Source organism: Bidens hawaiensis, unplaced genomic scaffold, assembly GCF_021521415.1.
Source record: "Bidens hawaiensis isolate Kalapana, Puna unplaced genomic scaffold, B.hawaiensis_p1.1 tig00008841_1, whole genome shotgun sequence".
In the NCBI taxonomy this organism is placed as follows: Eukaryota; Viridiplantae; Streptophyta; class Magnoliopsida; order Asterales; family Asteraceae; genus Bidens; species Bidens hawaiensis.
Genome location: NW_027491637.1, coordinates 749,130 through 800,081, shown reverse-complemented (window position 1 = coordinate 800,081; position 50,952 = coordinate 749,130). Strand labels below are relative to the sequence as shown.

At 39.2% G+C, this 50,952-nt stretch overlaps 5 protein-coding genes and 1 pseudogene across 8 annotated transcripts; 2 read left to right on the top strand and 4 right to left on the bottom strand.

The window, feature by feature from the left end:
• Window positions 1–3,371: 3,371 nt before the first annotated feature.
• LOC143530110 (protein BIG GRAIN 1-like A) lies at window positions 3,372–4,296 on the bottom strand. Its single transcript, XM_077025740.1, has 2 exons — window positions 4,208–4,296; window positions 3,372–4,162 (listed from the first exon to the last, which is right to left on the bottom strand). Exons 1-2 carry the CDS (start codon window positions 4,294–4,296, stop codon window positions 3,430–3,432), a joined length of 822 nt encoding a protein of 273 aa, XP_076881855.1. The 3' UTR covers window positions 3,372–3,429.
• Window positions 4,297–5,815: 1,519 nt separating this feature from the next.
• On the bottom strand, window positions 5,816–9,951 carry LOC143530089 (uncharacterized). The gene is made up of 10 exons (XM_077025712.1): window positions 9,727–9,951; window positions 9,284–9,327; window positions 8,847–9,174; window positions 8,624–8,765; window positions 8,370–8,540; window positions 7,814–8,286; window positions 7,104–7,708; window positions 6,923–7,015; window positions 6,349–6,798; window positions 5,816–6,265 (listed from the first exon to the last, which is right to left on the bottom strand). Exons 1-10 carry the CDS (start codon window positions 9,899–9,901, stop codon window positions 5,927–5,929), a joined length of 2,820 nt encoding a protein of 939 aa, XP_076881827.1. The 5' UTR covers window positions 9,902–9,951; the 3' UTR covers window positions 5,816–5,926.
• A 10,755-nt stretch (window positions 9,952–20,706) lies between these two features.
• On the top strand, window positions 20,707–21,899 carry LOC143530072 (PHD finger protein ALFIN-LIKE 4-like). Its single transcript, XM_077025697.1, has 3 exons — window positions 20,707–21,141; window positions 21,234–21,372; window positions 21,449–21,899. The coding sequence occupies exons 1-3, from the start codon at window positions 20,840–20,842 to the stop codon at window positions 21,725–21,727; spliced, it is 720 nt and encodes a 239-aa protein (XP_076881812.1). The 5' UTR covers window positions 20,707–20,839; the 3' UTR covers window positions 21,728–21,899.
• Window positions 21,900–22,534: 635 nt separating this feature from the next.
• Window positions 22,535–25,066, bottom strand: LOC143530107 (protein phosphatase 2C 16-like). 2 transcript variants are annotated; one of them, XM_077025737.1, is made up of 5 exons: window positions 24,526–25,066; window positions 24,001–24,489; window positions 23,598–23,915; window positions 23,117–23,222; window positions 22,535–23,034 (listed from the first exon to the last, which is right to left on the bottom strand). In XM_077025737.1, exons 1-5 carry the CDS (start codon window positions 24,592–24,594, stop codon window positions 22,700–22,702), a joined length of 1,317 nt encoding a protein of 438 aa, XP_076881852.1. In that variant the 5' UTR covers window positions 24,595–25,066; the 3' UTR covers window positions 22,535–22,699. The 2 variants fall into 2 exon arrangements, with proteins under 2 accessions (XP_076881852.1, XP_076881850.1); XM_077025735.1 differs by having other exon boundaries at window positions 24,001–25,066.
• A 3,062-nt stretch (window positions 25,067–28,128) lies between these two features.
• Window positions 28,129–30,107, top strand: LOC143530106 (glycylpeptide N-tetradecanoyltransferase 1 pseudogene; annotated as a pseudogene). The gene is made up of 2 exons (XR_013134791.1): window positions 28,129–28,257; window positions 28,465–30,107. The product of XR_013134791.1 is annotated as a glycylpeptide N-tetradecanoyltransferase 1 pseudogene (transcript).
• A 460-nt stretch (window positions 30,108–30,567) lies between these two features.
• On the bottom strand, window positions 30,568–36,663 carry LOC143530104 (putative phospholipid-transporting ATPase 4). Of its 2 annotated transcripts, none has more exons than XM_077025733.1 (11): window positions 36,379–36,663; window positions 34,401–36,247; window positions 34,202–34,312; window positions 33,628–33,904; window positions 33,455–33,543; window positions 33,262–33,346; window positions 32,668–32,877; window positions 32,445–32,570; window positions 32,244–32,342; window positions 31,781–31,972; window positions 30,568–31,449 (listed from the first exon to the last, which is right to left on the bottom strand). In XM_077025733.1, exons 2-11 carry the CDS (start codon window positions 36,179–36,181, stop codon window positions 30,763–30,765), a joined length of 3,657 nt encoding a protein of 1,218 aa, XP_076881848.1. In that variant the 5' UTR covers window positions 36,182–36,247; window positions 36,379–36,663; the 3' UTR covers window positions 30,568–30,762. The 2 variants fall into 2 exon arrangements, with proteins under 2 accessions (XP_076881848.1, XP_076881849.1); XM_077025734.1 differs by having other exon boundaries at window positions 34,401–36,244; window positions 36,550–36,662.
• Window positions 36,664–50,952: the final 14,289 nt, after the last annotated feature.

Here is a 50,952-nt window from a genome sequence, read left to right as displayed (position 1 = left end):
TAAACTTTTTATTGGCCGCTTATCATTAGATGAAATTCATCAACGGGATAAAGTGGTCACTAAAAAAAGAAAAAAAAAGAAAACAGAAAGTGGGCCTTAAGCCTATATAAATAGTAACCACAAGACTTATTGTATATCTTCACCAGCCATAATGAGATTTTTAATTCACTTTTGGTGGTCATGAGTTCTTTTTGAACAACAAGGGGACGTTAGTCGGCAGGGAATGAATAATTGACTATGGCCCATATGGTTGATCATTGTTATGTGACTTCGTGTGTACTAGGGTTCAAACATTGGTTCAATGACTCGTTTTCGTGAATTGACGTGGTAACATCTTTTTTTCGTAAGGGATAATGTACTTATAGTCATTACACCGGAGGTATGTATCGACTCTAGAATGTGATGAGGGTCATACTTTTTTGGTACCCCCAAGTTATACGAGTGTCCTTACGGTGACAAATCGAACCGACTACAATTGAAAAACATTGATACCGATATTAGTATTATCCGGACAATTATTGGTATTCGCTTTAAAGGGTTTCATGCTGGGCCGTCAAGAAGGCACAAGGGCGGAAGATGGAGGTAGCATAAATGAGAATGCTACGTTGGATGTGTGGGCACACAAGGTTAGACCGAATAAGAAACATTGTGTTTCGGGAGAGATTAGGGGGAGCGAACATAGCAGACAAGATAAGAGAGTGGAGATTGAGATGATTTGGACATGTGAAGAGAAGAAAGACGACGAATCCTATTAGATCCGTAGAAAATATTACTATAGAAGGGAGGAGGGGTAGAGGACGACCTACATTGACGTGGGATGAGAGGATTAAGCATGATTTGATAAACCTAAACCTCTCCGGAGACATGGTTGAGGATATGAATTCGTGGAGAAGTAGAATTAAAGTTAAGGATTTTTAGGGAGAAAAGAATACCTTAGGGCTTCTATTTAACTTATTTTGGTCACACACCATAATAGTATATTCTTTTCATATATTATTATTACTATTATCATTGTTACTGTTAAACTTTGATTTCCTTTGTATTGCTTCATACATATGTATTTTAGAGCTGAGGGTCTCTCTGAAAGCCACATATTTACCAATTTGGATAGAGGTACGGTGTGTCTACATCCCCCCCAGACCCTACCTATAGCTTTGCTGTTAGTGGGACTTCACTGGGTATGATTGATTGATTGATATAGCTGTGTTTAATTGTTGTTCTAGACATTTTGGTAAGTTTTATTGAAATAATGTTTTTATTTTATTATAAGCTATATGAATGTCAGTACCAGCACAAAGCTAACTGATTCAAACAGGACTAAAGTGGTAATTGCACCAATATATGATTTATGGTTTTTGACTGACGTAAAACAAGTGTTGATATATCTTTTTGGCATATCATGACTTTATTTTTAGTATTTTCTCTTTCGGTTACTATAGCAAGTGACGGTATTATAACAAACTGAACCAATACTAATTAAGTTCCCACAACATTGCACTTGGGAATCCCACTAGTTACAAGTCAATTGATGATTATTTGAAACTCCCTAATTTTGTTAAACTATCATAATTTTTTTTATGTGTTGTCATTATTATAAAAAAATGCATCATAAACTTGAGCATTTTTATCTATTTAATTTGAGTATAGTATGACAAGCATTGCTACACTTTTTAAAAGAATAAACATTTTTAATAAAGTGATGTGTTGTACGTATAATATATGTGATTATGTGTATATGCGTAATTATGAAAACAAGTTGCTTAATTATCTAAATAGATGTGTAATTTCATATAAGTTGTGTAATTATATAATATTCGTGTGCAATTGTGGCGCGAGCGAATTTAACCCCTACCCATCCTGTGTAATCTCGCACTAAAACTTCTGTACACTTTGTACCATTAATAACAATATATACATATAACTTTTTTCTTAAACCAATGAGCAATGGGGTCATATTTTCTTCATAAAACCAATGGAATCAATCGTAGAAAAGATCGGTATCGTTCGAAATATTCTAATTTTTATTTTCGTTATAGTAACATGTAAAACTATGTTGTCGGTCTATACCCACAACATACCTCTACCACTTTCTGGGGGTGCCATTAGCCGCGGGGCGGGGCGGATGTGATGAAGATGAGTGATTTAAGATTCAAATTTATGTGATTGAATTCCTTTTGACAAATGACAATATGGAATAAATGTTTCCTTCCTTTTCGTGAAAAGTATTTTAAGTGAATTAGTATCATTTTATTTCTCAGTAAAACACATCAAAAATGAACTTTACATTTCTATAATTCTATTCTAACAAGTTATACAAATTACAAACCAATCACATTGAATTCGCCAAACCAAAACTCTAAAATGCCGTTCGAAAAGATACTAGCTCTAAAAGAGATAAATTGCCATTATGTGTTTCAGTAATATATAAATTTGATCAATTGATAGATGAGAGTAATAGGAAATATAAAATATGATATTTATATAGTTGTACAATAAGTAATGAAAAATTAAAATTTTATATCAAATTTAACTTAAATGTTTCCTACCAGAACTTAAACAAGAAAAGCAAAACCGGGTTATTGTTTAATTCAAAACGAGTCATCATCATATATATGTGTAGGTAAAACGCACAATCTCTCAAAAGTTGGTAAATGGACCTGGTTTTTCACTTTTCTCTCTTTTTTCATAAATACAGTATAATACTCGTTACCTTTTTTAACAACATATTATAACTTGAACACAATTATGAAAATACAACACAAAAATACACAAGTGTGATATGAAAAGAAAAAAAAAGTATAATGCAGTCTTTGAATACTATGTTGTTTAGTGTTTACCATGTGATATTTTACCATTATAGTTTACATGTGTACCATTATAACAACACGATTATATGACAAAATAACACATTTACGAATGGTAAACTGTAACGAATACACCATATATTTTGTATGTATTTTGCGTGCATAACTTGACACAAGTACCCGGCCATCACCATAGTCCATAGGCATATCAACGCACACATGACATGTTTTATTAGAAAACAAATATTTTTTTTACTAGAATGTCCCCATATAAAGAGCAATGGTTTGATGCAACAAAATTAAATCTGATACATTTTGTTTTATATATTAATTATAAAGATCTAATAATTAGTTAGCTGGCTTATCACAAGTTAACAAATGGTGTGATTCATCATGAAAAGTGATATGTATACCCCTACATATGTCCCACTTTTCTTCCTCTTCCTTCTAATCATCATTAATTTTCAAAATTCCAAATTATATTAATCCATAACTAAACTTTCAATTTGAACGGCCAAGAAAAAATAAACTCAATCTTACAAATAAACTCTTTCATGATAATATGAAGAAACAAAACCTTTCTCAAAGCTAAAGGTTTCATTTTATAACTATTTTCAACAAATTGTCACACAAGGAGACCATTAGCAATGGCTCTATTGACATCAACACTAGTTGTTTCATACAATGGTAACTCCTCCATACACCGATCCGTCCCAATGCCAAAAGAAACATGGTCCAGTTCAAACAGATCCGAGCTTGCATAGCTCGTATCATCATTATCATTATCATTATCGTCATCATTGCTAGTAACATTATCTTTAATCGAATCAAATACGTATTCAACCTTTCTCTCATAATTCTTCACTATATTCACACGCCTTTTAACCTCCTCGTTGACCAAATTCCTGTCGAGCTTCGCTACAGATGAATCAGATCCGCTAGCCGGATAAAACCTCATCGACCTTTTCACGTCGGTGTTCAACTTTCCCCTAGACGACGACGTAGTTTTGCTTAAACACGTTCGTGAAAACGAAGATGCTGATCTGGATTTCCTACTTGCATGAACTATTGCCTCATCTTGACCTCCACTGCAGGCCGAAGGAATCTTTGATTTCTTCATGCTCCTCGTACTGAAAAGCGAAAATAAAAACGTTGCTAACCGACCTCCTGGGGAAACCGGCTGTCTTCCTTTCTTGAGGTAGCTATAGATCTTCATAGCTATCGATTTCGTCTTAACAAACTTACCTTCACAATGCTGCAGATCTTCAGACTTGGCATACATATTTGTATTCGTCTCGAATGTGTTACATTCATCATCATCATCATGACTAATATTGGTACGAATAGGTCTAGGCGGCCTTGATGGAAATGGAAATCCGTATATTATTTCAGCTTTCAACTACGTTTTCTGATCATCATCTCTTTCGTCAATGGATCGAGAGATGACATCAAGCAAAGTCGATGAGAATGACGGGGTTTCTCGCCTATCCATTATGCAGCAATGAATGGATATCACATTTGCAACAAGATTCAAGTTTGATGTAGAGTAAAATAGAGGTGGTGTAATGGACACAATATGAGTGACAAGACAAGCTTTTTATGAGAAGTGGTGACGTGTTAATTAAAGTGTAGCATAAGGAGGGAACTATAACGTACAATTTGTCTCCCCTTTTATAAAAACATGGTTATTTTAATATACATATTATTTGAGACATGACATAAATTGTTGAACTGAAGGAGTTCAGATATATAAAACATGGTTATTTTAATATACAAATTATTTGAGACATGACATAAGTTGTTAAACTGAAAGAGTTCGATGTGCATTGCATAACAAACTGATTCCTAAGTATCATAACAATAATATTCGCCTTTTTGGTCGTTAGAACTTAGAATGTAAACTGTGAAGTTGTTCTCTTTTTTATAATTATTGTTCACAAAACGTGTTATTGGTAGTATCTCTCAACTACACAAAAATAATATGAAGATACACTAGTTTATTGTACATGATTCAACAACTCTCAATTTCTTACAAGAGTAAACTACGGTTTTCGTCCTTGTGGTTTGTCCAAATATACGGTTTTAGTCCAACAAATTCAAATTTGCGATTTTCGTCCATGTGGTTTCATTTCACTTGCAATTAAACCCAAATTCATTAACCCGGTTAAGTCTGGTCGTTAAATCCATCAGAGTGCCCCTCACATGAGGGGCATTTTTGTCCTTTTTTCCCCCCAAATAAAACTCAGTTGTAATTCTCAAGCCCCTTCACGTGAGGGGCTGGGGTGTGTTTTGAGGGGGAAAAAGACAAAACTACCCCTCACGTTAAGGGTACGCTGATGGGTTTAACGACCAGACTTAACGGGGTTAATGAATTCGGGTTTAATTGGTGAAATGAAACCACAAGTACGAAAATCGCAAATTTGAGACTATTAGACTAAAACCGTAGATTTGGACAAACCACATAGACAAAAAACGCAGTTTACTCTTCTTACAATTTGGCGTCTCAAATTGTTATGTTAATGCTGTTGAAATTGACATAAAACAAGAAATATTATGACCATGATTCATAAATGTAGACCAAACTTTGTGCTTTTGCTTTGAAACTAAATGTAACTACTATAAACCTAAAATAATGGTTGTACATAATAAAGGAATTACAGCCTTTTGAGGATACACAAACCAGACTAGTCAGAGTTGTAATGTTCACTTGTCTCTTTCCGTACACCTCCAAATTGTACTCTTCAAATTTACCAAACTATTATAAAATGGATTCTTTTTGTTTTAAATCTAAAAAAGTTGAAATTAAATTGATTAGATAAAGTATGTAGTAATACACATATATGAGGAACATTATAAGACTTAACTTATTTTTTGTTAATATTATTTTGGGTTAATCAATTTGTTACACTTAAACACTACAAAGACTATAGCTCTTCAGGTTATTATTAATTTGTCTTTGATTTATTGCTTTGAATAAAATGCAACAAAAATGAGCATGAATTTAAACATCTAACTTCATGAACAATAAAAATGCATTGATAGGGGAAACTTGTAAATTCAATATGAATAAAAGAAAACATAAAACTGCTTCTATAACCCCCCACCATACACGAAAACTCATATCAAAAGTTCCCCGACCAACTCATCTGATTCAACTGAGACTGCTGTTGATAGCCACCAACTTGGGCTCCCGTTGCCACTCCAACCCCAACATTCCCGCCTATGGCGGGACCCATATGATGTGCGTTTGCAAGAGCTGCAGGTTGCGGAGGGTGGTGGTACAAACCTGGAAACTGCATATGAGAAGATTGTGCTGCTGCTGCAGCAGCATTGAATGAAGCATGGCCCGCGTGTGAAGGTAGATAGGTGGCGTGAGGTGACTGGCCCGCCATGTTGTAGTATGCCGCTGATTGCATACTAGAGATGTCCCTTGGACTCATCCAATGTTCAGATGTTTCTCCCTGTGCATTGTGTAACGAGTTTATAACAGACTGAAACGGTTTATAAACTCCAAAAAATAAAACGCGTATATTTTAAAATTTACCTGAGGATTTGGAACGTAAACATTCCCATCCTTATACTTAACACGAGAGGAATCTTCTAGCCCTGATCCACTTCCCACAATTCCAGGGGTATTTAATGCATATCCGGTAGGACTTGTAAAGTTACCAAAGCCAGTAGGAGTGCCGGCCTGGACAGACTTATACTGTGGAATCGCGTACTTCAGCCCGTTGGCAGTTACATGTGCTGAGTTGGCACCAGGCATGACCAGGTAGCTACTGCCAGTAGACGGATGTGGGGAATATGTAGGGTTGTTAGAGTACCCCGGCATAACCATCGGTGGAACATACACGGGAGATATAAACTGGCGATACGGCATAAGGTTAGCGTAATGAGGAAGATGAACTTGTGGATACATTTGAGCCACTGAAGCTTGTTGTTGTACCATTGGTATTGTGGTTGCAGGGATACTGCCCGCATGAGCACTGAACCCCTGTAAACAAAACGCACCGTGCATAATATCAGTCATTTGTTTTATGTTTTCCCCTATTTTTTGCTAATAGCATGTGTTAGATTTAACTGATTTAAAAACTTAAATTGGTATATTGAGTATTGACCTCGTGAGGGATTTGTAGCACCGGACTCCTGAGTGATTCATCTGTGGCTGGTCTGAAATATGATATATCATATCCAGCCTGAGGATCATATGCCTGCTATAATATCGGACAAGACAACAAAAATCAGACTGTTTAAACAAAATAACAAATAAAATGAAGCAATAATGATTAATAAACTAACCGAACAACTTGGTACTTCCGAAAGACCTTGTTGCTGACGTGTTTCTGAAGGAGCATAAGAAGAGCTGCTGTGTCGATCCAAACCAATGTTGGTGTAATTGTCCATGTTTTGTGGACTTGAAGACTCGAGTCTATCTGTCGGTTGTGGTTCAGATTCTGTCACTGAATCGGGTGAACCTGAGCCAGAATCATGGACCCGATCATCTACAGACTCAACTTGTTTGCTTCCAGAAGGTTCATCAATAGAAGACTCTGGAGGGCTAACTGATGAACTGTCATGCAACCTTGCCAAGGGTTCAACATGTGATTGTTCAACACGTCTAGCTTCTTCAAATCCAGAACTCTGAGAAGCATCTGACTCAATTCCCAAGCTGCCAAAAGTCAACCGACAACGATCAACCTCAGAGACCCGAATGTGTGCTGCAATTATCACATTTTGATTCTCGTGAGTTTGTACTTTATTTTGCAATTGAGACGCTTCTTTAGCCAAATCCTTTGACTTTTTGGCAGGAGGTGTTGATTTTTTAGGTGTTCCGATAACCCCAACTTCAGTAACACTTGGTTTCTGACTTGACTTCGGTTTCCACTCCTTATTTGCACGAAGAACTACATTTTGAAACTGGTCAGCTCAATGCCACATCACCATAAGATACATGCATTCAGAAATAAAACATATAAACTTAGTATGATTCTGATATCATAACATCATACCTTTTTGACGAGTCACGAGTTGCTGATGCGGCCTGCTATTATGCTGATTATTAAATGACCTCCCAGAAGATACACTAGGGACTGACTCGGCCACATTGGATTGAGAACGTTGATCTTTAGTGTTTGATACAGAAGTGGAGTGTGTGGACGCCAGCTTGGCAGAATTTTCTGACCGGGCATGACGACGAACACCAACGGGCCCAATTTTACGTTTTATGGCTCCAACTTTCGCAGGTGGTCTGGATGCTAGAGATGGTATATGAACCGGGTCAGAAGAAGAAGAATAGACTCCAATTACTGAACTGTTAGGTGATGTAACCGAATCATGTGGTTTTGTTGCCACCTGTACAGGTGGAGCAACATTTGAGACCTGAGTACTCCTGCCACCCAAACTAACATCCTTTACTTGTTGAGATTTTGAACCAACTGATGGATTCACGTGCGATTTTAGTGTTTCGGAAGCCTCAGCAGAACTGTGCATGACCATGTAAATATGATATTATGAACTTTTTAAAAGGATTAAGTTAAATTATCCGAGAAAAGTATATATGATTACCTCTTCTCAGAAGTCGTTGAAGTTAGTGGCTCTTTAGTGATCAAATGTACCGAGCTTTTTGCAGGAGGCTTTATACTCCTGCCACCCAAACTAACATCCTTTACTTGTTGAGATTTTGAACCAACTGATGGATTCACGTGCGATTTTAGTGTTTCGGAAGCCTCAGCAGAACTGTGCATGACCATGTAAATATGATATTATGAACTTTTTAAAAGGATTAAGTTAAATTATCCGAGAAAAGTATATATGATTACCTCTTCTCAGAAGTCGTTGAAGTTAGTGGCTCTTTAGTGATCAAATGTACCGAGCTTTTTGCAGGAGGCTTTACACTTCTGTTGCCATTTTGATTAAACCTGTTGTCTCTCATGGCACGAAACTGTCTACTTCTTACTGCATCTAGTAAAATCCCAACCATAAATACATGAAGCAAGATTTTTTTAACTCGGAAAGTAAAACAAATTCAAAAGGCTGCATTACCAGATACATGATTCCTAACAAATCCTGCCCTTTGAAAAGAGCTACAGTCTGTATGTATGTTAGTCTTCATTCCTTCCCTTTGAAAAGAGCTGCGGTCTGTATGTGTGTTAGTCTTCATTCCTTCCCCATGAAAAGAGCTACGGTCTGTATGCATGTTAGCATTCATTCCTTCCCTTTGAAAAAAGCTACGGTCTGCATTAGTGTCACTCTTCATTCCTTCCCTTTGAATAGAGCCACGGTCTGTATGTGTGTTAGCCTTCAATCCTTGAACTATATGTTCAGTAGGTTTTCTAGGCTTTATAGGTACAGAATCCTTAAATGATGTAACCTGAAATCAGTTATAACAAAATAAAAAACATGCTGCATATATCGGCTTCTCTATCATACAGAAAATAAGCGTGAATATGTAAAGCTATGAAAAAGTTACAAGAACAAACCTCCTTCTTTTTGTCTCTTTTCCTCTTAACTTCATGAAACGGATCTGATAACAACAAACAAATAAACAGAACAATGTATAGGTAGTTGCACAAATCAAGACTCGCCATAGCATAGCTAGATGTTCCTTGGAAACATATTATAGGAGAAAAATGAGAAATATACAAGTCATAAAACTATTAACAACAAATACTTAATTTCCAAAATGCATAATAAACTCTATAAGGCTAAGATATTCACTAATTTATGGCTCAACCTAAACTAGAGTTTACTAGGTGCCACATTTGCATTATCTAAAAGAAAAAACAAATTATAAAAAAAAAAAAAAGAATAGTAACAGAAACAAATGGCATTCATTTCCCCCTAAAAATTCAAGATTTGAAATCAAACAAAAAACCCTAAAGATAAAAGACCTAAAGTAAAGTAATTTTGTTGAAATGAAAACCTTGAAACAACAATTTCTGAGCAGTCTCATTAGGATCCATGTTGGTCTCTTTAAGGGTTGTGTATATATCAGCATCGGAATGATTACCCACGATTTCTTTGATCGATTGAATCGTTTTGCGAACACCCGCTGACAAATTATGCGTCCCTTCGATTCGCGAAGAAGCAGACACCATTTTCAATCAAATTGAAATTGAAATTGAAATTGAAAGAAGGAAATGTAGTCTTGATTGATTATCTAAAGAGGGTTGAAAGAAAGTATTAAAATTTGTTTATTATACGAAAAGAAAATAACAGAGAGAACGGCAGAGGTTAGAGTTTGACGAACGAACGAATGAATATGAATATGAATATGAATATGAATATGAACAAACAAGGGTTTTGGTTATTTTAATTTTTTTCTAATTAGGGGTTTTGGGATTGAGATGAAATTCTCCCCCCAAATTAGCGCCCACTTCTTCAATTTCAATATTTTATTTTTATTCTTGTTTATGTTTTTTTTAACACAATGTATATTGTGTTTTTTTAACACAATATGAATATGAAGAGGTAGGTCCCAGCAGAGCCCAGTTAGACCCGCAAGACTCACCTTAAACAGGGACGTCTGCGCAGAGACCAACTGGATCCGCAGGACCAACCATGCTCAGAGACGTGACGTCCTTACGCGCAGTACGCAAGCTGGTCCCGCAGGAAATGCCTCCCAATGGTGAAGGACTCCGCCTGTCCCCGCAGCCTCGGATACCAGCCATTAGGGAAGGCCACCCGCGCAGCATGGCTACACGCACAAGGCACTTAGCTCTCAATCGTTCAGTGTCACCTGAAGGAATGAGCCAAGCCGGGAGCAATCCCGCACAAAGGCGGGAGGGGGAAAACTCCCGCCTAAATGAGCCAGTCCGTATGGAGGATCTTTTGTGTGATACCTGACGAGGTACAGACAAAAGATCTGACCAAGAATGCGACAGCTCACTGACAGCAGCATGGCAGACAGCACGCCACAGCACTGTGACCAATAGCCGCCGCCTACCCACCAACTCCTGCCATACCACGTGCCTAGCCTGTAGTTGGCAGAAGAGGAAGAGTGCACGACACGCCTGCTCTGTGTCAGCCGCTACCTATCCACCACTCACAGGCAGGGCACGTGCATAGGTTACAGTTGGTAGCGTGTTGGGCCGGCTAAACCCCTTGGAAACCTACCTTCGGCTATAAATACCCCAAATGGTATGACCATCTCATCTTATCATATCTTACTACATTATCATATTATACCTGATATCTGCTCTAGCAATCTCTTAATATACTTTTATATTTAAAGAGCAATCTAGTCTGATTCTCACGCCGGAGGGTGGTCACAAGGAGGAACCCCCCCCTTCTCAGTGACGAGCTCACGGTGTCTGTTTTGCAGGTTATCAGAAGAACCATCTTCCAAGGGTCTAACCCCTCGTGGGAAACATCTCTCCAACCCCCAGGTTGCCAGTAACCTGCTCGGGGTTCGGTTAGTGTTTCTTCATTGGCGCCATCCGTGCATAAAGCTAGAACTACAATTTTCTCCAGTTTTTCCAAAACTTTATACAAAAGATGGTTAGAGAAATTCCGGTAACCACAACCCCAGCTATTGGGGGGAATACCGGCAACACAGTTTTTACAAACACTACTCCGGCTACCGAAGCCGGAGCAAGTGAAGTAAATTTTACGAACACTACCCCACTTACTAAAGCAGGGGCAAGTGCAGTAAATGACCGCCTACTGGGATCCACCGATACCCAGTTTGAAAAACGAAGACTCCCCCGCCAGACTCTCGACGAAGTCAAGGCATGGGCGGAGGCACGACAAAAGGAATTCCAGGCTGAGTTGAACGAACGCTTGCGTTCCGTGCAACAGGTCGACGAATTCGAATACTGGGAGGATGACTCGGAGGAATCCGACTCCGACGCGAACCCTCGTCATAAGGCAAAAGGGAAGCGTAAAGAAACGGAAACCCAACCGAAAAGGCATTTTGGACAAGCCTTCAAACCAAAAAGCATAGATGGAAGTCCACGAGACTTCTCTAAAACGTTCAGACCAAACGTTACAAATGCAGGAACGTCCAAATTTGCAAAGGACATTGCTGAAGCAATTGCCCCGAAAAGTGCTAAACAGATGCCTAACATAGGCACATATGACGGCCTATCTGATCCAGACGACCATTTGAACAGGTTCATAGCGGGGGCAACCGTTAGCAATTGGACGGAACCCACGTGGTGTTACATGTTCCAAATGACGCTGGTGGGGGCTGCTAGGGCTTGGTTTGATCGTTTACCGGTTAACCACATTTACGACTGGGCAGACTTCCAGCAGAAGTTTAGCCAACACTTCAGCCAGCAGCGAAAGTATACCGAGGAGCAATGGACAATCCTCAAATGCACACGGGAAGAAGATGAATCTCTGCCAAACTTCATCACTCGCTTCAACTCAAAGAAGTTAAGTTTGGGCAATATCAGCGAGGATCTTGTTCGCGCAGCCTTCATCCAGGGCGCGCAAGACCCAGAGCTTATCCGCACCCTAACGGGTAAAGATGGAATGCCATCCACATGGGATGGCATCATGACAGCAGCCAAACGCTATGCGGAAACGGAGAAGCAACTGGGTAGAGACCTTCCGCAGAACACAAACCTTTACACCCAGAGGACGAGAGAGGACAACGTCCTCACCGCCCGATTGAACAAAAAACGGAAGCAAGGCATTTGGCAGTCAAGGGTAAACTTTGACACCTCATCCGGCTTACAGCACCGATTGGGTGAAAGGGATAATGTAAAGCCGCACCGGAACTCCAGGTGGACGCCACTTACCAAAAGCGTCACTGACATATTTGCTACTGAGGAGCTCCCATGGCCAAAGCCTCCAGTAATCCGGCATCGTCACGATGCTGATCGGAGCAAGTACTGTGACTATCACAGAACAAAAGGCCACAACACCGAAGAATGCATAGACGTAAAAGACATGGTCGAAACATTCGTCAGAGATGGGACGCTCGCGCACCTCGTGGCGAAATAAAAGCTAGGCAGGCGAGTGCGTATAGAACCCCAGCTGGGGAAAACACGAACCAATTTCAGCTTCAAAATCGAGACTACATGCTGCGTAAAGAACGAGATCCCGAACCAGGTGCGTATCGGCTCGATGGCACTCCCATCCCAACATGGAAGGGAGTTCAATTACACAGTTTGCATGTAATCAATTCCAATTTGTAAAGAGAAGGCCAAGAGCCACTTCTAATGGAAATGATTCTCTTTAAGAATATCGAAGCTGATGATTTTACATTTATACTTTTCTGAACACTAATATGCCGGTTTTCACCGCATAATTACGTGAAGTCATTGCATGGGAAGGCGGTCCTACCCGCACGAACCCAATAACGTGACAAACCTTCACGCAGGTTAGTTGAAGGGGAAAAAGTTCAGCACCCAAAAATGAAAGTGCCGGTCTATCCGCATGAATCATTAAGGAAACTGAATAATAACCTGTCAACAACCGCGCGTCGAACGGTTAAAACTATCCAACACTGGTGACGACATTCACATTACGTGAAGTCGTTGCGTGGGAAGGCGGTCTTACCCGCACGAACCCAATAACGTGGCAAACCTTCACGCAGGTCAGTTGAAAGAGTTCATCCCATTAAATGAAAGTGCCGGTCTATCCGCATGAATCATGAAAGGAAAATGAACACTAACCTATCGACAACCGCGCGTCGAACGGTTCAAAACAAAATTCTTAAAAAGATGAGAAAAACCTACACGCAGGTCAGATAAGGGTAAAGTTCTGCCATCCCACTAAGTGCAAGTGACGGTTCTACCCGCACAATCACGAAAGAGGAAGCAAAACTTCACACCTATTATCAACCACGTTCAAAGGTTAACTTATCCTCAAAAGATGAGAAACCTACACGCAGGTCAGATAAGGGTAAAGTTCTGCCATCCTACTAAGTGCAAGTGACGGTTCTACCCGCATAATCACGAAAGAGGAAGCAAAACTTCACACCTATTATCAACCACGTTCAAAGGTTAACTTATCCTCAAAAGATGAGAAACCTACACGCAGGTCAGATAAGGGTAAAGTTCTGCCATCCTACTAAGTGCAAGTGACGGTTCTACCCGCATAATCACGAAAGAGGAAGCAAAACTTCACACACCTATTATCAACCACGTTCAAAGGTTAACTTATCCTAAAAAAGTAAGAAAAACCAGCACGCAGGTTAGATAAAAGTTAAAGTTTAGCCAGCCTACCAAGTGCAAGTGACGGTTCTACCCGCACAATCACGAAGGAGGAAGCGAAACTTTAACCCACTATCAACCACGTTCAAAGGTTCTTATTCTGAACACTTTGGAAAATTGCTAATTTAAACATGCAAGTCATAAGTTTATAAAGCAAGGAACCCAAAGAAGGAAATAACAGTCTTATACGCAAAAAGATTAATATTTCAATGATGTATTACAACAGTGGCCGGGTAACTACCCGCCTAAAAGAAATCTATACAAAGCAAAGTCTATCCTAGCGGTGGGAAGAGATCTTCAGGATCAGGCTTCAGGGCCACCTCCGCTTGGACCAGCACCGTCTGAGCGTGGCTGCCCAAGGAAAGCCTTAAGGATGTTTAGCCCATCATCAGCAGCAGCAGCCTCATTCACCTTCTCCACCACTGGATGCGGGAAGGCAGCGTACTGGTTCACAGCTTGGTCATAAGCAGCTTCAGTATTAACATTGAATAAAGGGAAGTTGGAGGGCGGAAAGCCTCTCTCAGCAAACCCTAGACCAAGCAGGAAGCCAGTCTTCTCCCCATCCTCATGAGAAGCGTTGAGGGCTGCGCTCATCGCATCGTCATAAGAGGTCTCTGAAAGGACCCGACGCGCAACCTACAAAAGAATACAAGTTAGAACATTTTCTAATTACGCGCGGAAAGCGTAAAGAAAAAGATAAAGATACCTGAGGCAACGCTTCTCGAAGCAGCCATTGGAGGGTAGCTTGACTTTCTTTGTAAGCACGTTCGGCTCCGTTTTTATCAAGGTTGGCAAGTTGAACTTCCTTGGCGGCAGCCTCTTCGACGCTTTTGAGTTTCCTTTCAGTGCGGTCAAGCACCCCCCTCTGGTCAAGGATCTCCTGCAGCTTCTTGGCATCTTCCATTGCCAAGGCGTCATGAGCATGCTGAAGAGCCTTTAATTTGCATTTAAGCTGCTCATTCTCTTCGCGAAGCGGCTCAGCAACAGCTTCAGCCTTGGCAGCCCTCTCAGTTGAGTTTCGCGCAGCCTCCTTAGCCAGCCGAAGCTGTTCATTCACAGCTTGGGCAGCCTTGGAGCGGGCCTCGAGTCGCGCCTGGACTTCAACCTCGAGGGCCTTGAATGCCTTCTCCTTCTCGGCTGCGGCAGCGGCCAACTGCCGGTTCTCCTCCCGAAGAGCCCGCGCTTCAGATATATCTTTGGCGCGAGCTGCTTTTAACTTGTCGTTTTCACGACAAAGCAGCTCGACGCGGGGCTGCGTTCGGGCCTGGAGAACCCGAAGCTCATTGGTTAGCCTACCCTCTTGGTAGCTAGCCATGGCTTCCCCCAACGCACCATGAGGAGCAGCGTGGCGAGCCCAGTCCACGCACTCCACAGGGGTGCGAAGGGTTGTTCCTCGGCGTATGTTCCATCTTGGAACATACACTTCATTGGAATCCGACACTGCAAAAGAAACAAAGGCAGTTAGGAAAAGATGATAAAAATATATAAGGGAAAAAGAACCCTACGTACCTGTAGGGTCAATAACAGGCCGATAGCCGCCAAACCCATCACCTGAACCTAAAGGAAATCCATCCAACAGGTCAGGCAGACGGGAAGGTGGCATAGATCGGCGGGAAGCCTGGCGCATACCTGATGGTGCGGCCGTCGGTGGCGGTGGCGCAGGTATAGTGGCAGCCGCTGTGGTAGCCATGTTTGGCGCCACCTTCTCAGCAACAGTAACCGCCGGCTCCGTGAAAGATGCTGTAAAAATTGCACTCACGGCCGGCGGAGACACCTTCTCAGCGGGAACAGCCTCAGGAAGACTGGAACCAGCGGAAGCAGGCGTAGACGCCTGGGTCGACGCCTCGGGAAGGCTGACCGAGCCTACCGTCATTGGCGGGGGAATACTTGCTCCAACTCCACCCTGGAATGCGTCAACATCCACACCTGCACAAGCAAAAGTGTTAGAAAAATTTATTTGAAACAACAAATCTAGACAAGAATTATGGGGGTACTCACGGGGTTTCTTGAGCTTGAACGCACGGACGAGCGGGGGCGAACCCGATGGAGTCGGCCTCTTGACACCGGTAACCGTCGTCGTCGCTGCCTCCCCGGAGGTAACACCTGCAGCCTCCGGAGCGGTGGTCTCCTCACCACCGGGCTTCCCCGCCACCTCTGCATTATCTGACTCCGAGTCAGATAGGATTACCGGGTCGGCCGTAGAGGCCACCTTCTCCTTGCCCTTCCCGACGGCAGCCTTTTTCTTCCGCACCAGTAGAGGACCTTCTGCGGATTCCTCAGAAGAAGAAATGTCATGAACTCCAGCAGCAGGCACAGCATTGAGAGGTTCAGGGTAGAAGATAGGCTTACCTGGCCGTCGGTGGCTCAGGATCTCTTGGCCTGGCGGGTAAACCTCCACGAACCGACCCGCGGTCTGCTCTAAGATGGGCAACTCGTTCTCGTCCAGAGCACGAGTACCCATCCGCGCGGGACCATCTTCCTCCCGCGGGTTCAGGAGCGACTGAAGATCGTTCCCCTCTGAAATCAACAAGAAAGTTAGTAAAAATCGAAGTCAGCAAAATGAAACAAGACGTACCATAAGGGACAGAGTTCGAACCATATTCAAGGACGATCGGAACCTTATCCGCATTCGCCGCCTTCCACACCCGGCTCATCCCCAACATCACCATCGCCGACTCCGGAAAACGGAAAACCGGGGACTGGACCCGGGAAATCTTCGAGAACCATTCCGCCTCCTCGTAGTTGAGGGCGGGAAGGTTCGGAAGCGCCTGGCCATTCTTGAACTTCATGGCGATGGGGATGGCGCGAGCGGATATGAAGAAGAACTCTCTTCTCCATGAGCGAAGACTCCGCTCGGTGGTACAGATCTTTAAACCCTTGATACGGGTTGTAAGAGTGTACCACCCTTGGATGCACCTCCATGTATAGAAGGTCATCAGGCGATCAACGAGGGGCTCAAGGCCCAGTATCCGGCACACCCACTCAAAGTGCCGGACCTTGGCAATGGCCATAGGGTGCACCTCTGTCAGGTGCACACCGTGCCTCTCTAGGACACGGTACACAAACTTTGTCAACGGAAACCTAAGGTTCCCGTAGACAAAGAATGCAGCATAAACCCCGATCTTGCCACTAGGGGCATCGTACACAGTATGGTGGGGTTCAGGAAACTCAGGCTCGAGAGACTCGAGCATGAACTTCCTGATGATATACTGGTACAGATCGACGGGAAGAGAGCACTGGCATTCGCCAGCAGTCTTCTGGTCATCAGCATCATGAGAAGACATGGTGGAAGAAAGACGAAAAGAGATTTCAGGGTAAAGCTTTACTGAACAGAAAAATTCGCCGGAAATTACTTGAAAAGAAGAGATGAAAGTGGAAAGTGTGAATTGCAAATAACCCTCTCCCCCTTTATATAGTAATCGCAATTAATGCGGTGAATTTAATGCGGAGGAGAGAGAAATCAAATGTGCAATGAAACTATGACACGTGGCAAAAAGCAAGCTGGCAACAGCTGTTGAAAGGACGTGTGCCAGTAAATTCGCGGCCACGCGCCCGAAAAATCGCTCCCACGCGCCTGAAAAAGCGACTGGAATGACCATGTTCTGTCACGTCACCATAACTTCCTGCACGTCCTGACACAGTCAGAAGAAACCGTCGCACGACGTTTCAAAGGTTTGGACTTATCTTTTCACCAACCTTTCGAATTTCAAAATTCAAAATTTAAAAAGAAGCGGGAAAATACCCCCTTACCTTGGCGAACAAGTAACCATAAGACGGATGCGGGTACAGTGTTAAGGCAAAACCCTTCACATACCTAGCACCCGCAGGGAATTGAAGCCAAGAAAACCTTGGCAAACAAGTAACCATAAGACGGATGCGGGTACAGTGTAAAGGCAAAACCCTTCACATACCTAGCACCCGCAGGGAATTGAAGCCAAGAAAACCTTGGCGAACAAGTAACCATAAGACGGATACGGGTACAGTGTTAAGGCAAAACCCTTCACATACCTAGCACCCGCAGGGAATTGAAGCCAAGTACCTCGGCAACCAAGTAACTATAAGACAGGTGCGGGTACAGTGTAAAGGCAAAACCCTTCACATACCTAGCACCCGCAGGGAATTGACGCCAGGAATACCTTGAGAGTAAAGTAACCGTAAGACGAGCGCAGGTACAGTGTTAAGGCAAAACCCTTCACATACCTAGCGCTCCGCTGGGAATTGAAACCAAGAAGGATCTTCTGGGCAATGCTTGCGGAAACGGAAATAGCATCCCCGCATAGCGGGAACATCGAGAACTACGTTGTTTGAAGCTCCAGGATGGAATTGGTGGTCTTAACATAATTGATCACTATGTTCAAAACTACCAAAACCTCATGGAAAATACATACAACTGGGACTCAATGCTCCTGACTTGCGAGGAGGTTACAGACCTACCCGCATCATACCCAAAGACCAAGCAGGAAACTCGGGCATTTCTGCAAGTGACAAGGACTTCCGCGGAAAGAATCCCCATGGAAAACCTTACAAAACCCTTTTCAAAACCCTTTGCTCAAGTCCAAAAGTTCACCTCACTTCATTAAACACTCATGAGAAGAACATTGGACTGGGGGGACTTGAAGAGGTAGGTCCCAGCAGAGCCCAGTTAGACCCGCAAGACTCACCTTAAACAGGGACGTCTGCGCAGAGACCAACTGGATCCGCAGGACCAACCATGCTCAGAGACGTGACGTCCTTACGCGCAGTACGCAAGCTGGTCCCGCAGGAAATGCCTCCCAATGGTGAAGGACTCCGCCTGTCCCCGCAGCCTCGGATACAAGCCATTAGGGAAGGCCACCCGCGCAGCATGGCTACACGCACAAGGCACTTAGCTCTCAATCGTTCAGTGTCACCTGAAGGAATGAGCCAAGCCGGGAGCAATCCCGCACAAAGGCGGGAGGGGGAAAACTCCCGCCTAAATGAGCCAGTCCGTATGGAGGATCTTTTGTGTGATACCTGACGAGGTACAGACAAAAGATCTGACCAAGAATGCGACAGCTCACTGACAGCAGCATGGCAGACAGCACGCCACAGCACTGTGACCAATAGCCGCCGCCTACCCACCAACTCCTGCCATACCACGTGCCTAGCCTGTAGTTGGCAGAAGAGGAAGAGTGCACGACACGCCTGCTCTGTGTCAGCCGCTACCTATCCACCACTCACAGGCAGGGCACGTGCATAGGTTACAGTTGGTAGCGTGTTGGGCCGGCTAAACCCCTTGGAAACCTACCTTCGGCTATAAATACCCCAAATGGTATGACCATCTCATCTTATCATATCTTACTACATTATCATATTATACCTGATATCTGCTCTAGCAATCTCTTAATATACTTTTATATTTAAAGAGCAATCTAGTCTGATTCTCACGCCGGAGGGTGGTCACAAGGAGGAACCCCCCCCTTCTCAGTGACGAGCTCACGGTGTCTGTTTTGCAGGTTATCAGAAGAACCATCTTCCAAGGGTCTAACCCCTCGTGGGAAACATCTCTCCAACCCCCAGGTTGCCAGTAACCTGCTCGGGGTTCGGTTAGTGTTTCTTCAATAAGATTAATACCGCAGAAACCCCAATGTCTTGATTTCCTCTACCGGCGAAGCGAGCATCATCTTTTTTTGGAAAAGATTAAGTCGTTCCTAGTTTTATTAAATTGCATAACATGTGATTGGAAATTAGAATAATCGATTGTGTCATTATTCTTCTCAGTTTCTCTTGGAGCTTCGACATTGATATATGCTTGAAAGCATAATAGGCCGAATGACACTCCAAACACATGTGTGTTGCCATATTACAAACTGTATGTAGCAAACAATAAAAATGTGATATGCGGTTTCTTTTATACATATTTAGAAAGTTGATGATCAATTGATAACATTTTTATATATGAAGAACTGTTTGAGTTGTTTAATTTTTAGTGAAAAATAATTATTGAAATTAAATAAAAGATGTTAGGGTATAACGAGAACTATACAATATTGTTTTCATAAATCAACGATGTATTATGTGTTTTCATAAATCAACAATATATTATGTGTCGACACACTCCCATACTTCCAACACATATATCGTGACACAAGGTTTTTTTTTTTTATCTAAAATTACTGTATTTTAAATTAATAACTATCTCATACAACCATAAATATGTAGTCGTAAAATAATTTTAAAAATCACCAAAGCTAGTATAGAAAATAGAAACAAAAATATGTTTAGAAAATTAAAAAAAAACCACATATGTAAAATAATCCACACTTGTTTCCATATTCTTTTTGACTTTCTTTCTTTATTTATTTAACTTATAATTATATTAATTAATATGAAAACATTATACAAATAAATGAGAAAAAAAACTCATTAAGTATGAGACAATAACGTGACACATAAAAAGAGGATTCTTAAGCCCACCACCAAGAGAAAATGTAATGGTAAACGTCGTGAGGCGTTGGAGAGGCTCCACATCGAAGAAAAACAAACCACGTATGCAGCGAAGGCATCGTTCGCTCCAAACAACGTCATCATAATGACGTCGCCACCCCAAACTCCCCTCCCAACATGGTGTTGCTTCTAAAAAACTCCTAAAAGGCTACCACGTAGCCTGTCCTTGACGCCCCTTTTTTCCAACCATTTCGGTCAGCATTGGTCTATATGGTTTTCAGTGCGTTTGCGCTATATTTAGCCTTTATAACTACAAGATCTAACGAATTTTGATTTGCAAAATCCATTATGTAGTATCATATTTTCATAGATATACGCTGCCATTTATTCTCTTACTCTACTGCTAAACATGGAAGAAATGAGTTTTCATGTCTAGAAAGTGATTGCCATTGTTATCTCAGTCAAATGCATCTTACACTATTCTTTTTGTTACTGTTGTGTATTTTTCATGTTAAATATTTGCAATTTTTCCGTTCAGAAAAGGAGAATTTGTGTTTGTATGGCTTTCCAAGTGAGCAATGGGAGGTGAATTTGCCTGCTGAAGAGGTCCCACCCGAACTCCCGGAACCAGCATTGGGTATCAACTTTGCTCGAGACGGAATGCAAGAAAAAGATTGGTTATCTTTAGTTGCTGTTCATAGTGATGCTTGGTTGCTCTCTGTTGCATTCTATTTTGGTGCTAGATTTGGATTTGATAAAGCTGACAGGTAAATCTTTCTAATCATTCATTATATTCCAATACAAAATTAGACTTTCTTTTTTTTTTCGTTTACTCATTTTGTTTTCTTCATTGTTGCAGGAAGCGGCTGTTTAACATGATACAAGATCTCCCGACAATATTTGAGTTTATTAGTGGTACTGCAAAGAAAAACCAGAAGGAGAAAATTGCTGTATCTAATAATCACAGTAGCACCAAATCCAAGTCAAACTCCAAACTGGTAAAAATAAATCTTTTTAATACTTTCCTTTGTTAGTTTGAACTTTGATTGATTTTCTTTTCTGGTGATTGAGCAGCGGGACTCAGAATCTCGGCGAAAGTACCCAAAGCAGCAGCCGACGCCACCGGCGCCAAGAATGAATGCTGCTGACGATGAGGATGACGGCGAGGATGAGCATGGAGACACCTTATGTGGGGCGTGTGGTGAGAATTATGCATCGGATGAGTTCTGGATTTGTTGTGACATGTGTGAAAAATGGTTTCATGGAAAGTGTGTGAAAATCACTCCGACTAGAGCGGAGCACATTAAGCAGTACAAGTGTCCAACATGCAGCAACAAAAGAGCTCGGCCGTAGTTGTTGGATTATGGAGGATGTGTTTTAACTGTGTACGATGTTTTCTAACTTATGTGGTCGAAAGTGGTGGTTACTGATGTTTTTTAGATCTTTTGTTGCATGTGTATTTTGGTTGCTGGACCTCAGTTGCTGTATAATTAGATCAGTAATGTGATTGAAGTTTGAAACTGAACTTTGCATCATCTTGTTAATCCAAGAATCTTAATAATGTTTTTCTTTTTTTTTTTTTAACAAAAGAAGCATGCTCTGTATACCAAGGTCATATCTTGAGCTAAAATTCATTTGATTACCTTTTTTATCGTTGCCGCGAGATTAATTACATAAATGACTTTTATTGTTTTGTGAAACATCACCATCAGAACCAGCAATCTTTATCATCGACAATAATCACCACTAAGGGTAATTACTTGTCTTTGGTAATCATTATTTATAGGAATATAAACACAGCATTGCTTCATTATAATGCCTTGCAATATGCAATTCCTTCTAAGGTTTTTGATGACATAGTCCACTAATATACCATATTCTTAACCATTAACAACAAAAATCCAAGTAAAACAGATGTAGAAAGCAAAAGTTATGGATGAAGAAAAGATGGTTGATAATTGATACAACATACAGTATTAAACCATAAATCGAGTGTTTTAGATTGCATGAACGGAACGAGTCAAAACAATTATAATGAGCTAAAACAATTCTAAAGTCTGCATGTTGGTTTATTTCTTGCCTTTTCAGCTACAGAACAAGTTACAACTTCACTCGAGAGTACAAACCACAACAAAAGTTGAAGATATAGAAGATATAGTATATATCAATGCTCCACAAGGTATATTATAATAGTATTCTCATTACACATATTCAGAGCCCATATGAAAAACGAATGGACTAACAATGAGAACCAAAAGATTCATTTGTCTTCTATAAAAACTATATCATCCATCATTAAACACCAACCAACAAACAAAATCAAGATTAAGATTTTGTTTTGAACCTTCTCTGAGCTTTAAGATCCACCACGATAACCGATATATTATCATTGCTTCCTTTTTGTAGAGCTAATGCTGAGAGGTAATCGGCTGCTGTTTGTGCTGCAGGATCCACCCCGTTATGATCTCGTTCGACTACATTCCCGCCATTCTTTTTATGCCAGATTAATATCTTTTTTCTTGCAACGTCACATGCTTCTTCATTTGACATTACATCCCATAACCCGTCACTTGCTAATATAAGAACCTCATCTTCTCGGACTCTAGGTGTGAATGTGATTTCTGGTTCTGGTATTATCCACGGTTTCAAATACTTATCACCTGAAAAATATACAAAATTGGGTTAATACAACCATAAAGGCAATATATGAAATTTTGGCACCTTCACAAGTATTGGACTCACCAATAGATCGTGACATTGCAAGCACACCAAAAACACGGTGTCCTTTCCATTGAATAACCTTGCCACCGGCTGCCTCAATTCTTGCATATTCATCTTCTCTATTCGGCTAAAAAATTAGACATTCAAGCAAAAAGTTAGATAGACATTTTTTTATTTTATTTTATGTATTTTTATTTTTATTTTTTGCTGCTTAAAATACGAATTTACTTCACTTTTTTCCCGTTTCAATCATTGCACTCTTTTACACATTTAAGTCGTTAAACTGCAACCTTTTGTCTCGCATAGATCATTAAATTTTTTTTTAATGATGACCCAAACAGGACAAATTTATTTATAGGAAGTCTGCATAATGACCTAAACGGGAAACAGCCATTTATAATGACTAAAATGTATTGAAAAATGCGCAATGACCAAAAAACGACAAAGTATAAGTACATTGGCAATTAATGCAAAAACATCGTGACGAAAGAAATGTATTTACTTTATGATCATTTGACAAAGCAATGGCTTCTTTGCCACGGTAAAGTACGGCTCGTGAATCGCCACAATTTGCAACAACAATATGTGATGAACAGATTAATGCCACCAGAGCAGTGGACCCTACGGTTTCAGGGGCTACTGGTTCAGAAGTTGCGGTCCCACCGAGTTCATCATCTACCTTCTGAAAGCAATTAGTGAAGGCTTTCTTCCAACCGATTTCTACACTATCTTTGACTGTCCCTTTGACCAATTCTTGCTTCATGACATTTAATTCCTCTTGTAAAGCAGTATGGACACGATCCCGACAGTAGTTAGCGACCTACACCGAGAAATAAATAATAATGAAGTTTTGATGAATTAGTGATATCTGTTAACATACACCTAAAAAGGGTTTCAAGAGATACCTGAGATCCTCCATGTCCATCATACACACCAAAAAAATGAGCGGTTAAATCACTCGAATTCGGATTCGCCACATGATCTGCAACAAACATCTTAATAGGAATTTTCATAAACTGAGGAACAGCAATAAGAGCATCTTCCATTTCTGGCCTTTTACCACAAACCGAATTACATCCCCAAAGCGGTAAATATTCCAACCGAAAAACACTCTCCATAACTTTACTATGATTCTTATCAGCAATTGCCATTACAGACGCTTTCAACGTATGCTCGTTCGTTGTTGCTTCCAAACTAATCACTTTCGCAACTATTTGACCATTATCTACACCCTCAATAGCCATAACAGACGCTTTCAAACTACCCGAATTCGCATTCATGGGTAACAATTCACTGCTGATTTCAACCGGTTCATCCCCAACCGACATAGTTTCATCCGCATCACTTTCTTGAATAATAATATCATCACAAACAACTCCATTTTCCGCTAACTCGTCACAGTTTCCGCTAAAATCGACATGATTTTGCAGTGTAGAGTTTTCGGTAACCGGTTTGGTTAAACTAATTGTAACGGAAACCGTAGGCAGCATCTCTTCCATTTAACCCCTTCTTCTCTAATCACAATTATCACTAACTAAACCAACAAAACCCCAAATTTTACAAGAACCCCTTAATCTTGATCACTAATGCAAGCATCAAAAACCATCAAGAACGCCAAATTACTAGATCTAATAGAGAAATTAGGGTTCTTGATTGAAAAAACAAAAACCCCAAATCGTAATTGCCCAAATAATGACAACATAAACCCTAAAAAGGTGAAGACTTTATTGAGAAATTGATCACGTGAAATCTGGGTTCCATGGATCTGAGGCAACCCGTGTCAACCAATCAACTTAATTTGGGTTTTCTTCTCATCACTGTTAAGAAACTAATGGTATAAGAAACCCTAAAAAAAGATGAAATTTTTGAGTTGTTTCAGCTGAAATCAAATAATAAGATCAAAGGTGCTTACCGATGAGTGGAAATGTTGTAAGGAAGAAATTGATGGCCGATTGGTTCAAGAGAGAGAGAGAGAGAGATTTTTAATTTCCTGGGGAATTGTTTAGATGACTACACGTATGGATGCATTTATCGACAAAATTCAGTGCATTTTGTTCGTGTTGTTGATCAAGTATTGGTGGTGGTTTTACTTTTTTAAATTTATATGTCACCTAAGTTGTGAGTCTATTACATTTTCTTTTATTTTAAAGTTTTTGTGAGATTACATGAGAGACACGTTTTGGACACCTAAATAGTCCATGTGATTGTGAAAAACACTAATGAGGTTGACTCTTAGCTGGTATAGGATGGTTGGATAAAAATGTATTTGAAGTTATGACTGTTTGTAAATATTATGAGTTCAGATAATTCTGATGTATAGGATTAATGGAAAAAGATAAGTTTAAAGTTACGATTGTATGTGGTTCAAGTTGGATTTATTAAAATTTAACTTTTGAAATACAGATAACAAAATATTCATGCCTCAAAATAAAGAAAGTTTACCAAAATAAAAGGTTATGTGGTGCTTGTAGCTGTGATGGCAAGGGTGGTGGTAGTTGCAGTGGGAGTGGTGGTGGGTGGCAACGACGAGGGGTTCGGTAGTGGTGGTCAGGTGGTGCTTGGCGGCGACGGTGGTGGCTTCGGCAATAATTATGGTCAGATGATGATATCGAGAAAGTATGGTGGAAGAGGGAATGAAATGACAAAAAAAACAGATTGTTGAGGAATGGTTTAGATATGTTTAGAGAAAACGAGGCTATTGTATAATCGATTATTATATTTCAATAACCAACTAAACATCCTCTTTTTTCATTCACCTGCAAAGTACATTCCATTCAGTCTATTATTCCTATGTATGAAATACTACCTAACAGTTTACAGCCCACTTATATAAAGTAGTTGAAGAGTAAAAACTTTTATAATTTTAATGTTAAGATAGTAATAAGTAGCAAGCTATCAAATAGAAATTACTATTAGTCTCTGCTAATAGAAATTACCATTAGAGATTTAGAGCAAAGAGATTAAGATTTAGAGGTTTTTTTTCCTTTTTTTTTTTACTTGTTTTCCATTATACTAGTATTTCTTAGTTTTATCAATATTTAACTTTGAACTTATTATAAAAAAAAAGCCAAAATAGAAAAGAGTGTGTGAGTGCTTTATATACTTTTGAGACAGGGGTGTTATAGAGAGTGTTTTTCGGTTGGAATATTTACCGTTTTGGGGATGTAGTGGTAGGAAGCCTTGGGTTCTCCATTATAGATTCAAATTCGACACCTAATTGTGTCATTTCGGGTGGATATTGGAAACGAAGGATTTGAGCTAGGCCTTGTGAGTTTGTCAGTTCGAATTCCGAACCCACCTGGGATTTAGTCACACCGAGTGTTATGACAGAGAGTTATGCTCTTGTGGCGGTATAACGACTGTCAAGAGGCATCCGACTATATGGTTTATAGGGGAACCGGTAAATGCGGTGACGTAAACACAAATAAAAAAGTAGCCGTTCTAAACAAAAAAACTTTATAGTATACTTAAAGTTAAACAAAAAACTTGAATAGTATACTTAAAGTTCTTAAATAAAGTTAAGACGTCTCAAGAACTAGGGGGTTAAAAAAGATGTATTGAGTCCCACTCTCACTTGTTATAAACACTAGGTCACTAGGGGTTTTAAGTTGGATCATGAAGTTTTCTCACATACAGTGGGTTTTCTTTTAAAGATGGTCTCTGATACTCGGAGAATGAAGATGATCGGACGAGTTAGAGACCATAAGTTATTCAAATTAGTCATTAAAAAACATAAAGTTATTAAATTATTCAAAACCGATTTAAATGGTTCTTTAAAAATCAAATTATTTTTTATTTTTTAAAAAGATTGTTATTTCAATGCTACTTTAAAAATAGATAAGACATGAACACACTCATAAGTAAAATGACAACATGAGTATAATTAGTGATTACTACTTTACTGGATGTTCTAGATTTCTAGTTTGTAATTTGTAAACGTGCTTAAAACAAACGGCCCACCGTCCAAAACCAAACTTAAACCGCATCGACCCCGGTTCCCGAAGAATCCTCTCCCTCTACAACTAACTCCGTGATTAAATTGCCACCATAGTCAATACCTTTTTCTAGTCTAATTTAAATAGCGGAATGAAAGGAACAAGAAATCTAAAAAAATCATGTTCCATAGTCTTTTTTTTTAAATTGAAAATAAACGAAAAAAAAGAAACACAGAGAAATGGAATGACCATTGATACTAATCTTGATCCTTTCAAATTGAATAGATTTAGGAAAGAAGAAGAGAGAAAATCGTTAATTTCTTTCCATATCTTCTAAGCGGGTGTTTGAGATTGTTTCTTTAAAATATTTTTTGCTTTTTGGAGAGGCAAAATGTCCAAAATGCCTCTCCAAATGCACCTAAAAGCATCAAATCGGTGCTTTTGGAGGGCATTTTGGATATTTTGCCTCTCCAATAAGCAAAAAACATTTTAAAGAAGCAATCCAAAACATGCAACTCAAGAACATGAATGCAAATTATATCTATCAAACTCAGGAACACGACTTGAAACTGTCATCCTATACAACAGGTAACTAATACAAAATTTCACAACTTTATAAAACCTTACACAAATTTTAAACTGGTTGATACGGGTTCTGAGGCTAACATCGTAGATAACGGATCCGTAAAGGAGAATCTCAAATATGTCAATCAAGACATTAGGGGCAAACCCAACGAAGGACAAAGAGTCTCTAAAGGGTTTTCAAAACACATTAGGTTTAGTCCCAAGTTGGTCATTTTGAGTGGTCAAAGAAATCTCATCAAAGACGACAACCTCATAATGGAATATTTGAGATACATTAGGCAAATTTCATGTTAGTCATGTAGGATAGAGATGCTATCTTCGAAAGGGAAAATGATCTTTGCGGCGTGGCATTTTGGCTATACAAGAGAGTCGATATGAAAGTTTCAAAGTTAAACGTGGTTAGAGTGTACAATACTAAAATGAGTGCAATCATGAGGTTTCTAGACACGTAACTAAAACAAAACAATAGTTAGTATATAATTATTTATGTAAATAGCAGTAATAATTTAGTTTCTTTTTCAGTACGATAAAGAAAAAGGCAGACAGTTTGGATACTTCACTATTTCTTTAATCTTTATTTCTTCCCAACAACAACAACCTAGATTAGATCTTCTTTGGTCGGCACTTCCAGATCGATCCGAGGTAACTTCATATCTCTCCATCTTTTATTGTTATTGCCTTTGGTTTATAGATCTTCATCACTCACTTATTATTCTTGATTAATCCATCATACTTTATGTATTTCTTGTTCTATATCCGAATTAACCTTGAATTTGTTAACATGCCCAGTAATATTTGATGGCTTTTCTTATATACTGACCTAAGTTTGTTAAACAATACACTTATTAGGTTTTTATTCCAAAATTGAGATGACTGATAACAATGTGAGTTCCGGTTCACCGCCCGAAAACCAAAACCCTGAAACGATAGATCCGAACACCACCGAGAGTGAAACATCCATTGATGCCATCGCGCAAAAGGTTCAGGACGCCATGACTCTTTCCAAAAGGCACAAGTTCTGGGAAACACAGCCGGTTGGCCAGTTTAAGGATTTAGGAAACCCCACCTTACCCGGAGGCCCCATCGAGCCACCCACGCCGTTGTCGGAAGTTAAGCAGGAACCCTATAATTTACCTGGCCCGTATGAGTGGATTACGTGTGACATGGATACCGAAGAGATGTGCTCGGAGGTTTATAATCTTCTTGCTAATAATTACGTTGAAGATGATGAAAACATGTTTAGGTTTAATTACTCGAAGGATTTTCTTCAGTGGGCGCTTCGGCCTCCCGGTTATTACAGAAGCTGGCATATTGGTGTACGGGTTAAAGCTTCGAAAAAGCTTGTAGCTTTTATAACGGGCGTGCCTGCAAGGATCAGGGCTAAAGACGCTGTTGTTAAGATGGCGGAGATTAATTTTCTTTGTGTTCATAAGAAGCTAAGGTCGAAAAGGCTTGCTCCGGTTATGATTAAAGAAGTTACTAGAAGAGTTCATCTGGAAAATATCTGGCAGGCGGCTTATACTGCGGGTGTGGTGTTACCGACGCCTATTTCCACCTGTCAATACTGGCACAGATCTTTAAACCCGAAGAAACTCATAGACATAGGGTTTTCTAGGCTCGGTGCACGAATGACTATGAGCCGAACGATTAAGCTGTACAAACTAACGGATTCACCGATCACACCCGGGTTTAGAAAAATGGAGCTTCGTGACGTTCCTGCGGTTACGCGTTTGCTTAGAGGTTACTTGAAGCAGTTCGTAGTAGCACCTGATTTGGATGAAAATGACGTGGAGCATTGGCTGCTACCTAAAGAAGACGTGGTTGACAGTTTTCTAGTCGAAAGCTCTGAAACTCATGATGTGACTGATTTTTGCAGCTTTTACACGCTTCCATCAACGGTTATTGGTAATCAGAATTACTCGACTTTAAAAGCTGCGTATTCTTACTACAACGTGTCTACAAAGACTCCGTTGCTTCAGTTGATGAATGATGCGCTTATCGTGGCTAAGAAAAAGGGTTATGATGTTTTTAATGCGTTAGATGTTATGGAAAATGAAGTTTTCTTGAAGGAGCTGAAGTTTGGGCCCGGTGATGGACAGCTTCAGTATTATTTGTATAATTACCGGTTGAATCAAGCTTTGAGACCATCAGAACTTGGGCTTGTTCTCTTGTAATCTGTGTGATGATAAAGGTTATGGAAAATGAGTTATTGTTGAAGGAGCTGAAATTTGTACAATTACCGGTTAAATTAAGCAGTGAGGCCATCATTGATCAATCTTTGTTGTCTGGTAAACTTCTTTTTTCATAAACTTGTAAGGGTTTTAGTTTTCTTGAGTTGGTATCCTGAATTCCGTTTTGCATTTTGATTTTTATGGTAGTTGGATGTGTGTTAGAACTTGATCTTGTTTCCCGGACGATAAATTATTAAGAGGAATTGTTCTTTCATCTGATGTATCTTTCTGTCTGATTGTTGCTTTGGTTGCAATTTCATAAAATATATAGCTGAAGTTGCTAAATAATTAACTGCTGTTATTTGTTATACATGTCTCACATACATGGTGAATTTTTTATAATTAATCTCATATCCGAGTACCCATCTCAAATATACTGTGTTGTTTCGGGTTTGAGTTTTCCTACCTTATCATTAGACAAACTCGTTATCAGTGGTTAATATGAGAGCTACAAACACTATATCTTACATGAACTCCGAAGTTAAGTGTGTTTAGACGAGAGTAGTATTATGGACGGTGAAAAACAAAACTTTGAGCCAGTGAGAGCAAAACAACAATATCATGGTTATGGTGAGAGTTGCTTTGCTTGTAGATCATCTTCCATGTTGCCTCCATGAACCCAGATGAGATTTCAAGTTAACATGACACGTATTTCTTTAGAAGTGAACATGCACGCATACACACACATATATATACAGAGAGGAGATATTTACAACAAAATGTAAAGACATGGTTATGCAGATATCAAACTATCTATTCCAATAGTCAAACAAGCCTTCTTACAATTCTACTACTTACAAACAACCAGCCTACCATTAACATTTGTCACTATATCCAATATGGGTTCAGTTCAAGACACAGACTCACCCCTTTGCATATTAACCAAAAGAAGAAAAAAAGTCAGGTATTATACAACTTAACTAGCGGTCGGTTCCAATGGTACCGATACAGCCCGAGGACTAAACACCGAAGACTTCTTTTGCAACCTCAACTTCAAATGTCTAATCTTCGCATCGACTCTTGCCGAAAATCCAATCTTTGTTTCTTGTCTTGCTTTCGATTTCTCTCTCCGCCACATATGCCGATCCTCGACATCTTTTTTATAGTATTTAATTTCTTGAATCACATGATGATCCATTGGATTAAATGATCTTTGAAAGGATATGTGAGCTAAATAAGGCAGATTACAGGCAACCGCCACTAACAATATGCTAAGCCAGTAAATCGGTGCCGGAGAAAGAGCTTCTAGAAAGATTTTGTACACGTTTCCCGAGATACTGGGCGAAAGCATACCGTATAGTATGAGAAAAACGTGCCATGTGACGATGCTTGACCCGATTAGAAAATGTTGGATCCATGTGAAGTGGCTCATGGTGAGAGCGATCTGGCAGTTGACTGAGTAGATGACACATGTGAACATGACGGCCCCCACCACCGCCATGTCAGCGGTTTGACCGTTTGACCGGAATGCTTGGTCGTAAAAGATTATGATGTTGAGGAAGAAGACGATCAAGGAGCAGTAGAGGCCGTTCCCCATCCACCCGAAGATTCTATACCAGTCAAAAAACAGGTTTCTTGGTCCTTGCTGATATAATGCCGGAAACTGCAGTTTTGTAATTATTCATAAAATTAATAATAAGTTTTTTATAGTATTGTTTTAGTAATAATGGAATTTCTATATAAAATGAACAAGAAAGCTTAATGTTTTTAAGATATACTTTTGTTGGCTTTTGAGATCTTTGACCATTCAACGCATACCTTAAGTTTTTTTTTTTCATTTTCACCATTTGACCCGTATAAGAGATAAATATCCAACGGACTCAACTCTTAAGTCTTAACCAATGTGGCCTGTTTTGTTTAAAGCTACTTTGCTATTTTATCCACCCGTTTGATCCATTTTCTTTTACACAATAATGAAATTCAAGATGACTAACCTGTAAGCAGATCTCAGAAGACACGTCTTGTTCAAAAACTCCAAGTGAAATTACGGGCAACGATGTAAGAACAACATTGAACAATAACATATACCAATCATCATAAACCGATTGTCCAGAAAAGCCCGTAAACGCCTCAAAGTAGAAAAGTGTTAGCCCAAAAGCAATGTTCTTGTAGAAGAAATAACATATCTGTCTTGCAGTAAAATTCAAAGTCAATCAACAATTTAATAGAGGTAAAACTACTATACACAATTTTCTCCATTTAAACATAAACTTTTGGGGTTTTTAACCTTGGTTTGACTCATTTGACCCTTTCTCGTTATAGCCAAACTTTTTATATGGTCCGTTTGAAATAAAACACAACCCAAATCAACCCACGTAGAAGCAAACAGGGTGAAATTGTCGGCTCTACAAATTAAATCTTAAACTTATGCTAAGATAGATTGGTTTGTAGCTGTACCATTTGTGCAATTCTTTTGTAGCACCAATGACCATGTACAACAAGAAGCCTTTCAAGAAACCGAAATTGTGCTATAGCAAAATCACTTGCCATCACAGCCTGCAGAAAGCCAAAAAGTTGTATAAGACTGCAAGTGACGGGTCAAAAGAAAACATAGCCCAAATCAACCCGCTTTAAGGGGTATTAATCATATATACAAACCTGCATTCCTTCAACACCACTAATACCAACACCAATATCCGCTTCTTGAATCATTCCAACATCATTTGCACCATCTCCAATTGCTAAAGTAGTTTTGCCGGTGCCTTCTTTTACTAATCTTGTAACCTAATTAAAACATTTACATGACATGTTCAGTTAAATGCAACTATACATAATGCAATTATCAACAAAAAGATATTATAATTATTATTATTATTATTACCAATGCTTTTTGCTTAGGAGAAACACGACAACAAATGACGGATGCACATATAATGGCTAAATCCAAGAAATGATGCTTCAAATCATCTTCCAATGCATAAGTTAGTGTCTTCCCATCAATAATCAATGCAAATGCAGCATGTGGATCTTTTTCCAGATTAACCATTTGAGATGCGTTGGTAATTTGCATCAATATATTCTCCTTTATAGCCTGATTAGCAACATGTAACGACACAGGTGAGTTTTTTGCTAAATATTTATCAAGCGAGAAAAACTTTAAAAAATTGGTAAATAATGGAACAAACCAAATGGGCAGAAAAGACTGAAAGTCGATTTAAATATGCTTATAACCTCTTAAGCCACTTAATTTAAGAAAAGGATATTAGTTTTTACTAATACAGTTTTTGTAATCATATTTAATACATTAGTTGTTTACAAGATTCACGAAAAAACGGGCAAGTTAATATTTGCGGATCAACACAGACTGATCCACCATAACCAATTCTGACCCAAATGGCCTGATTTGACCCGTTTACTAACTCACTCGACCCGTCCATTTTTCCATCTCTTTGTATGACCCGTTAAGAACAAGTACCGTATTCGAAGCGTGGGTCGCCATATCCACATTTGTTGTTAAACATATCTGCTTCATACCCTGCCGAAGCAAACTGCAAGCAAATCTACAAAACAACAGCCATAACCAGTAAAAATCCCACCAATAGCAAAGCTGTTAAAGTTAAGATATTTTTACAAAATTTCACAAACTCATTTAGGACTTTAAATCCTACCCTATGTTGATTGCGGTTTCCATTTTATCGCCAGTAAGAACCCACAATTTTAAACCAGCTTGCGCCAGTTTATCGATACACTGAGGCACCTATAAAAGAAAACAGTAACTAAAAGAAGAAATAAAGTAAAAAATTAAACATTGATAAGATGCTATAAAAACAATAATCAATACCCCTTGCTGAAGTTTATCCTCCACGGCGGTTGCACCAACAAGAATTAGGTCTTTTTCCATTATCTCAGATAAACGTTCAAGCATTGCATCTCTGTCACCACCAATGGAAGTTTTTGCTTTCATAAATTCATCATTCCAAGAAGAATATTCAGAAACTTCAAGCTTTCTGTAAGCAAATGCTAGTGTACGTAATCCGGCTTCTGCATATTCATTTAAATGCCTTTTGGTGGCTTCCTCAAATGATCTTCCGTTTTTGGACAAACGGTCAAAGATGATGCTGTATTGTTAGCCAACAAGTGAATTAAATTTGTTAGATTTTGGAATGCAACAGCTAGATGTGACAAATTCAAGTACTTACTTCTAATGCATAAATCTCTTTAAGTCCGTAAGTCGTTTTATTTAAATAATGAAGTTATTATTGAAATAATTATGAGTTATGTAAAATTTGTCCGACTCACTATACATTCCTGAAAATGTCAATTTTTTTGGACAAAGAGTGTTTCGGGTCAACCCAACCCACCCATTTCAAAATTTTCAAACATTTTGGACAAAAAAACAAATTTAAGGGCCTGACCTGTCTGCGCCTTTGCACAATAACAAAATCTGTCCGGTTTCATCCTGAACAATAACTGACATCCTCTTTCGTTTGCTGGTGAAATCCAAGATATTTAGAAGCTTGTACTCCCTGATTAACAATATCATGTAAGAATATCAACAGTCAACCTTATGATGACAAAAAAAAATATTCATCAAAATCAAAATCATATCAATACCTCTCAATTGGCTCGTGAGATGAGGTGTGTCTTTCACGAACAAATATACTTGATTGAGTTCTTTTGCAATACTCAAATCCAAATTCTCTTGCTGCAACAAGAAAAGCCCCTTCATCTGGTGACTCAGCTTCGTAATTATAAACTCCCGTTTCCTCATTTAGCTCGGGAATTGCTGTGTGACAAAGAGCAAGAGCCCGGAAAAACAACAAGATAACATCTTTATTGGGCTCCCGGTTCCAATTTCCATCCATTAGTCGATTATCTTCAAAACTGAACCCCTTGATTCGACTATGAGAGCCTACGCTTTTTGGTGTAGGTACGACTTCCAATTCGATTTCGGGCCCGTTTCGCGCACCGATTCTAGAAGATTCATGACCGTGCCCATCAAGATCCATAGCCATCTGGCTCGCAGCAGCAAGTTCAACTTCACTAGAACGGGCCCCATACGGGACTCCAGCAATGGAACACTTTAAGAAATCCATTTGGTTACATGTTAACGTCCCAGTTTTATCAGACAGAATTGTATCCACCATACCTAACTCCTCATTCAAATTAGATGTTCGGGCTTGAGCAGGAGTACATGTTTCTTCATCATACATGTGTATATCTTGGTTTATAAACAATGCTTGTAAAACCTTAACAAGCTCGATAGAAACATAAAGTGAAATCGGTATCAAATATCCGTAAAGAATAAGGGCAGTAATCAAATGACTAAAGCCTGACAATAAAGGTTTTTTCGGGTCATACAAACCCTGATGATCAGCAGGGATGTACCACCAATCGGGCATTTGATATTTGGTTTTGATAGCAAACCCTATTGAGCTGATTAATGAAATCAACACAAGAAGAGTAAAAAGTACGTAAATGATTTTATCCATTTGTTTCTCAATTGTGCTTCTTTTCGAAGGCGATTTAGTAGCATTTTGCATAACTTTGCTATCATGGCCCGAAAATATCACCACGCCATACACATGACCGGTGTTACGAAGCTTGGAATCTCTAAGAAGAATCTGACTAGGATCAAGCGGATACATCTGGCGATCATATTCAAAGTTTCCCACAAATGTGTACAAATTAGGGTTCGGGTCCTCACATTTGATTGTTGCTTTGAATTCTTTAAAAGATGCATCATCATCTAAAGGCAAGGTTACCTCTAGAGATCTTTTAACTTTCAAATTCGTCTCACCGTCTAAATTCATGGTTTCCACATAACATATTCCATCTTCATAACTAGACGATAAGAAGAGTAAATCTGCAGGAAAAAACTGATCTTTTTCCACCTTTACCACATCTCCAACCTCGAGTTTCATCCATGGTTTTCTAACAAACACACCGTCTCCACTATGAACCCAAACTTTCCTCATATTCACCTTCATATCCTGCATAAACCGATGCCAATTTTCCACAGCTTCTTTTGCCATACTAAGCCCAACCACAAAGATTAAAGGCGCAATCATACTGACAGGCGAGAAAGGCGAAACGGGCGTCAGAGACAAAGCCGCAGCTAACAGGAAATACAAATTAGCAACACGTCTAAACTGCTCAAAGAGCGCTTTCGGTAAGAACGTGATGACATTATACTTCGTGGTGGAAATATAATTGGTACAATATTTCAGAGGCTTTTTCCTATGAAATCCAGGTTGATTACAACAAATGTGTCTCAAAAACCCCGGCCCTTCAAACTGATGAGGCTCGTCTACATCTTCACGAGGCGGACGTATGCATCCAAATGTATACAAACTACTCCTCTTTATCCTAGCTCTTATTCTTCCACCAGCCATATTTCACAATATTCAGCAAACTTATCACATAAAAAACCCCTCTAATATAATAATCTCATAAGCCTGCTGAATTTACCATACAAAGACAATAATCAATACCTTAAATAAAAGTCAACAAACCTAAACAAGCGTTGACCAACAAATTTTACTTTAAAAATTTAATCAAACAACATGAAAGATCATATAATAACCCTTACCCACAACTCAAAAGATGCAAACACCAACAATTGAAGCATCAAATTACATAAAAATAAAAACTTTATGAAGAAATCAGCTGAATGAAGGCAGAAAGACAGGAAAAGAATATACTTTACCGAAAAATGAATCAAAGAAAGACAAACCCATTAAGAGTAATGAAGAAAGTAAACGTGTACATACCTGATAAGCATGAATAATAATATCGAAAATGTAAATGGGTATTCGATAAGATCAAAGAATGCAGTTGACTGTTGTTAAGATCGGAGGTGAATAATAATAAGAAGAAGAAGGGTTCAGGGCTTCAGGCAATTGTAATTGTAAACCCCTCATCCTCCGTCGACTGTAATAATATTAATAATTTGGGTTTATAGTTTTCAAGACTTTATGTTATGATGATTAATATTATTATTATTATTAAAAATGGATTTGACTAGGTGATCTGATTATGTATTGGTGTTTAGTGGTTTGAAAATATAAGTTTTGTGCATAAAAAGAAGTGTTTTTTTTTCTTATGAGAGAAGTTTAATTTGAAGCGGTCCAACATACTCCGACCCTCGTCGGCATGATGTGGGTCCACTCGCTTCTACGTGGCTCAAACATTGATGTGTGTGGGTCCACTTATTGTTTCTTGTCTTACTTTTTGAATTCCTTAAAATAAATTTACAAGATTATGTTAATAATAATAATATATCACCTTTTTATCAAACATTATGTTAAAATTAATTTTGCCGTCATCAAATTTTTATTGAAGCCTGACCAGTGAACTAGTAAGAAGGCTGATTGAAAATGTAGAATTTTGACTTAAGAAAGTCAAAATGAGTATTTGATTAATACTTAATAGTCTTTATATAAACTGCACTTTGATGCTTACAAGGTTATTGAATTAAAACATAAGTTAAATATTTAACTTTTCGTTGTTGAAAATTCAATCTTTATATAACATGATTTATATCTTTTCCTATTGTAATTTTTATTATTGTATTTAATGAATTAGATTGTACATAGTAATTACGAGCTTTTCAGCCACAAACTATCTCTCTTTTAACCAATTATATTAATATTATAATTTTTAGGTATCAAGTGACGCAACATAAACATAAACATAAACACCCAATCAAGCACATACGATGTCACGTAGTATAGAAAACAAAATATAACGATAAACACAACATAAGAAATTTGTATGGTTCAATTCCAGTAAAAAATCTACGTCGACATACTACATAGCTAAAGAATTTATAAGATATAGATTAGGGTTAAGTACTTGGGGAGCAAAAACAAATATGGACCCAAACCCAAAAGCCTTAAAAAAACAACACAATAATAGTTACTCTTAATTTTTTTTCCTTCTTATAGCTTTTAAAATATAATGTATATATAAAATAAATTATGAATAACATGATGTAACGTGATTATTTTTTTATCAATGTTTACAGTTTTTCAAACTTGATTCGGGTACAAGCTCTTGAAGCAAATGATAAAGTTCCTTAAAACAACTATTAATTTCAAATTATTTACCTTTGAAATGTTTTGTTTTTTTTTTCTTATAACTTTAAAACATAATGTTTTACTTAATTTCGAATAAACCACTATGATGTGTTTCTTTAATTTGTGTTTGATATAAATTTTATTTAAAATTGGATTATTAGATTTAAATAATCCAACCTTTAATGGATTGACCAATAATAATCCCATCTCCGGTATTTCCCGCTGACAGTCCCACCTTTTCAAGGTTTTTGTTTTATGATCCCCGTTAAAAATAATTAACGGGGTTAAGTTTTTTGCTGATGTGGCTAGTGACTTGGCTTTTTCATTATCCTACATGGCTTTTCTCCTTTTTTCCCCCTTTTTTTGATTACTTATTTGGAATACTCACTCTTTCTCTTATTTTTTACAACTGTAAATACTTAATCAATATTGAACCCACGATACTTAATCAATCAACCCAATTCATTTCCTAGAACAGAACCCTAATTCGAAGAACACAATCGTCAAAATCCCCAATTCGAAGAAAACGATTAACAAATTGTTGTCCATCGGAACCCTAATTCAACGAAGACGATCTACATAGCTTGCAATAAGGTATGTTCTTGAACTGTGTAAATCCTTATTATCTAAAATAAAGTTATTTATTTGCTTTAATCCTTATTCCACTTCTAAAATGATCAGAATGGATGACAAAATCAAAGTCAAAGCATGACATGGTGGGAAGCTACAACCAAATCCAAAATTGCACTATGAAGGAGGTGATAGTTATATGTTTGAGGTGGAAGTAGATAAGATGTCTTATTTTGAGCTGATGGATTATTTTATTGAGACTAAGTCTTATTCAACAAGGGACTTTGAGTTGTATTATTTGATGCCTGGAAAGAAGTTTGATGAAGGACTTATGCAATTAAAAATGATAAAGATGTCATGGACATAGTGGTCAATTTGGGGGACAAAGATGTCAGGCATATCCTCCATCTCTATGCACAAGGTAACACCAAAGCCCAAATTGAAGCCCAACCCATTAACACCAAAGCCCATCCAGAAAACCAACCTGTGAAAGGGTTTACTAAAGCTACTGTCAACAGAATTTTAACACCTACCAAACTACTCTTAGGCTCCACTAGTTGTACCCTTCCCAAACCAATCACCAATCAAGACTTCCAAAGTGAGATACAAGTTGACAATGGATCTGCATCTGAAGGAGAGGCATATGGATCTGATGATGGATCAGAGTTAGAAATTGAATAAGAGTTGAATCTAGATGATGATGAAGTTGGGACAGATGATGATGATGATGAGTGGAAGGAATCGGTTGCTGCAATAAAAGAAAGTCAAATGGCAGAAAAACAGTTGGTTGACAGGTTATTAAAAAACTTCCATAGTGAGATTCAAGTTGAAGAAGCACATAGTGATTGTAGCAGCTATGAAGACTCTAAGGGGGATGTCAACTCACCTAGAGAGAGTGAGGATGATGATATCAAGGGAAAGAAGCACAAGGTAAAAGTTCCCGTTGTTACTGAAAATACAGATTGGTCAAAGTGGGAGTGAGTAGTTGGTACAAGATTCCCAACAAGGGAAGCTATTAGAAATGCTGTTAGAAATTATGCAGTTTGTAATGGAAGAAATCTTAGAGTTATAGTAAGTGACAAGAACAGGCATGGAAGATTAGGTTTTTGTTGTGTCAAGGATTGTCCATTCAAGGTATATGCATATTTTCATCCTAGGAAGGGTTGTTTCTTGATCAAAACTGCCATTAATGAACACACTTGTCAGAGAAATATGTTGAAGAATAGACAACTTACTGTTGACTTTATAGCTGACCAGTTCCTACCAATTTTCAAAGCTAAACCACATTGGTCTGCAGAGGATATCCAGGATGCAGTTAAGGAGAAGTTTAAGGTTATAATTACTAACTGGATGGCTTATAAGAGTAACACAAATGCTCAAAGGAAATTGCATGGTTCAATGAAAGATCATTGTTGTAAGTTGGGGTCATATTTAGCAGCCTTGAAGCAAGTGAATCCAACATCTACCTTTAAACTTTTGACTGTCCCATCAGAGTATTATGGAATTGATGATGGTGTAGAGGTGTTTTTTAAGTTATTTGTTTGTTTTGATCAAGTGAAACAAGGTTTTCTAGCAGGCTGCAAAAAACTTTTATGTCTTGATGGCTTCTTTCTAAAGACATTTCTTTGTGGAATGTTATTGGCTGCAATTGGTAGAGATGCTAATGATTAGATGTATCCAGTAGCTTGGGCTATAGTAGAAGGTGAGAACAATGATAGCTGGGATTGGTTCATGACTGAGTTGAAGAAGTGCTTGGATGTAACTGATGAAGGGAAGGGTTGGACACTTGTATTTGACCAGCAAAAGGTACATTTAATGGTTTTATCTAGTCTATATCAATTTCTTATTCCTTTCAACTATATGTTCTTTCAGGGATTACTAAATGTTGTTGCCTCTGTTTGGAGTAATGCTGAGCATAGGAATTGTGCTAGGCACATATATGCAAATTGACATAAAAAATTCAAGGGTGATGAACTAAAGGAGTTATATTGGAGGGCTGCTAGAGCATATAATGAGGCTGATCACAAAATTGCACTTGAAGATATGAAGCAAGTGAAAGTTGAAGCATATGAAGCATTCATAAACCAGAATCCAAAATGCTTCTGCAGGTGTTATCTTCAAACTCATACTAAATCTGATGTTATTGTTAGCAATATGGCAGAGACATTTAATGGTTATATCATCAAGTCTAGATCAAAGCATATAATTGATATGTTAGAGGATATAAGGTTGGCAGTAATGACAAGATTAATTACCAAGAAAAATGAAATGTCTGGTAAAAAGGTTGTGGTATGCCCTAGAGTTCAAAAAAGGAATCTGGATAGAGAGAAGGACAAAGCTTATATGTGTAGTGTGTACCTATCAAGCAACACAGTGTTTCAAGTTAAGTCCTATGATGATGTATCTGTAGACATCAAGAATAGAACATGTACATGCAGAAAATGGGACTTAACTAGTATCCCATGTGTAACATTACGTAAAATTCGGGCCAAAAATGTCAAGTTTCCATAGTCAAGGGACCATTTATACCAATTTCCAAACTCCAGGGACTAAAATGAAAAATCTGTTTTCTTGTCCCATCGCGCTACGCGACAAGTCAAGAGAGACACCCATCGCGTACCGCGATGGGGTGTCTGACAGATTGTGACACGTGTGCCACATGGCACACGGTGGCAACGATTGCCGCCACGTGTCACCACGTGGCAACATGTCCGCCACGTGGACTCAGCGCTTGCCACGTGTCAACACGTGGCAGGTCTATTGTCTGACACAGCATGCCTATATCGCGGTACGCGATAGGCCTGCCAAGTGACCCATCGCGTACCGCGATGGGGTCCAAAATTTGGTTATAAATAGCGGGCCACGGGTTCAGTTGTTCCCACACCAAAATCTCACACATTTACTCTCTCTCTAACTTCTCTCACTACCTCGAAATACGTGCCATCAAACCGTCTCGATAAACGTGCCCCGAAACCTCGTAATACGTGCCATCCCCCGACGATATCATAAACAAAAAGAAGGTGCTGTCCCGACGTCCAGACAATTACCTCTAAGTGCGTGCCAAAGGTTGTTAGTGTCTCGAAAAGCGTGCCAAGTGAGAAGCAAGAGTTTACAAAGAAAGAGTGTTGATTGAGCGGTGTTCAAGTGCTGCCCAAGTGAGAAGGATATTTTAAGCCAATCAAGGTAGGCATAATGCCCGACCAAAATAATAATAAAATATTGAAAGGGCTTAATACCCTAAGTCGAAATTATTCTCGATAAACAAAGAAAGATATAACAAAGAAAATAAAGAAAAGAAAGATAAACTATATATATATAAATAAATATATATATATAAGATTATTCTTTGTTATGAAATATATTATTTAAGTATAATGAGTATACTTAAATAATAAAGAAAAGAATACGTTTCTTAAAGAAGAAGAAACGTCGGGTTTTATGAATAAACTAAAGGTTTATGAATTACTATTAAAACAAAAGATTTTAAAGTAAAAAGAGATTATGAACTAAAGGTTCATCGAGATAAATAAGACTAAAGGTCTTAAGCCGGATCGTGTATCCGACTAACAAAAGTTATACTCGTACTATAGGTGCGAGATAGCAAGAGAAGAACACACGGACGGTGTTGGAAACCGATCCCTATCAAAAGGTGAATACGCCCCACTTTTACAAACTTGTTTTCAAATAAACAAACGTGTTATGTGTAAAACTTTACATGAGGCTACGTGTCTCTAAAAACATTGTAAATAAGAGTATAAGCCTAGCCCTCAGGCTATGGTATACGTTTGTCTGGATCCTTACATATGTGGTATGCGGTGGGCACATCGCACCACGCCTGGTCACGACCTCCAGCCACGATGGGCCGAACCAAAGTATGTTCGAGTGAGAATGACCTTGTGTATATTTATGGTACCTAAGTTATGTCGAGACGCTGCGGTGTCTTGCTGAGGTGACCTAGTGTAGAGACTCAAATTTATGATGAATGTTTAACTTGATTATTCCTAAGCCAAGATGGGCCGAGGCTTACGTGGTCTCGAGGGGTAATTAAGTAAAAAAAAATATTTTAGCGTCAGCATATTCACCAGCATTCGTTGCTGACGTATTTTATTAACATTTTGCAGGTAATCAGGACTAGAGCTTGAGAAGACGAAGAAGCTCAAAGAATCCGATGGCTCGGATAAATTTGTGTAAATATTAAAACATGGTGGTTTTTGTAAACTTATAAACAACTAAAACAAATCGAGACTTTCGTCTCGTATTTTGTAATGGAAATATTTATATTATCGATCCTTATGTTTTTATAAGACTTCCGCTAATAACCATAACTCTGATTTATTTACAAATATGGTACCAACTATGGATCATACTCCTAGGCCTAGATTGGGGGTGTGACAGGTTGGTATCAGAGCCATCGATCTTAGCGAATTGGGTATCATAAAACAATACCCAAGCTTCGATTCAAGCGTAGGAAATAATTACTTGTTTATTTGAATAGGGATAAGATTGGTTGGTAACCCTTTCTTTCCTTCTCTACATTCTAAACCACCTATTAAAGATTTCGTACGATGAATTAATAAAGAATTATGACAATGAAGCAAGAAGAGCAAAGAAGTACTACAAATTCCCCAAGGACATCATGAGCAAAGATTACTTCGAGTCATTTTTCAATTTCAACGAAGGACCTAGCCAACAACCCAACATGGAACCAAGTCCTATTTATCATTTGGATAACACTCCACACGAAGTATACCAACTGCCGGGGCATTTAAGTTATCATCCGACAAGTCTGCCAATGTACCAACCATCCGAGGTACCGACGTATTATCCTTCCGAGATTCCGACTTATCAACCCATGGAGACTCCATTACATTACTCAGATCCAACATATGTGCCGCCAAATCCACATCCATCATACTATTTTCTCACCAACAAGCAAGTAAAGGAGGAACCCAATTCTCCTTCTTCCGATTGGATGCAGTGTCACTCCGACCAATGGAGGTGGCATACCGGCATTTCAACTATGGATACGTCCAATTCTCATATCAACAAAAGGGAACCATCTCACAAGCCTAAGATGAGAGTGACTATGCCATACGAGAAGATCCATATGCCAGCAATGACTGAAGAAGAGTTAGAGGAGAAATTAGAAGAGGGACCAAAGGAGGAATCGGAAGAGAAACCTGAGGAGGAGACCGACCCCGAGGAAGAGGAGTATCCGAACAATCCAAATGAAGTAGCTACACCAGTGGAGGAACAACACTCAACCCCAAGTTATGGCTCAGTCGATCCATATATGCAATTTCTCCATGAACTCAAGGGTAAGGCATCAACAAGTTTTCCACCTTACCAAGGAGAAATTCCATCAATTGAAGAACAGGCTAAAGAGATCCGTGAGCAAAATGAGACAGCCGATGCATTCTTCAATTATCCCTCCGATATAACTGCATCACCATACCCTAATCCCAAGAACCACTACGATATTGTGATGATGGGTTACCGCGACCCACCTCCAAGATACGGGTATCCTACCAATATACCTCAGTCCCAGGAGGAACATTTGGATCGAGCCCTACAAGAAACGGATGAGTTGAGGAAGAAAATTGATATTGAGGGGAAAAAGAAGAAAAATATGGGAGAAACGCTTCTCCGTAAATGCAATAAATTAACAAAGATCGTTAAGAAGTACATGAAAGATTAAGAAGAAGAGGATGGCGTGGAAATGAAGTTTATGTGTGAAAAATAGTTTATATGATATGTGTATAATATGTATCATATGTAATAAGGATAGGATCTTATATATCGTTTTAACGATATATAAAGTATGTTGTAAACTAATATACATACATTTATGATATGTATATGGATGTGAAATAAATAAAAATTTGTATAATAAGAAAAGAAATGTGTTAAATTTCAGATCAAAAGATATAAAAGATAAAAAGATTTAAAAGAGAATGTCTAGACAAAGTGATAATCGTGAGGTTTCCCGAAAGGAAGCCGAGAACCGAGAAGCAAAAGGGAAAGGTCCCGAGAAAGAACGAGAGGAACCAATTCCCAATAAATACATGAATCAAATCCAACAAATGATCAAAAAGGCTGTTAGGGAAGAATCTGAAAATAGATCCCAGTCTAGACAAACAAAACATTCTCATTCTGAAAATCCTTCTCGAAAGTCTATTTCGAAACCACGATCTAGACCTTCCCGTATGGATGAAAGCATGCATGAATCAAATGCCGATGGAGGCATAAGACAAGAATTTAAGAAACTCAAAATCGGTGGTTGCTCATTCAAAGACTTTAAGTGTTATGGACCAAAAGAGTTTCACGGTGACAAGGGAGCCATCAATACCGTAAGGAGGCTTGAAGAGATGGAGACTATAGTGATTACGAGCAAATGTATGAATGAAGAAAAGATCCAATACTCCGCCTTAATGTTCAAAGGCGAAGTGCTAGAATGGTGGAACACGTTAATGATGAGTAGAGGAAGGGAAGTGATGTATAGTTTGTCTTGGAGCGAGTTCAAGAAGTTACTGATGTCGAAGTTCTATCCGATGCATGAGACAGATCAAATTCAAACAAAGTTCTTAGCTCACAAGGTTGTTGGAACTAACCTTCATGAGTACAACACGAAATTCCACGAATATTGTCGATTGGTGCCCCTGCAGGTTACCCCGGAACCAGCAAAGTTACTCGTTATATTTGGGGACTACCACGTGAAATCTGTGATATGGTAAGGTCACACTTGCCACAAATTGCTGACTCCGCGATGGAGTTGGCTGGATATCTGATGGGCGGAATGATCCGCAATAAAGAGGAAGACAAGAGGGTTGTACCAACTCAAGACCCGAAGAAGGAAGGAAATACCCGATTCAAGGGTAAAGGAGTCGATCAACGACGATCTAGCTTTAACCCCGGCATCCCACAATGCAAAATTTGCAAGAAATACCATAGGGGTAGATGCCATATGACTCCACGACTTTGTGAATCATGTCACAAGCCCGGCCACGCCACGGCCGATTGTTGGAAGAAGAAAATGAGTTGCTACAACTGCAAGGAAATGGGACATCTTAGCTTTGAGTGCCCCAAAAATAAGCCCGCGACTGGTGGTGCGGGAGGTAGCAGTCAAAAGAACGAGCCTAAGAAAGGCAACGCAAGAGTCTTTGTCCTTGACACCAAGAAAGCGGCTGACACACCGGAAACTATTACCAGTACGTTCCTTATTAACAACGCCTATGCTAGAGTCTTGTTTGATTCATGAGCCAATTTAGGTTTTATAGATTATAAGTTTTGTAGTCTATTAAACGAATCTTTAATCAAACTTAATAAAACTCTAAGCGTCGAAACCGCTAATGGCGACATTGTTAAAATCTCTGAAGCTTTTGAAAACGGAAAATCTTGTCAGCCGATTATGTTTTCCCTATTCAATTATTACCCATGACTCTTGCTGGTTTTGATGTTGTATTGGGTATGGATTGGTTATCCAACAACCATGCTCGTATCCTTTGCAACAGCAAGACCGTTGAACTCCAAGCCCCTAATAAACGTACCATACGAATTGAAGGGGATAAAGACGCTGGCCAAGTTAGCCTAATCTCCATGATAAGGGCTAACAAATTTTTAAATCAAGGATGCTTAGCACTCATGGCCTACGTCACCGAGGAATCAAAACCCAAAGAACTCAAAGACCTTCCCGTTGTTTCTAAATATACCGATGTCTTTCCCGACGAACTGCCCGGCATTCCTCCCGATCGTGAAGTAGAGGTTAGAATCGATCTTATTCCCGGAACTACCCCAATCGCCAAAGCTCCATATCGCCTCGCGCCAACCGAGATGAAAGAACTAAAGAATCAATTGGACGAACTTCTCGAGAAAGGTTTCATAAGACCTAGTTCATCACCATGGGGAGCGCCGATACTATTTGTCAAGAAGAAGGATGGATCTATGCGGATGTGCATCGACTATCGAGCTCTCAACAAAGTTACAATCAAGAATCGTTATCCACTCCCGCGTATCGATGACCTGTTCGATCAACTTCTAGGTGCTAGCTATTTTTCAAAAATTGATCTTCGTTCCGGCTATCACCAACTCAAGGTTCAATCCAAAGACATCCTGAAAACCGCCTTCCAAACGAGGTATGGCCATTATGAGTTCACCGTTATGCCATTCGGACTCACTAATGCGCCAGCCACATTTATGGATATGATGAATCGTATCTGTAAGCCTTACTTAGATAAATTTGTGATCGTATTCATCGACGACATATTAATTTATTCTAAGTCTAAGGACGATCATGAAAATCATCTTCGAACCTTACTTGAAATTCTTAGGACCGAGAGGTTGTACATTAAGTTCTCAAAATGCGAGTTCTGGTTGCATGAAGTGCAATTTCTTGGTCATGTCATTAATGTTAACGGAATTCAAGTGGATCCCGCTAAGATTGAAGCTATCTCTAAGTGGGAGATCCCAAAGTCGCCAACCGAGATACGAAGTTTCTTGGGTTTGGCTGGCTACTATCGAAGGTTCATTGAAAACTTCTCTCGAATTACTATTCCCTTAACCTATCTAACTCGTAAAAACATCAAATATGAATAGGGGACAAAGCAACAAGAGGCGTTCGATATACTTAAACAAAAGCTTATCCAAGCTCCTATACTGGCTTTTCCAGAAGGTATTGAAGACTTCGTGGTCTTTTGCGATACATCACATTCCGGCTTGGGATGTGTGTTGATGCAATGCAAGAAAGTTATAGCTTACGCCTCTTGTCAACTCAAGGTACATGAAAAGAATTATACAACTCACAATCTAGAGTTAGGCGCCATAATCTTTGCACTTAAGATATGGAGGCATTATCTCTATGGGGTAAGATTTATCATGTACACCGATCACAAGAGTTTAAAATACATCTTTGATCAAAAAGAACTTAATATGCGCCAACGACGCTGGATGGAAACTCTAAACGACTATGACTGCGAAATTGTCTATCACGAAGGTAAGGCCAACGTTGTGGCCGATGCCTTAAGTCGTAAAGAGTATGAAAAGCCAAAAAGAGTCCGAGCGTTAAGGCTAGAAATTCAAATCGATCTTATTGATCAAATCAAATCCACGCAAACTCAAGCGATCAATGAAAATCAAATCTCCGACGAAAAGCGAAACGGCACCATTGACTCGCTAGTCAAAGGTGACGATGGTATCCTTAGACTTGGCAATAGGATTTGGGTACCAGTCGTTGGAAGATTGCGTGAGAAAATCTTAAACGAAGCCCATAAGTCCAAATATACGATGCATCCCGGAAGCGACAAAATGTACCAAAATCTTAAAGCGAATTATTGGTGGAACGGAATGAAAAAGGATGTCGCTTTGCATGTTGCAAAATGTCTTACTTGTTTGAAGGTCAAGGCTGAACATCAAAAGCCTTCAGGACTGCTTCAGCAACCTGAACTTCCCGTATGGAAGTGGGAGTTAATCACTATGGATTTTATTATCAAACTCCCGAAAATGACTCGACAACACAATACAATATGGGTGATTGTGGATCGTCTAACTAAGTCCGCACATTTCATACCTATTAATGAATCGTACTCAATGGATAGATTAGCGCGTATATATGTGAACAACATCGTTGCTTTGCATGGAGTACCGCTATCTATAATCTCCGACAGAGACAGTCGTTTTACGTCTCACTTTTGGAGAAGCTTCCAACAAGAATTCAGTACAAAGCTAAACCTTAGCACCGCCTATCATCCACAAACTGATGGGAAAAGCGAAAGGACAATCTAAACGTTGGAAGATATGCTCCGCGCATGTGTGATAGACTTAGGAGGAAGTTGGGACGACCACTTACCTCTAATGGAATTTTCGTATAACAATAGTTATCACAAGAGTATTCAAACCGCACCATTCGAGGCGTTGTATGGTCGAAAATGTATAACGCCCCGTGTGTTGGTCTGAAATCGGAGATAGTCAATTATCTGGACCCGAAATAGTCCAAGAAACCACCGACAAAGTTATCCAAATCCGTGAACGACTTAAGACGGTACGTGATCGCCAAAAGAGTTACGCCGATGTCCGTCGTAAGCCGTTAGAGTTTAATGTTGGTGACAAAGTGTTATTGAAAGTCTCGCCATGGAAAGGCGTAGTCCGGTTTGGCAAGAAAGGCAAACTAAGTTCTCGATTCGTTGGACCCTTCGAGGTACTCGAACGAATTGGTACCGTCGCATACCGTTTGCGACTACCCGAGGAAATGCAAGGGATACACGATGTATTCCATGTTTCGAATCTACGTAAATGTTTAGCCGACGAATCTCTTTCGATGCCACTAAGAGATGTAGAAATTAAAGAGAACTTAAAATTCATTGAAAGACCAATTCAAATTGAAGATTCGAAAATAAAGAAACTTAAAAGACGAACTTTAAAAATTGTGAAAGTGAATTGGGATTCCCGACGAGGACCTGAGTATACTTGGGAACTCGAATCCGAAATGAGAAAGAAATACCCCCACTTATTCTCGTAAGCAATCTCGGGGACGAGATTTATTTCAAGGTGGGGAGGATGTAACATTACGTAAAATTCGGGCCAAAAATGTCAAGTTTCCATAGTCAAGGGACCATTTCTACCAATTTCCAAACTCCAGAGACTAAAATAAAAAATCTGTTTCTTGTTCCATCGCGCTACGCGACAAGTCAAGAGAGACACCCATCGCGTACCACGATGGGGTGTCTGACAGATTGTGACACGTGTGCCACGTGGCACACGGTGGTAACGGTTGCCGCCATGTGTCACCACGTGGAAACACGTCCGCCACGTGGACTCGGACACGTGGCAGGTCTATTGTCTGACACAGCAGGCCTATATCGCGGTACGCGATAGGCCTGCTAAGTGACCCATCGCATACCGCGATGGGGTCCAAAATTTGGTTATAAATAGCGGGCCTCGGGTTCAGTTGTTCCCACACCAAAATCTCACACATTTACTTTCTCTCTAACTTCTCTCACTACCTCGAAATACGTGCCATCAAACCGTCTCGATAAACGTGCCCCGAAACCTCGTAATACGTGCCATCCCCCGACGATATCATAAACAAAAGGAAGGTGCTGTCCCGACGTCCTGACAATTACCTCAAAGTGCGTGCCAAAGGTTGTTAGTGTCTCGAAAAGCGTGCCAAGTGAGAAGCAAGAGTTTACAAAGAAAGAGTGTTGATTGAGCGGTGTTAAAGTGCTGCCCAAGTGAGAAGGATATTTTAAGCCAATCAAGGTAGGCATAATGCCCGACCAAAATAATAATAAAATATTGAAAGGGCTTAATACCCTAAGTCGAAATTATTCTCGATAAACAAAGAAAGATATAACAAAGAAAATAAAGAAAAGAAAGATAAAAAATATATATAAATATATATATATATATATATATAAGATTATTCTTTGTTATGAAATATATTATTTAAGTATAATGAGTATACTTAAATAATAAAGAAAAGAATACGTTTCTTAAAGAAGAAGAAACGTCGGGTTTTATGAATAAACTAAAGGTTTATGAATTACTATTAAAACTAAAGGTTTTAAAGTAAAAAGAGATTATGAACTAAAGGTTCATCGAGATAAATAAGACTAAAGGTCTTAAGCCGGATCGTGTATCCGACTAACAAAAGTTATACTCGTACTATAGGTGCGAGATAGCAAGAGAAGAACACACGGACGGTGTTGGAAACCGATCCCTATCAAAAGGTGAATACGCCCCACTTTTACAAACTTGTTTTCAAATAAACAAACGTGCTATGTGTAAAACTTTACATGAGGCTACGTGTCTCTAAAAACATTGTAAATAAAAGTATAAGCCTAGCCCTCAGGCTATGGTATACGTTTGTCTGGATCCTTACATATGTGGTATGCGGTGGGCACATCGCACCACGCCTGGTCACGACCTCCAGCCACGATGGGCCGAACCAAAGTATGTTCGAGTGAGAATGACCTTGTGTATATTTATGGTACCTAAGTTATGTCGAGACGCTGCGGTGTCTTGCTGAGGTGACCTAGTGTAGAGACTCAAATTTATGATGAATGTTTAACTTGATTATTCCTAAGCCAAGATGGGCCGAGGCTTACGTGGTCTCGAGGGGTAATTAAGTAAAAGAAAATATTTTTAGCGTCAGCATATTCACCACCATTCGTTGCTGACGTATTTTATTAACATTTTGCAGGTAATCAGGACTAGAGCTTGAGAAGACGAAGAAGCTCAAAGAATCCGATGGCTCGGATAATTTTGTGTAAATATTAAAACATGGTGGTTTTTGTAAACTTATAAACAACTAAAACAAATCGAGACTTTCGTCTCACATTTTGTAATGTAAATATTTATATTATCGATCCTTATGTTTTTATAAGACTTCCGCTAATAACCATAACTCTGATTTATTTACAAATATGGTACCAACTATGGATCATACTTCTAGGCCTAGATTGGGGGTGTGACACCATGTTATCATGCATGTGCAGTTGCAGGATTTATGAAAAGGAATGTTG

Bases quoted from the DNA above. Each gene is read 5' to 3' on its own strand.
- LOC143530107 (XM_077025735.1), bottom strand. From the start codon at position 24,594: ATGGAAGAGATGCTGCCTACGGTTTCCGTTACAATTAGTTTAACCAAA. The intron at 23,223-23,597 runs GTAAATACATTT...CTAATTTTTTAG, and splicing joins CTTTGTCAAATGATCATAAA to CCGAATAGAGAAGATGAATA. The intron at 23,035-23,116 runs GTGAGTCCAATA...TATATTTTTCAG, and splicing joins TGCAATGTCACGATCTATTG to GTGATAAGTATTTGAAACCG.
- LOC143530072 (XM_077025697.1), top strand. From the start codon at position 20,840: ATGCATCTTACACTATTCTTTTTGTTACTGTTGTGTATTTTTCATGTT. The intron at 21,142-21,233 runs GTAAATCTTTCT...TCATTGTTGCAG, and splicing joins GGATTTGATAAAGCTGACAG to GAAGCGGCTGTTTAACATGA. The intron at 21,373-21,448 runs GTAAAAATAAAT...GTGATTGAGCAG, and splicing joins CCAAGTCAAACTCCAAACTG to CGGGACTCAGAATCTCGGCG.
- LOC143530089 (XM_077025712.1), bottom strand. From the start codon at position 9,901: ATGGTGTCTGCTTCTTCGCGAATCGAAGGGACGCATAATTTGTCAGCG. The intron at 8,541-8,623 runs GTAATCATATAT...GGTCATGCACAG, and splicing joins TCAACGACTTCTGAGAAGAG to TTCTGCTGAGGCTTCCGAAA. The intron at 6,266-6,348 runs GTAAATTTTAAA...CACAATGCACAG, and splicing joins TTTACGTTCCAAATCCTCAG to GGAGAAACATCTGAACATTG.
- LOC143530104 (XM_077025733.1), bottom strand. From the start codon at position 36,181: ATGGCTGGTGGAAGAATAAGAGCTAGGATAAAGAGGAGTAGTTTGTAT. The intron at 32,343-32,444 runs GTTTGTATATAT...GGCTTTCTGCAG, and splicing joins GTGGTGTTGAAGGAATGCAG to GCTGTGATGGCAAGTGATTT. The intron at 31,973-32,243 runs GTACAGCTACAA...ACTGCAAGACAG, and splicing joins ACAAAAGAATTGCACAAATG to ATATGTTATTTCTTCTACAA.
- LOC143530110 (XM_077025740.1), bottom strand. From the start codon at position 4,296: ATGGATAGGCGAGAAACCCCGTCATTCTCATCGACTTTGCTTGATGTC. The intron at 4,163-4,207 runs GTAGTTGAAAGC...ATTTCCATCAAG, and splicing joins AGAGATGATGATCAGAAAAC to GCCGCCTAGACCTATTCGTA.